Source organism: Panicum virgatum, chromosome 2N (assembly GCF_016808335.1).
Source record: "Panicum virgatum strain AP13 chromosome 2N, P.virgatum_v5, whole genome shotgun sequence".
In the NCBI taxonomy this organism is placed as follows: Eukaryota; Viridiplantae; Streptophyta; class Magnoliopsida; order Poales; family Poaceae; genus Panicum; species Panicum virgatum.
In genome coordinates, this window is record NC_053146.1 from 44,116,411 (window position 1) to 44,187,976 (window position 71,566).

Sequence of the window (71,566 nt, forward strand, 5' to 3'; positions counted from 1 at the left end):
ACAAGATGTATATCCCATTGACATTATTTATATGTAACAAGCAAATTAAGAAAAGAAAATTTAGAGCAAGGTAGTCATGGTTGATATGAAGGTGTAAGCATCTAGACCCTCAAGATATGTTTCGGTGATTAATGACAACCATTATTGTGACTAATGAGTTTGTGCAGCTTAATAGATCATTATCGCTCATTTGGTCATATGTCAAAAGAGGCCCCCCAAATTCCATTATTCAAAAAGGCGATCTCGGTATTCAACTCATATATATGTCAAGACTAAGGATCTTCCTAGTCCTAAGTGTCATAAGGTTGAGAAGGACACATAGGTTAGTATAGGTTTTATAGTTTTGTAGTGATCTCACTATTAAGAGGGGTTAAGGCCAAGTAACTTGAGCATGAACATGGTCAATCAAAAATGGATGCACACTATGGTCACTCAGGTTCCTAGAAGTTCAAATAAGTGGTTCTCAACTCATATATCAAGAACATTTGGATTTCATTCAAGACTCAAATCAGAAAAGACAAAATCAGAAAAAGTCTTCAACACCAGTTTAACCAACGCTTACATTCTTCTCTACGTCGGTTAAACGAAGTCAGCAGAGTCTGGACAAGTCAACACACCGGTTAAACCGACATGCTTGAATTTAACGTCGGTGCATTAGTCCAGAGTTGGTTTTTTCCAGGGTGTTTCAAGGTTCTATACACCGGTTAAACCGACGCTGTTTGAATTGAGACGTCGGTGCAATTGACCAGTGAGATGGTATTTTTCAGGGATTTTTGAAATTGTTCTCACCGGTTAAACTGACTGATGGTTTTGAGTTAACGTCGGTGCAGTTGTCCAGAGACTTAGTTTTTCAGTTGATCAGTGGACAACTACACTCACCGGTTAAACCGATGATACGTCGCTTAATCTGCCCAAGTTGTAACGGCTAGTTTTCAGAAGGGGCAGTTTACATTCATCGGTTAAACCGACGCTGGCTATTGGAGGATCGTCGGATTAACCGGCGCTACGCAGTTTTCTGGCAGCTTTTCTCCAACGGCTCTATTTGTGTGAGCTGCCTATATATACCCCTCCAATGGGTCATTTTGCTACTCTTGACACCAGGCAACATCCATACACTTATACAATAGTCAAGAGCCACCTTGAGCTTCATCTTCCATCAAATTGATCATTCAATCATTCAAGAAGCAAGGCTAAGGACTTGAGTAGAGAGAAGCTTGTGTGCATCCATTCTTGGTGATCGGTTCTTGCTCAAGTGAAGGCCCTAGCTTGTTACTCTTGGTGATTGGCATCACCTAGGCGATCTTAGTGATCGAGGTGTTTCTCGCGGAGCTTGCCAAGGATTGTGGGAGCCCGGAGAAGAAGATTGTACGTGGCTTGATCTCCACCACGCCGGGATGGTGAATGGAGACTCTTAGTGAGCACCCACGTCTCGGTGACATGGGAGGTGACAAAACTCTTTGTGAGTTTCACAACGTGGATTAGGAGTGTGTGCCAACACATCGATACCACGGGAAAAACTCCGGTCGTCTCTTGTCCACTCTCTTTATTCAAGCATTTTCTTTCATGCAATTTATTCATGTGCTTGACTTAGAGATCATAACTTAGCTCTACCTTGCTAGGCTTTACTTCTCGTTATATCTCTCATAGCTTGTGTAGGTAGCTTAGTTATCCGGTTGGTGAATTGGTGCCTTACTAGCTTGCATAGGTTAAGGTTGCTTTATTGTGTTTTAGAAATTGAAAAAGGCCCAATTCACCCCCCCCTCTTGGTCCATCGATCCTTTTAGAAGGCTCTAACATTTGCTAAGGCTTGTCAGACTTATGATGGGATTCCAAATGACAAGTAAATGTTTTGTGAATGAGACATGATATGCTTATGCATAGTCTCAAATTTGGAAGAACTTGTCATATGTGATGAATATTGTTATCAAGAGAAGCAAGCAAGGTACATGTGAATGAGAAACAAGTTTATGTATATACATATATGTAGTCTCAAATTGGAAAGCTTGCGCTTGGAATTGAATTGTAAATTCGAATTGATAAAGAAGATTTCATACATGACATAAATCAATGTGCGTTCAAAATAGACGGCTAGGATGAAGGTAGAGGACCGAGAGGCGAGTTTCAGGAGGCTACGCAAGCAATGGCTGGGGGGGGGGTAGCAAGGAAACCGATATGGGTCAAAGGTCGGAGATCCTAGAGTCATGGAGAGCTTTATGTTGAAGAGTGTCTGTACTTGAATAAAGGAATGGACTTGTGAATCAAAGATGGATTTCATCCTCATGCAATGGAAGATTCAAAGTCACTAGCTCAAAGAGGGTATGCTCAATGAATTGAAGATGTTGATGCCCTCAAGATATTGATCGAAGAAAGGTCGGCACGATCATAATGAGAAGCTCAAGTGATGATTGTATATTTCATTTGTGCACTTGAGTATAGGTATATCGTACTATCAAGGGGGATGCAACATCAGTGGGTTTAGACAAAACCAAAGTGCTCATAGCAATTCCTGGAGAGTTTAGCTCGAGAGAACTAATTCCTTGACTTTCTCAGTGAGAGACCGGTCTGATCGGTCCAGGGGACCGGTCTGAGGGGGTCAAACCCTAACGGCTAGTTTTCAAAGACAGGCCGGTCTGAGGGATCGGTTTGACTGGTTTGACGCTGATAGGAGCAACGACTAGTTTTTGAGAGAGGGATATTTATACCCCATGACTTCGGCCATACATGGGTGCTGATGCTATTCCATTCAGAACACCTTTGAGAGCTTATTGAGAGCACTAGTGGAGTCCTCCCTAACATCTTTTTGTTAGAGTTGATTGATTCTTGTTGAATCTTTGAGTTGGGTTGAGTGTAACCACTCCTTGAGAGCATTTGAGCAAGAGAGCATCGTCCCTAGCTTTGAGCACTTGTGGTTGCGTCAGCCAACTCGTTGAAGCATTTGTTACTCCTGGAGGTGAAGCCTCCTAGAAGGCTAGGCATCCCCGGCTAGCTACCAAGATTGTGGCAGCGACAAGTTTGTTACAGCAATGATCTTGTGCCATGAGGGCGCATGGTCATAAAGTGGAAGGAGGAGATGACTTTGCGATCGCCGTAAGCTTCCTCAATGGAGAGTAGGATTCACTCGTGGGTGCATGAGGTGAACCCGAACTTCGGTGAAACAAAGGACTATGTCTCCTTTGCATCATCATTGTTTCGATTTGCACGCAAGGTCTCTTCGAACAATTGAAATTGTAATTTGATTGATGATTTAAGAACTATAACTTTTTAAGTTTTGAAACTGCTTGTATTTGCCCACTAGGATAAACATTGCACGCAAGGTGGATGAAAAAAGACGTCATGCAATAGCACAATCTCACAGCCGGCCGAAATAAAGTTATTACCTATAATCTAAATCTTCCTAGTTCAATATAGTAGTATGCACTTTTTCCATATATATTCAATTATGAGCACAATCTCCTTAAAAATTCAGGATAACTCTAACCATAAATAAATTGGTTCCGGATAGAAATAGGAGTATACACATTGTGGCCATGGATTACATACACGGCGCGCTAAGATGTACGGGTCGTTGGTGTGGTGTAGCCGTGTTGGGTATCTGGAGCGTACGAGTTGTAGGCAGGGTTTAACTTTTCGGCGGTAAACCGGCGAAAAACCGGTGAATTTACCGTTTTCGGTAGGTACCGGAAAGTGGTATACCGGTGTTTTTCGGTATTTTTCGTTTCGAATTTTAAAATTTCAAAAAAAATTATAAATAACCATCAAAAAAATCGGCAAAAATTATGATAAAAAACTAGGGATTTTTATTAGCTTATAGCACTTGAAATCATTCAAATCTAAGTTGATTTGGTAGGTCAAAATGATGAATTTTCCATGAGGAGTGAAAATTTGGTAGGTCAAAATGATGAATTTGCTATGAGGAGTCAAAATCTAAGTTGATTTGGTAGGTCAAAATTTGCTTAAGTCTCACCATCTAAGAGGAGTGAAGAACGCAGGTACTTAAGCAACCGAAAAGTTTTTATATCTATATTTCGTTTTTTCTAGTTATTCCATTCATTTCATACAAAATCTTCGTATGCAGAGACTATGCATTTGCTACATGGATTATGGATGGACAATACTTTCGATTACTGTGGAAGCAATGTGTTGTATTAATTGGACTACGGACTTAATTGTAATAATTTTAATAGACTTTGTACTTTGGACTAAGTACGTGTGCACTTTGGACATGAATTATGTGTTTCGTTTTCGTATTTCTCATTGTGTGCTGGAGTTTCTTATATGTTGTACATTATAATCTATAAATATAGACATAATTAGGGCAAACTCCCCAAAATTTTCAATTTCTTTTCATAAATACATAATTTCCCAATCATTTTCCAACTGTTTCCATCATTTTTCGGTGAAAAGCACCGAAAAACCGGCGAGATGCACCGAAAAACCGGCCGGTATACCGAAATTTCGAAATTTTGAATTTGAGATCACTTCCCATCATTTTCCAACCGTTTCCATCATTTTTCGGTTAAAAGCACCGAAAAACCGGCGAGATGCACCGAAAAACCAGCCGGTATACCGAAATTTTGAAAATTTGAATTTGAGAGCACTTACCGGTCGGTTTTACCGGTAAATCACGAAAAACCGGCCGGTTTACCATTTCCGGTGAGCACCGAAAAATTCCTGTAAAACGAAAACGTGAACCCTGGTTGTAGGTGGCCCATCAGCAGCATGTGGCTGTGCTTCCGTTCAGCAGCTATCCCTATCCCGCACACTCACTACTTGCACACTGGACCAATGATTCCACCATGACAACAACCGGTGTTCCTAATTAAGATTGGCCTCTATATGTACATCTCCATCACGTCGTTTTTAAAAATGCTTTTCTTGAGGCAAATGTCCCTCTCAGAAGGGATGCGAATCGTGGCCGCCAGTCATGTATTCGCATTGCAATAAAATGAAATAAATTATTGCATGATAGCCCTCCAACACGCCCCATCCTTCAATGAAAACGAAAGGAATAAGCAATACTAGTTGTTCATAGATACTGAATAAATCGTTTTTTGAAGTTAGGCTCGGAAAAAGAATCTCAAAGAGATTGGTGATGAACTACCTACCCCATGCTAATACAATAATCTCAATATTTTTTTCTGCCAATTGCAATAATCTCAAGATTTTTTTTCTGCCAATTGCAATATTATTACAATTGCAATGTACTAAATGAAATACTTCTTATAAAAATGAAATAGTCTAAACTTAATTATGTTTTGTACAAGATAATTAGTTTCAAGTTATCCAAATGTCATATTAAAATTTAATGGAGGTACCAACCTTAGATTACGCTATATTTATGGATGAGGACATTGTAAACTAATAACTTCCGTCCTAAAATACAACAATTTTTTGACTTTTCAAAGTCAAACATTTTCATATTTGACCAATAATATCTTAAAAATAACTACTTTTAAATAGAAAAGGTTACATTTTGTGATAGTTGGTTTTATTATGAATAAACTGATATCACTTTTATATTGCCAGTCTTCATATTTTTACCATCTATGGTCAAAGATAAAAATATTTGTTGTTGTATTTTGGAATGGAGGTAGTACTAGTTATTATTTTAGCCTAAACGTCATGTACTAAAAACCGATGAGGTATCCAGCATTTTATCAGAGCGAGTGTTTCGACTCTCCAATTAGACAATTTAATTTCACACGAGGTCATGCCAACTTAATTCTTACGCCACACTGGACACCTGCTACCATGTGGAGATCGACTTAATTCTCTCGCCAAGCTTTTTTTTTTGAAAGAAGCTCAGCAACCATTTTGGTGGCGTGAAATTCAGATCTCAGATGCGGAGCAGTCATCAGTGTGAACGAACAGTGAGTATCTTCCATTCGCGTGTAGCGCCGGTGACGTTCACGTGTGGTGGACTGGTGGTAGATCAAGTGGAGGAGAGAAGCAGGAGGGCCCCGCACGCCTGACGGCGACGTCTCACCGGCAGGCGGGCCCTGCGCCGGTACGAGGCCACGTGACGGATCTGACGCGCTGCCCTCCCCGTTTTTGGCAAGTACTCTGTTCTCGATTTATTCTGGTTTTCCTTTTTTATGAGGAGTGGTAAATCCTGAAGCGAATATGTGCACGTTGGGAAGGGGAACGCTTTTTTATTTTTCACCGGACAGGGCAGGTCCCGAGGCACAGCGGCCAGGGGGGAGCGGGGCGGGCCCACCTGTCGCTGTCGCTGGTGCGAGGTGAGCTGTGAGGGGGAGGGGGGGGGGCGACCGGGTCCGGAGTGGAGCTTGTTTAGATCTATTTTTTAAAATTCCAAAAAATTTGTAAATTGCTTATATTGAGTATTAAATATAGTCGAAAAAAATTGCATTACACAAATAAATTGTAAAGTGCGAGACGAATCTAATGAATCTTTAGGGCGTGATTAGATACTAAATTGCTACAGTAAAGCTACAGTGAATATATGCTAATGACAGATTAATTAGACTCATTAGATTCATCTCGTAGTTTACAGACGAGATATGTAATTAGTTTTGTGATTAGTCTATATTTAATACTTCAAATGTGAAATGAATCTCTTTCAAAATTCCAAAACAGAGGAACAAAACACACCGTCACTGTGGCGGTAACTTTATTATCCTCTGAAAATCAATCATCACAAGATCAACAGTGTGTGTTTGCTACATAGCTAAATACAAGTGTCATGTCATGCATAGCCAACAAAACAGCTACATCATATAGGCCCTCTGTTTGGTTCACGAGACTTTAGGGGCTAAAGAGCCAAACAGGAAGGACATTTTTGGGACTAAAATAATATTAGGGGCTAAAGCATGAGAAGACCTCTTAAGGAGCTTTTTGGGACTTTTAGCCTATGTCTACACCCTTACCCCCTGGTTCAACCCTACCACTCCCGGTCCACGCCCCATGCCCCCTACCGCGATGCCACTCTCATCCCCAACCTACCGCTCCCCCATCTCTTCTCTCCACCCGTGCCCCGCCGCGCCCGCGCAAGTCCCTGTCGCCGCCCGCGCAAAGCCCCACTGTCGGCGCCTCTACTCGCTCCACCCGCTCGTGTCCGTTGATCTCGCCGCAGCCCACGCAAGCCGATGCCAGCCCGCTTCTCCGCCGCCGCCCGCGCATCCCATCCCCACCCGTGCATCCCCCGCCGAGACCCGCGCGTCTGCCATGGCCGGCAACGAGGACAACATGGTGGATTCCTTCTCCCAATAAGCGGCCACCCATCACCGGCGATCCGACTCCGATGTTGTCGATTTTGACTTCTCCCAGGCTTCGTCTGCACATGCCGGTACTTACACTGGCGTTCATAATCCAGGGAGGGTTCTCGGTGGCCTGGATTTGAACTCGCAGGCCTAGAACTACCTGGATTTGGAGAGGTACGCGCATATCCTGCGACCTGAAGATGGATTCGTGCACGGGCTTCCACCTATCCGCCTAGGTGGCAGATCCGGTGGTCTTCGCGGAAGAACACCAATAGGAGGAAGCGGAGGAGGTACCCGAAGCAAATCTCTGAACATTGGCGCGGGATCCAGCCAGCCGATGTGGGGTTTCGTCCCCCTGGCTCTTTCCGGCTGCAGGCCGTGGGCATTCTGGAGGAGCTGGCCGTGTGGACTCCCTCGCGGTGGGGAAGATACCCTCGCTCTCCGTCATCTTTGGGCTTGCTCTAACGCGATGACTTGCTGAACCACTAGGGTCGAGAGAGGCAAGAGTGAGGGGGTATGTGATGGGGGTGTGAACCCGGGACCCCTGACGGGACTGACTCACATAAGGGCAGCCCAACAAGTCTCCTGGGCTGGACACGGCGCGGCCCACCAACCAGCACGAGCAGTTGCCTTCCATCATAAGCCAACACAGCCGGGAGCCCGACCTCCCGCGACACGTGGAGGCTCCCCGACCTAGCGCCCCGAGTCAGAGCCGTACCGGACGACCCGGGCCGTGCGCTCCAAGATAGCCGCCCTGCAAGACAGCCGTGCTGGTCAAGCCAAGCCCCCGAACAGGCTCCACGACGTCCGCTCCCCTTATCGCGCGGCGCAAACATAGGCTACAGGGCTCTCTGACAAAGGGATAGCGCATCCCATGCGGGCCCAGAGACACAACGGGAGAGGGCGTCAACGGACGTCGCCTCCCGTGCCATAATGATGGCCGCCCCTACGCACCACTCCATTATGCCAGTGAGCGTGTGTAAGGATCACCGGGGTGTCCGACCCTAGAGGGGGAGGGGGTGAATAGGGTCGCTAATCGCTTTTTAACCTAGGGCTCAATCTATTTGCATAAGATAAACCTAACACGTCCTATACATGCTAGTTATGACTAAGATTTATCTATGCTACTCTCTACTTACCCCTAAAAGACTTGCAACCTATAGCCAATCCAAATCAAACTAACTAGGAAAGTAAAGGTACACAAGATAGAGTAAATGCAGAAACGTAATACGGTAAGTAAAGAGGTAAGGGAGAGGATATGCAAACTCCCGTGAAGACACCAAGACACACGATTTAACGTGGTTCGGTTAGGACACCAAGTCCCTCCCTACGTCCACGGCCACTTGTCCAACACGAACAAGTGTGATGTCGAGTCTCTTCGCTTGATCACCGTCTTGCGTTCGCCACCAAGGCTCCGGGAAAGCAAAGGCTAAGTGACTCCAAGTCACTAAGACAAGGACACCGCCACCGTCTCTCTCGAAGCGTCACCACGGCACCGTCTTCACTATTGGAGCTTCTCACCAAGAGGGGTCTCCTTCCCCGCACAAAGTGTCGTTGCCGCTCCACACCAAGTCGGAGGGTCACACGACGAGTACATAAGTTGCTTGCCGCAACAAGACTTTCTCTCAAGCTAGTTCTCTCAAGAACTAAGCCTAAACAAGCAATAAGCACTCTCACAAGTGTGCTTAAGCTTATATGATGTACAATGAAGCTCTAAGATGGTTGGAGATGATCTTTGACTCTTGTATTCTTGTATGGTCTCCAGCACTCTCAAATGACCCGGCCTTGGGGGTATATATAGGCAGCATAAGCAAATATAGCCATTGGAGAAAAGCTGCCAGAAAACTGCGTAACGCCGGTTAATCCGACGTACCCCAAAAGCCATCATCGGTTCAACCAGTGTATGTAAACTGCTAATTGAAAAACTAGCCGTTAGCAATCAACCGGTGTATCGCCGATTTAACCGATGTAATCAACCGGTGTATGTAATATTAGCGTCGGTTTAACCGGTGAGTGTAACTTCTTCACGTTCCTCCAAAAACCACCTCTCTGGACAACTGAACCGATGCAATTGACCGATGCATCGTCGGTTCAACCGGTGTAGGTATTTTCCTCGGTCTTCATCTGCCAATGCACCGACGTATATAACTTCCGTAGCGTCGGTTAATCCGGTGTAAAACCCTAGCCCGCAGACCTTCTCTGTGATTGCACCGGTGAGTTCATTTTGCCCTACGTCGGTTTAACCGATGATAGCAAAATGCCTCAATCCTTGTCCCTTGGACCGAAGAGCTTTCAGGGCCGTAGGGGTGGCCCTTCGGGCCTTGCTACGCCTCTCTTCTCTTTGTCATCACTTGAACCTAAAGGCCTGAGAATAGTCATCTTAACAATCACATTAGTCCAAGTGTTGTGTGTGTCATCAATCGCCAAAATATTATATTGAAATATGGCATGAGAGGTCATTTTCGCTACAGCGTGACCGGACGGCCCTGCCTGGCCTCGGTAAGGCGCCCCTCACCGGGCGCGCTGTCCTATAGCCAGGGGCTACGCGAGGAGGACGTGAGGTAGCCCTGCGGATAAGTAGCGTAGGCACAGGCGGATAAGACCGGAGATGATCCCCGAGCGACCACCCGAGTGACCAGGATATCCTGACTGGCCCCGGATGGGACAACACTTGGATAACCTGGTGCCCAAGAAAACCAACTGGACTCAAGCCGTCCCACTCCCGACTGACCGAGTGGGCCCCAACGACTGACAAAGATGAAGGACTCCCAGACGGAGCCAAGGCACAGTGCTAGATATATGTAAATGGGGGCCCCACCTTGGACTATAAAAGGGAAAGCCCCCCACGTAGCAAAAGATTGGACTCCTAGAGGTTCGACACTGCTGGATAATTTTTGTAAGCTCCCCTCAGAACTTTGAGCACCCGGGATCGAGAGCAACAGAGCAAGAACACCACCACCATACTGGACGTAGGGCACATTCGGCCCGAACCAATCTAAATCCTCGAGTCTTTGCGTGCTAGACCATATCCGATCAAGCGCACAACAAACGAGCAATCAAGTAGTTTCATAGTCGCCCATTTCTCACAACGACAGTTTGGCACCGTCCGTGGGGAGCGCTTTGTGCATTCACAGCTTCGGCGATCGGATGGTTTCGATCACCCCATTCGTCGCCCCTGCGGTGAGCCGGTGCGAGACGATCCACTTCGGCTCCCTGGAGTTCCTCGCGATCCCCGCAACAGATTGTGGGCACCTCCACCATTCCCGCCTTCCCAGACCTTCCAGTTCTAGAGTCTGGAGTTTGTTACCGACCAGCTCGGTGCACTGCGCCTCCACGAGGAGGAAGCCGCCCCGGCGGCCGCAGAGGAGTCCGTTCCTCCTCCCAAGCTTCACAAATTGAAGCGCCGGTGGTCGATTCACTGGTGCATCAGGAAGCGCAAGCCATCACAGCCAACCCATGCGATGCTCCGCGGCATCGCGCTCATGATGGCCACCAATCCCGCCGTCGAGGACGTCAACTTGGTCCTCTTCTCTCTGGCCAACGTCTCTCGACAGCTCGCGGGCGGACCTCCGCTTCCGACGCCTCACTCATTCTCGGAGCGGCTCCCGTTCGGCTTACGCAACTATGCAAGCATCTATGCTCGGGAGATGCACAAGGCCGCCCAAGGTCGCCAGCCTACGTCCCGGTTCGTGGGCATGACGGGAAGCCACCCCGACTCCGTCCATGACCTCTTGTGCTACGAGGATCCCCTGAGCGACTCGTCTAGCACGGGAGACAACAACCTGGACGGGGCGTCCGTGCCGCCTCGCGTGTGCGCCATGGCCGACGCTCCCAACGACCCGCCGCCGGAAGTGGTGCCGTCTCAGCAGACGTGCACCCCTTCGGACCACCGCACGCAAGCACTCTCCAACGCGTAGGCCCACGGCGAGGGTCTTCGTCTTCGGCGGCAGCACACTCCCCCACCTGTGGACCAGCCTCCGCGGGCCCTCTCAGGGTCAAAGGGGATAAATCCCGCAGGATCTGCACGGTAGGGCGCGCAGGAGGTCAACCGCGACATCATCAACGACGCCCACATGCAACTCCCACAAAAGTTTCGCGCAGGCCAAAACATCACCGCTGCGGCGATCCTCCTGCAGACGCTGCCAAAGTCGGAGGATCCGGCCCAAAGGGACCTTCACCGCCAGGTAAGAAACCTGGTGGAACTCGCCGCCGTCCAGCAGGCGGAGAGCTCCTCACTTCACCACCGATAGGCCGCTGCCTCGTGCCCCGCTGGCGGCGCGAGTCACCGGGGGCATCGTCTACAGGTTCGGCGTGCCCAATTCCATCATTACCGACAACGAAACCAACTTCACAGGCCACCAGTTCCAAGAGTTCGCGGAACGGTATGGGATCCGAATTGACTGGGCATCAGTCGGACACCCACGCACAAATGGGCAAGTTGAGAGAGCTAACGGCCTAATCCTCCAAGGGCTCAAACCACGAATTTTTGACATGCTCAAAAAATTCGCAGGTCGTTGGGTGGAAGAACTGCCGGCAGTGCTCTGGAGCTTGTGAACCACACCTAACCGATCGACGGGGCTAACACCTTTATTCCTGACATACGGCTCTGAGGCCGTGCTCCCTTCCGACCTGGACTACGGCACCCCGAGAGTCAAGGCGTTTGACCCAGAAACGGCGGCTGAAGCCCAAAGGGACACCATGGAACTATTAGAGGAAGCAAGGCTAGCAACGTTACACCGATCGGCCCGTTACCAACAAACTTTGCGCGGGTACCACAAGAGGCGTATACGGGAGAGGATGCTGCAGGTCGGAGATCTGGTCTTGCGACGAGTCATGTCGATGAAGGACAAGCACAAGCTCTCGCCGCCATGGGAAGGACCCTACAGCATCGCAGAGGTCATACATCCAGTTACATACAAGCTAAAAGACTTTGACGATAACATACTGACCAACTCTTGGGACATAGAGCAGCTACATCGTTTCTTCCCATAAGAGCACCAGCGGCTCAGTCCAGTGTCCCGACCCGGCCACCTCCGGCTCGAAACACTCGAGGGCCCGACAACTGTCGATTTTTTTCTCCCCGCACAGCACAGCAAACTCACCCGGAGCCCCGACCTGGCCACTCCCGGCTTGGAAACACTCGGGGGCCTGATACCCGCATTTTACCTTCTCACAGCACATAAGCCTTCTGGTTTTCAGCACCCCGACCCATTTCCACTTGGCTCGGCGCGCTCGGGGGCCAGACCATGGTCTTCAACCACCCCACTTTCGGTTGTTTTTCGCCTCTACGGCCCCTTGACCTGAGCACTGTCAGGCCAAGGCGCTCGGGGGACCTCACAGGGACGGACTGTGTAGCACACACACGTCGATTTCTTTTGTCACACAACACGCAAAAACGTCCACAAGCAAGTTGAAAAGCAAACGAAGAAACTTTTTCGAAAGAACCAAACTCGTGCAAAACGGAAAACGGGGCAAGAGCATAAGAAGCAAACAACACACTAAATAGAAGCAGGGTGCCGCGCACGCGACGAACACCCCAGATGTCCACCCAAGCCACACGAACAGCTTGGGACCCAGCATTTACAAACATTTCATATTTAAATAAAATAAAAAGATGGCCGCCGGCCGACCTCGTGCTCCGCCTCCGTCCCGCTAGGCCACTACAGGCCGTTCAGGTCCGGATCCACGCCACGCTGCAGGAGGTCATCGACGTCCATCTCCACCACGACGACCCTCCCGAACCCGGCGAAGTTCAGCATGGTCCTCCGACGGACTGCCATGCTGGAAGTCTTCGAGAAGCCGGGGTCGATCCCCCCGAGGTGCATCCTGGTGCGAAGCTGGACAGAGGCCAACGCAGCAGTGGCACCGCAACGGATCCCCAGCCACCGCCGAGCAAATGATCTTGGGGAGGGCGTGGAGCTGATCCACCCGCATGGGTGCACGTGGCTCCACCACGTAGAAGACGGCGAGCGCGCCCTCTTCCAGGGCCTCGCACTGGTCCTCTACCTCGCTGAGACGGTGCTGCAAGTCCGTCACCTCGCGGCGAACGGAGTCCAACTCCTCCAGCACTGCAGACAAAAATCGTGAAATGCAGGAAAAACAGGGGACGAAAGACACGATGAAGAACAGAACTCACCAAAGGCACGAGCTTGGGCATCCGTGGCAGCATCCCTCGCCGCACGTGCCTCCTCCTCGACAGCGCCGCGGGCCACTTCAACCACCGGCAGGCTCTCCCGCAGGCGATCGATCTCGACCGAGGCGACCAAGAAGTGGCCATGTGCCAAGTCACACTCCCGCTGCAGGATCGGTATGTCTGGATGGACCTTTGCAAGGCCGGACTCCGAGGACATGGCGGACGCCGCAGGTGAACTCGGTGCGGCAGCAACGGTGACCGACGGCGCCGCAACGACCTGCGCCGGAGGCGCGACGAAAGACGAAGCAGAGCCGTCAGGGGCAGCGGCAGACACCCCATCACCGTCCCGCGACTGGGGTTTGCCAGACGAAGAGGAGCCGGAGGCAACGGCGCCGCCCGACGGCCCGACTCCGCCTTGTCCCGCGATCCACTCGCCAAGACCCGACGACGCCACCCTACCACCACGCAGGTATCATCAAGAACATGGCAGGACCAAATGCGGAAGCAGATGAAGGAAGGCTGCGCCGAGAAATACCTCCCCTAGAAGAACTCGCGGCACACCTGTGACAGGCCGCGCGGCGGAGCACTAGACTCCTCATCACGGGGGCGTTTGCCATCGGCCATCGGGAAGGTCACGATGACGACGAAGATAGTTAGCGTTTCCCTTCTCTCTCCCCCCCTGCGCCTTGTCCTCTTTCAGTTTTTTCACGAACTGGAAGGCAACAGGGTCTATAGAGACGAGGTGGCAGGAAGAAGGGGCTTAAATAGGCTCACATCATTAATTCGCGGCAGTTCCCGAGCGAAGCGATGCCTCGAGACGCGAGCCGGCACACACGGACCTCTCTACAGCAACCGGCACGACGCATCGGCTTACGGGTGCGTACTCCACAATTTCAATTAAATCCCTCGTCGTCCGTACGTTTCCAATTGCAGGGAAGACATCGAACTGTTTCCATGCCTCAAACGAATCTTAACCGCACGATTCGATTTCAAGGTTCGAAGGCCAATCCGCTAAGGGCTCCGCGCTGCCTTGACTAAAAGAGCCAGGGAAGAAAAACCGAGACTAGCACCAAGCGGCCCGAGCCCGACCTGCCCCGGCAGTGATCGGGTCGTCTCAAATTTTCTTGTCCGATCCAGCCTCTAGCGTTCCACGGAATCCCCTCTAGGGTGGAGGCCAACTAGGCCACCCGAGCCGGCGGACGGTTCGAGCATCTGACTGGAATGCGGGCTATAGATCAGTGGAGTGCTCCCAATGGGGTTCCGACGACCCTGTCATCCGCAACGGGGTCGGACTTCACTCGGATTGTCCTTAAATGGGCGTACCCATTATCGAGCTCACCGAACCCTCCATTCGGGGCCATCTAGGTCAAGTGGCAGAGTTCACCTCCTCCGATCTCCATGGATCATAGTGGAGTTCGTTCATCATTGAGGCATGAAAATGAAAAAATAGTGCGGCAAGACAAACAAACACAAACGCCCCAGGGCAAACTATATTTCATTATTCGTCTTCTTAAGACAATCGGCCAAAAGCCGTTCCAGCAAACAAAAGCTAGCTGAACCCGACTCAGGGAAACAGCAGATACAATGGATCAAATCCATTTACTCCCACAAAGGGAGCAACAAAAGGGGTCTAAGGCAATGGCCGCTACCTGGCAAGCTGGAGGACATGGCCAAAGAACGTCGCAAGACTTCTTGTAGCACCTCGCAAGCCTTCTCCTAGCATCAGCCGCGCCGAAAGGCCCCCAGCGGAGATGGAGGCAGACGACGTCGACGAGGAGTCTAATGGAGCTAAGGTTAGCTCAAACTCCTCGCCGGCGCAGCTTCTGGGTATCTTCCTCAGGCACAGGAAGACGGGCCATGATCTCCTTGCCCCAGCCACGTCGCCTTCCAGTCGCCACTCAGAAAACCGCCCGCCTCCGAACAGAGGCGCGAAAACCCATCCTGGCCACAGACCACCCTGCTAAGAGAGAGAGGAGCCCATGACCGTCCCCCGCTGCCACAAAGCGCAGTGCCAAACTGTGCCGCCTTCCAGTTGGAGCTGGAAAATGAGGCAGTGGATCCGCAGCACCGCGCCAACAGCGCGTGATGCACCCACCCGAAGTCTCGGGGGAGCGGCACCAACAAGAAGGATGCAGAAGGGCGACCCCCGTGGCAGGATAGGCACACCACCACCAGTTCATCGGGCCAACGCCGAGGAGAGTCCAAGGAGGCCACCAGCGAAGCCGGGAGCCCCCCGCGCCGGTTGGCAAGGGAACCGGCAGACTAGTGGCCTGGCTTGCCAAACTCCAGCAGTAAGCCCTCGAACTCCTCGGCGCCGATCAGCGGTAGGCGGGATGAACTCGTTGACGAGTTCATGCCTGAGGAAGATCCTACGCCGCTCGCAAGCATTCTACTAGCACCAGAGACATAGAACATGCCCGCTCTCATCTGGAGGGTGAGTGTGGGGTGTGAGGAAGAAAACTACCAAAGAGATTTCCACGATCTGTTTCTTGTGTGGAACCATGTATCCGCAACGCCCCTATTTATAGGCAAACGGGAACACAAACGGCCCCGGCACCCAACGGGGTGGTCAAGCAGGGCACACCAAAATTCCTCACCAACCCAAATCCCCCTCTTGAATGCTGGAGCGGCCCCAGCTCGACGAGCGACCGCCGCGCCACTCGGGGCGCGGTCGTCGCTCGACCCACCATTGAGAGACGGACCCAAGCGGGGGGGGGGGAGCCAAGGCGCCCGCGGCGCGGTGAAAAGACGCAACGGCAAGTCTTGAGATTCTGCGGTACTGGCGCTCCAGCCAGCCATCAAGACCGGCACGACTCCGTCACGCCAGCTCTGGCCCACGCCGAAAGCTGAGAACGCACACAGGCGAATGGGACGCCCCGGCCAGAGGTCATCAAACTGAGTCCAGCGGCTCCATGATTATTAAAATCGCAGAGCCACTCGGGGGCCTCTGACGGGGGTGTGAACCCTGGACCCCTGACGGGCCTAACTCACATAAGGGCAGCCCAACAAGTCTCCTGGGGTGGACACGGCGCGGCCCACCAACCAGCGCGTGCAGTTGCCTTCTTTCATAAGCCAACACGGCCGGGAGCCCGACCTCCCGCGACACGTGGAGGCTCCCCGACCTAGCGCCCCGGGTCAGAGCCGTACCGGACGACTCGGGCCGTGCGCTCCAAGATTGCCGCCACGCACGACAGGCGTGCCGGTCAAGCTAGGCCCCCGAACAGGCTCCACGACGTCCGCTCCCCTTATTGCGCGGCGCAAACATAGGCTACAGGGCTCTCTGAGAAAGGGACAGCGCCTCACATGCGGGCCCCGTGACACAATGGGAGAGGGCGTCAACGGACATCGCCTCCCATGTCGTAATGATGGTCGCCCCTGCGCACCACTCCATTACTCCAGCGAGCGTGACCGGACGGCCCTGCCTGGCCTCGGTAAGGCGCCCCTCACCGGGCGCGCTGTCCTACAGCCAGGGGCTATGCGAGGAGGACGTGAGGTAGCCCTGCAGATAAGTAGCGTAGGCACAGGCGGATAAGACCGGAGAGGATCCCCGAGTGACCACCCGAGTGACCAGGATATCCTGACTGGCCCAGGATGGGACAACACTTGGATAACCCGTTGCCCAAAAAAACCAACTGGACTCAAGCCGTCCCACTCCCGACTGACCGAGTGGGCCCCAACGACTGACAAAGACGAAGGACACCCAGACGGAGCCAAGGCACAGTGCTAGATATATGTAAATGGGGGCCCCACCTTGGACTATAAAAGGGAAAGCCCCCCACGTAGCAAAAGATTGGACTCCTAGAGGTTCGACACTGCTGGATACTTTTTGTAAGCTCCCCTCAGAACTTTGAGCACCCGGGCTCGAGAACAACAGAGCAAGAACACCACCCCCATACTGGACGTAGGGCACATTCGGCCCGAACCAATCTAAATCCTCGAGTCTTTGCGTGCTAGACCATATCCGATCAAGCGCACAACAAACGACCAATCGAGTAGTTTCATAGTCGCCCATTTCTCACAACGACAGTTTGGCACCGTCCGTGGGGAGCGCTTTGTGCATTCACAGCTTCGGCGATCGGATGGTTTCGATCACCCCATTCGTCGCCCCTGTGGCGAGCCGGAGCGAGACGATCCGCTTCGGCTCCCTGGAGTTCCCCGCGATCCCCCTCAACGGATCGTGGGCGCCTCGCCTCCACCATTCCCGCCTTCCTAGACCTTCCAGTTCTGGAGTCTGGAGTTCGTCACCGACCAGCTCGGTGCACTATGCCTCCACGAGGAGGAAGCCGCCCCGGCAGCCGCAGAGGTGTCCGTTCCTCCTCCCAATCTTCACAAACTGAAGCGTCGGCGGTCGATTCGCTGGTGCATCAGGAAGCGCAAGCCATCACAGCCAACCTGTGCGGTGCACCGCTGCATCGCGCTCATGATGGCCACCAATCCCGCCATCTACGACGTCAACTTGGTCCTCTTCTCTCTGGCCAACGTCTCTCGACAGCTCGCGGGCGGACCTCCATTTCCGATGCCTCGCTCATTCTTGGATCGGCTCCCGTTCGGCCTCCACAACTCCACAAGCATCTATGCTCAAGAGATGCACAAGGCCGCCCAAGGGCGCCAGCCCATGTCCGGGTTCATGGGCATGACGGGAAGCCACCCCGACTCCGTCCACGACCTCTTGAGCAACGAGGATCCCCTGAGCGACTCCTCTAGCACGGGAGACAACAACCTGGAGGGGGCGTCCGCGCTGCCTCGCGTGTGCGCCATGGCCGACGCTCCCAACGACTTGCCGCCGGAAGTGGTGCCGTCTCAGCAGACGCGCACCCCTTCGGACCACCGCGCGCAAGCACTCGCCAACGCGCAGGCCCACGGCGAGGATCTTCGTCTTCAGTGGCAGCACATGCCCCACCCATGGACCAGCCCCCACGGGCCCTCTCCGGGTCAAAGGGGATAAATCCCGCAGGCTCTGCAAGGCAGCGCGCGTGGGGGTCAACCGCGCCATCATCAACAATGCCCGCATGCAACTCCCACAAGAGTTTCGCATGGGCCAGAACATCGCCGCGGCGGTGATCCTCCTACAGACGCTACCAGACCCGGAGGATCCGGCCCAAAGGGACCTTCACCGCCAAGTAAGAAACCTGGTGAAACTCACCGCCGTCCAGCAGGCGAAGAGCTCCTTACTTCACCGCCAACAGGCCGCTGCCTCTTGCCCCGCTAGCAGCGCGAGTCACCGGGGGCGGGAACCATCCGAAATTCGACTCCCTCCACTAGAGCAGTAGGCCAACGCGGGCGGTGTGCCGGCCCCGCCACCGGCATCCGCTCCTCTCCTGCCGCGGCCGCCGATCCACGGTCGCGTCGGCCCCAACTACGACGCGCGCAGCGCCATTCAAGGCCGGCAACAGGCGAGGCACCACGCTAACGTCGACCGCGCGGCCGCTCGAGCAGAGGATGCGCGGCCAAATGCACCCAATCCGGAGCGCTCACCGCTCCGGCGTGGGGGACGCCCCTGCGATCCTGACATCGATCACGACCGGAGTCCGAGCCCGGATCCCTCCGGACCGAGCGGCTTCTCCAAGGCAATACGCGGGGCGCCTTTCCCCCAGCATTTCAGGCCGCCGGCGAACGTCATGAAATATACTGGGGACACGAACCCCGGTGTATGGCTGGAAGATTACCCATCAGCAAAAAAATAATGACTGGCTTGTCTATAATCCCATTATTGTACCGGCTCTAATGGAAGTTATAGTCTTAGAGAGAAGAAGAACCTAAGGAAGAGGAAGAAGATCCTATGAAGGAGAGGACTCTTCCTCCCGCATCCTCCTGCGTGGGCGACATGGGCAGGTGAAACACCGCCGCCACCCCACTTCCTTCCTCCCTTCTCGTCGTCATGCCACCAATAGAGCCGATCGCCGGAAGCCTATTCTGCCTGCAAGGATGGTGGCAGAGGGGCGGCCCTTTTTGCCCTCACATCCAGGAGGGCACGACTACCTTATTTGTTGGAGTCGGCGACTCTTGTTGGAGCCGGCATGGGTGGTAGGATCCAGCGCCAGCAGGCACGCATCTGATGTCCCTGAGAATGGATCCACCAATGGGCGTGGTGGCGAGCTGCTCCCAGGTGTGGGGCGGCGTTCATCTCCTTGACAAGATCAGGAACACGGTGTAGAAGTGAAGGCGACCACGATGGAGGAGGCAAGTGGCTCGTGTGTGTAGAAGTGAAGGCGACCACGGTGGAGGCGGCCGCGGTGGAGGTGCCCTGAGGATGTGAGGTTGTCAGCTAGGGGAGGGGGCTAAGGGCGTGGTGCTCTGAGCCGAGCTGTAGCAGACACATTGTTAATGCAAAAATCAACACACTGGAATCCGAGGGCAAGTGTTCGCCAAGTCACGGAAAGTCAACCAAGCGTGTCAGTCAATTTGACCTGAAATTGACAAGGGAGAAAACAAAGTCAAATTTGAGAGCGTATCGGCTAGGATTTCGAATATCTCTCAAATGGGCGTATCGGCAAGCTTTGTCGATACTATAGACGACAAAAAGATATTAAATACAAGCGCGTAGTAAAGAGCGCATCGGCAGGATCAGCCGATCCACTAAACGACAAAACCAGCTTTTGGACAGCCGATCGTGTATGTATGGCAAGATCTAAGCTACGAATGTATAACTTAGATGATGCGAAGCTAAAAACAGATCCTAACCGACTCTTGAGATAACAAAAGTATCACTCCAAAAACCTAAAGCTGATCTAGTATGTTTTTAGATGTGATAATGGCCAAAAAGCATAGGAAAACCTACAAATCTAGCCGATATCGATAATTGGTGAATAAATCTAGACGAGACGACAGCGATGCGCCCGGAAGTCAAAGCCTAGATGAATTCGATAACTTTTGAATAGATTTGAACGAAGCCACAGCGATGCGCCTGGTAGCTAAAGCTCAAATATACTCGGTAAAACGAAAACTCACCAGCAAATCAAGTTGCTCGAATATGAGGCGTCCTTGATCAACTTGAAAGAACTTGTCGAAAAAGAAGATAAAAGGCGAAGTCGCCGAAAAAGTGCAAAGGAATTGTAAAATTTGTTGTATTGGATGTGTATCAAGTTTTTCCGGTCTCTTACAACTCATATTTATAGCCTAGCGCTATCAAGTCCTAGCCGATTACGGTAAACATTACTTGACCCTAAAGAAAAGACTATCTAAAAGATAAACTACTTAAAATATTACAACCGAATCATCAATATTTTCGTAGAGTCCGGATCTTCTTCTCCTTCCTTGACTTCATCGGCAACTCTCCATCGGCCGAGCACCAGAGCTGACGGATCAGCATCTTCGTAGAATATTCCTCTGGCCCATCAGACGGGCTCCATCGGCCGATTCCAACCCTATGCATCTTTTGGTTTCTTCCAAATCGGCTACCTTCCCTTCACAAAAATCACCTTCCTTGACAAGTGTCAAAAAATGGTGTCAACACACATATTGCGGTGGTTCGGCTGCTGGGCTTCACCTTGAAAGCCGTGAGTTGAGGCACCTTCTCGCCCTGTTTCTCCTCTTCGTTCCAGACCATGGCCAACGGTGGGCACGCAACCTGCGCACAACAACGGGCGGACGGCGCCCCCTCCCCCAAACTCAACACAGCTCTCTGGTCCTCCTAGGCAAGTTCCAAAACCCCATTCGCGCAGCTGCTCTAGTTCTCAAACCTTAACCCTAGTGCTTTTGCTTTAGCCACCTTAGGGGATGTAGCAGTGCAGCAACAGTTTGCATCCACCCTGTCTTGCTTCCCTCGCACAATATCCTCTCTGCCCTAGTGGCCTCCCTCTCATTCCTTGCCCAGATTGTGGGGATCAAGTTGTGGAGTGCAAATCATGGAAGCATAATGGCCGGTTGTTCTTCAAAAACATAAGATACGATGAGCATGTTAGTTGCAAATACTTAGTTCAATTAGGTTGGCATTTGATGAAGGGCTCACTGTTTTTTATTGGAGGTTCCTGGGCGATGTGGGTTCTTCAGGTGGCTTGAACAAATTAGGTCCATTGTTGTTGCAAAGGAGAAACAACTGATGCAAGCACTTGCTGCAAAGGAGCAAGACCTGAAGCAAGTTTGCCCTTCTACAAGTGGATTTCATATTAGAAGCAGCATGTGTGATGAGGGAAAGATTGACAAGTTGATCAATTTGGTTTAGCTCCTGGTGTTGATCTGCATTGTCATAGCTGTTGTAATGTTCTTTGGTGTAGTAGGGTTGCTTGTCAAGTGATCAAGACATCCATGTATCAGTGACTCTCTATCAATGATAATTATGTATCTCTATCAATGATAATTATGTATCAGTGATGCACTATTTTATCTTCCAATGGAATTGTGACATTCAGCAAAATAATGATGTCTCAAATTGGCGCTTCACAATGTGATGCAATATCTTGGCTTGCATTTAGATCGCAGATAGCTCACAAATACTGAGTACTGGGTTCACAAATAATGAGTTCACAAGAATAGCTCACAGATACTTAGTGGATAGGTACATTTAGATCACAAATACTAAGTTCACAGGTACACAAATATCTATGACTTGGAGTTCACAACTCAATTAATCTTCAATCTCATAGGTGTCAGCTTCCTTGCAGGACTCTTGTTGTCTGAAGTTTTTTGCTTGGTGGGTGAAGCTGCCATTGTTGGCTGGGTACTGGTGCCTTCTCCTCTTTGCAGCATTGCAAGTCGGCTGTAAACAAAAAAAAAATGAGATGAGCAAAACAGTGTGATGAGAAAAAAAAACCTCGTTTCCCAACAACATACCTTCTAGTAACCCTACCAGGGCTATTATGCAATATTGATTCCATGGTGGGAACTTCAGTAGTAGCTTTCCCCTTCTTCTTTTTTTGGCATAGTATGGTATTATTTTTTTCTTGGTTTCCTCTTCCTGCATAGTGAAGTAAAATCATCAAAATTATGTTATGAAATATTGCAGCAAGATCAAATGTTGTAATATGTTATGCACCATTTCTTTGTTCCATTAAGAGAGCATTTGTAGCTTGTCTCACCATGGCCCAATTCTCCATATCTGTTGCGCTTTCGTTTGCCTCTGATCATCTGTTTCTTTCCTTTGTCAACCTCGTTATTGCCATCTTTGTTATCAGATTTACTACCAGATTTGGCACTTGATTTTCCACCACCACCTTCAAGGAAGCTTTTGATCCTGAGTTTCCTTTGCCTTCCAACACCCCTTGGAACAAATGTTGCTGCTACTACAAAAGGCAATTCTACACGTGGCTAATGTGACTTGTCAGGCAATGGCTCAATGAGTCTCTTGTATGCATTTTGGAACCTCTCCACAGAGTAGTACTCATGAACATAGTCCTCTAGGTTAACATTTCTGTGTTGTTGTGCTGTTAGCAGCGCCAAAGCAGGCTGGCACGGCTTCCCTGTGTGCTGCCACTCCAAGCGTGTACATTCTTTCAAAGGTGCCTTAACATTCCTCGACCCGCTACTATTATTCCATATTTCACCTTGAACACTGTCTGCTTTCACCACTGTCAAGTGTCCTAATCCCTTAGTTTTTGCTTTTAGTTGCTGAATAATTGCTGGAAGGATTTTGCCGGTCAATCTTGGTCCAATACTTCTCCTCTTTTTCCAGAGTACCATGATCATTTCTCTCAGTTTGTCTGTAAGCTCACAAGCAGGTAGGTCCTTTGTCTCTTTGATCCAATTGTTAAAACATTCAGCAAGATTATTTCTGACATAATCACACTTGATATTTGGGTTGAAGGCACATATCATCCACTTCAATGAATGATGCTTCTGTAGCCATACTAACACATCACTAGATGCATCCAGCACTGTCTGCATGTGCTATTGAAACTCCTCGGTCCAATATGCTCTTATTGCGGGGTACATCTTAGAGTGTGTGTCACCACCATACCTCTTGATAAAGTTTTGCATAATATGCCTAAAGCATTCTCCGCATTCAGCTTGAGGGAACACTTCCTTCACTGCATTCTCTAACCCTTTGCATGCATCTGAACAAACAGCAAGTGTAGGCATATCTCCTATAGGTCTATGCAGCATCATCATAAACCAAATCCAATTATAGGTTGTTTCAACATCTATAAATCCATAGGCAACAAGGTACATCCAATTGTGACCATCTAGTGTTGTGGCTGCAGCTAAATGGCCATTCAACCTACCATTAAGTGTTGTGGAGTCTACACTAAGGTATGGTCTGCATCCTTCATTAAAACCTTCAATGCAAGGACTCAAAGCACAGAAAAACCTATGGAAGTACACCTGACCATCAAATAACCTGGACGTCAATCTCAATAATACTATCTGATGACCGCTTCATGACCTCTTCCTTCCAATTGAATAGCTGCTGAAAACTTTCTTCCCAGCTACCATAAAATTTTGTAAGAGCCTTCTGTCTTCCATTCCACACTGTATCGTAATGAATTGTGCACTTGTACATATCTTGCAATTGATTCTGCAACTCTTTAGTACCCATTGGCTTCTTCCTAAGGATATGAACAGCTTTTGAAGCAACCCAAGCACTTGTTGGGGTGGTAGTCTTCCTCCTACTACTGGATGTACACTTGTGCTTAGCAATCAAAATTGTGACCTACCAATAAAAAATAAATTGTTAGCAGCTAATAAGGTGTAATAATCTGAAAAAATACAAAACAAATAGTTAGCAACTAAATACCATAACAGTGTTTCCATTAGGCTACGTTCTACCAACAATGTGCCAAGGGCAATCCTCTGCTTTACGATTACCAATGAACCTAGTGGGGTCGGTTTTCTTAGTGTCAAGTTCAAACTCCTCATTTATGACAAATTGTCTCATAGCCAATCTGAACTCTTTCATGTTTGGGTATACAGACCCAAGATCCATGCATGGCTTGTCTGGATCATACACTATCACCTTCTCCCATGGTATGCAATCATCAAAGGTAGGGATGCACCAACAGTATCAAATCCAGGATGACATTTTCCTTAATCACCAGCCTTATCAGCTACTCTAGCAGATTTTCTAGCCTTCTCCTCATTTCCTTCCTCATCTCTCAAACCCAAAAGCTCAAAGACCTGAACATCCTCGATGATTTCTAACCTTCTTTCATACTGATCATATATTTCACTTATTTCCAATATATTCCAATCAACATTTTGTGCCGCCAACTGTTCTGTGTGTGGTAAAGCTTCATCTACGGTTCCAGATGGTTCTACAGGTACTAAGCTAAGCTCTAGCTCGAGTTGCTCAGGCTCCCCATCGAGCCTGGTAAAATTGGTTGGACATAAAAAAAGGGGTCAGATGGGCAACCAACTAAGCTTATGTGCACTCGAGTAAGAACGGCTATTTGATCGATCGTGGAAGCATGATGAATAAGAAAATGAAGGAAGGAACTTACCCAGCGACGAAATCAGCCCGCTCGCAGTTCATGGAGCTACCTCCGCACCTCTGACGCGCCTAAAACTACCTCCTGCAGCAGATGCAGAGGGGGCAACCTTGGCCGAATTTGGAGGGGGGCTGCTCTAGGGCCAATGCGACTAGGGGATGGCGGCGGCCATGGGAGTACCAGAGAAGAGGAATGAGAAAAGAACAGAGAAGGAAGAAGGCTCATGACCTAGGAAGAGGAGAGGATAAGGCAATTGAGAGAGCATGGGTAGTTTGGGAAGATTAGGTCATATAAAAGACAAGAAAATAGAAAATGAATTGGAAAAGGGTGGAAAGGTATTGCAGCGGAGTGTCCATGTTTCATAATGGAAAAAAGAGCGAAGCTCACTTGCGGGATGGCAAAAGAGCGAAGCCCATTTTTGAGGATGGCGGAATCCCAAATTTCTCATTGTTTATTCCAATCCAAAAGCACTCGTAGTTCCATCATAAACTCTGACAAGTACTCGTAGTTTCATCGCAGATTTATTCCAACACAAACCGTCACTATATCGCGTGCTAGCATGTTAGGCCAGTCTCATTGAGAGTTTCATGGGCACAGTTACCAAGACTGAGAACTAGGTAACTGTGCCAGATGGATTTTATGCTAATGAAACTCTCCTCATATTTCATGAAACTTCATCATTCTCTTTCCTTATCACATCAGTAAAATTGATGATATTTAATGCTATAAAATCCTCCATGAAACTTTCATGGAGACTGAACTTATTTGTGAAGTCTATGTCGTGCTTAAAAAAACCCAAAGCAAAAGCACTGATGCTAACAGTAAAAGATACTGTTGGCGGGCAGTGCGTGTGTACCCACGCAACGGCCGGCCAGCAAAGTCAAGTGGCGATGCAAATGGGTCGCGGCCACCCGGGATTGGGATGCGTACGGAAGGAATGGCGAGGAATCGGGTGGGCTGGCTTGTGCCCCGCGTGACCGACCGATGGGTGGTGGTGTGGTGCCTGGCCGCGTGTTCGCCGGTTGGATGAGCCCAGCAGCCGTGGCGATTCCGCTTTCGCCCTTCGTTTTCGCGCATTGCGTCCAAACCGCGTGGAATAATACAGCACCATTCTCTTTTTCTTTAACGAAGGTACTAGCATATATAGAAAGAAAGTTTGGTTACCTCTGAAGCCATGTATTGATCTCCTTTATTAGTAACCATGTAGACAGTGGCGGATCCAGCTCATAGCCATAGGGTGTTGAACCTTTCTTCTTCCTCTTCTCTCACCTCCTTCCTCCTCTCTTCTTCTCCCTCCATTTTCTCCTCCTATAGCTCCTCTTGTTCTAATGAAGGTGGCAGCTAGTAGGGGGGTGCAGCACCCAGCACCGTACCTCTCCTAAATCCGCCGCTGGATGTAGGTATCCGAATCAAAATATTGATATTTCTCGGTATACATTTTCTAGAGTGGTGACTGGGGTGAAAGCTATTTATTTTTCTAATATATTTGATAGTCCCAATTCATAATAAATTATTGACAAGTAATAGCTTTTTATGCTAATTTTCGTCAAGCATGGCAGGACATCTTTCCCATACAAACAGTCCCAATCAAAACTAGAAACAAGTGCGTCAGCATGTGCAATAGATCGTCGAACACTACATTATTGAAGGAGGTTTCTTTGGGCCCTAAACACCAAACGTTCATGTCCCAAAACTTGACATGATCATGGGGTGCATGATGATCGATCTACTGCTGGATCGGATTATTAGACACAAAAAGCTGCGAGTGATCAGTAGCCAGGCTGGCCCTCATGGAGGGGTTGCATGATTCAGTCAAACATTTAGCAAGCACATGCATCCTTATAGTACAACTAAAATGTATGAGAACTCAGCACGCTGAGTATATAACAAAATAATGATTAATTATGATAACAGCGATGATGATGATATTTGTGTTGCTATCAGGAGTGCACGGTTGGCGGTTGTCCGATGAACGGCATGGGGTTGTGCTTGACGTGGTAGCTACCCTATATATCCTGTGCACAAGCACAAGTGCACTGAACCAACGACACCCCATAAATTCCTCCATTTATTTCGTTCCAACACATAGTGTTCCCAAATAATTAAGATTTGACTTCATGTACTCCATTATCATATCATTTTTAAAATCTATGTCGCTTTCCAAAGGTATGGGCGGAATATGGGTGCCAATAATCATGCAAGCATGCCGCAAATAATTAATATGATATCCATGGGTTAGTAGATGAACCAAGAAATGACTAGAAAAATAATTTGGGTGAGCCTAAATAATTAATGACGCGAGAAACTTTTTTTGTTACAATGTCACAACGTGCAAACTATATTTAATTTATACATCTATAATAATCATACCTCTGTAGAAACTAAATCACTGAAAACATTGTAAATCTCTCACGCCTCTGCCACTATTATTAAGTTACCGAGAGGTTCTGATTTCACCCCAGTTTACTACTCTCCGTTGCATCGACTGTCCTATACGAACATTCCGATCTTAAATATAAGATATTTTCAGGCTATACTAATTTTGGTCAACAAAACAACTCAATGTAACTAATTTATATAGTATCATTAATGTCTTTCACAGACATGTACCTACCTAATATCTCTTTTAATTATATAGGACAAGCATGCCGGATGATTAGCTTACGTCATGTCCATTATCCTTTTTTTTACGCCCTCTCCGTTATCTTGAAACGTTAAAATCGTGGAATGCCACCTGAGCCTAGCTCCTCTTCCACGTATGACCTGCGCATTGGCGTTCGCTGGAGTGTTGAGCGGCTAGGGCAATTCGGTAGTACTTTTTCCTTCGTTTTTATATACATATATATCTTGCTAGATTTGTCCTAGATTAAATTTAACTAGTTTTTACCAAACATATAAAAAATATAGCAATAATTATATTACCCAACTTATGCACTATCAACGTATATTTCATCGTGAATTCAATGAAACAAATATATCGTAGATGTTATTATTTTTTTCTATAAATTTGATCAAAGTTGATAAATTTGATGGAACATTTAAATAAAAAGCATTATATATCCTAAATGCTATCATTTCTAGCATGCCCGGAGTTACCGTTCCTGAAACCTACTGACTTTCATTTTTATTTACACGGCCACACCTAGGCGCTAGCTCTTCGCAAAGACCCCGACCAATGAGCTACACGGGCCAACCGGCCAACCAAGGTGACAGATGACAAGAGTCGAGGCGGCCCCGACTGCTGTCGTGGGCCCAGTCGACAGAGACTCGGAGAGCGTGTTGCAGCGCGGCCGTAGCGTGGGACCCGGATATTATCTTGAAGCAATTCGTTATCATGCTCATCTAACCTTTTTCCCGGATGAGATGACCAGAAAACAAGGAAAACTAACTACGATTACCGGCTATGTGAATAGCCTCTCCATTTTTAAATATATGATATTTAGGCATAACCCTTGAACAGTAGCTCCGTTTCATGGGATACTTTCGGGGTACGCCACCTGATCCGCTGATCGAGCCCTCCTCTTCCACGTGCGTCCTGCGACATGGCGTTCGGTAGTACGTGTTGCCAACTTCGCTTAACGACCAAGCAAATGCCGGGATATCTACGGGAACGCTTAACTTCGCTTAACGGAGTGGGATCTCGACTCCAGCGCCACGTGACGGATCGCATCGCTGCCGGTGGGTCCGGCCGTGCTCGTGCGCCCCCATGGCCCCCTTATCCGCCCGCCCACCCGCCGGAGCCGTCGCCGTCGGCGACTATTCGCCTCGCCGGGCCGGCCTCACCCTCACGCCGGCGGGACCGTGCTCTCTCCCTCAGAGGATGGGGCCGATGGGTCGGGTGAGCTGGCGGCGATTCCCCCTCGTTTTCGCCCGTGCCTGTCGCCCTTGTCCCATAGTCGCAACTCGCAACTCGATCCCAAAACCGCGTGGAGGGAGCACAACAAGAAGCACAGTGTCGGTACGGGGCCGGTAGGCCCCACGGCGGAGCAACTGGCGGAGCGGCCTGGGTGGTTTGCAGGCCCAGCGCTTTGAAGTACCGAGGACGTCTCCAAGATGGTAGTCGATTTCGATTGATCTGGACGTGTGTTTGGTTGGTCGGGCAAGATTTTTTTTCTTTCTCCTTCCTTGGTAACGAACTACTAGGTCCAACGAAAAAGAAAATGAAATGTGGTAATAATGTTTTCTTTCTATCTAGCTGAACTGAGGCTCTAGCCGAACCGGTTGCAAATTATGTGGCAACTGCTGGGAAAAAAAAAAGAAAAGAAAGAGAGGTGGTGCCAATGCCAAGTGTTCGGCACATTTAGGGCACCCGTGGTCACCCATATCGCCGTATAATGAACGCAGCGAGCATAGCGGGCTGCCATGCTCGCGATCTTATTTTTCATAAAAAGAAATTCTAGCAGAACTAAAAGAAAACGAATGACCATGTTCCAAGCGCATGCACGTCGAGCACGGCGATCAAAACTGGGGCAGCACGCCCGCGTGACATTCAGTGCCGCGGACCGTGTGGTACGGTACCAACACTAATTTAATCTACCGAGCAAAGTCTACGTAAACAAGAAGCCCCGGCGGCCCCGATGCCGCCGCTCACGTTCCCAAACAAAACCCCCCAAAAATAAAATAGGTTGTCATGATGGCGTGCATGTGCGCAGGATTGCATTTACAATCAGAAAAGGCTGGGGGTCGTGCGGTGCACTGCAGTTGGCAAAAGCGTGCTCTAGGTAGGAGCGTGCATGATTCGGTCAAAGATCTAGCTAGCAGGCCTTCTTTAGTCTTTACCAACTAGTAGTACTAGGAGAGTAGTACAGCGCAACCAAAATCTACGGCATGGCGTCACGGCCTATAAAGCGAAGGGAGAGCATGCAGCTGCCGCTCCTCCTAGTTGCGGCATACTAAACTATCGCGGCAACTGGGGGAATAATTGCGGTGGTTCAGGGAAATGTGAGCAAGCTGCTGGACAGATACTAATATAGTGAAGTCATCATCTTCTCGTACTAATCAAAGTATCAGACTGCAACTTGGCAATATTTCTGGTTATTAGTTTATACCAACCGAGATAGTGTGCGGTTTTGGTTTGGGCCTTTGGAAAGGTTGACGCCAAAGTCGTGGTGGGTTTGAATTGATGCGCGTGCGTGCGTCCAAATAAACATCCACATGCTCGCGTACAGCCGTTCACGGACTTGGCATGCCATGTTACTCGTCTATCATTGGCCATGGCCGTGATGCTTCAGCTACTACTCGTGCAGGTAGGCTTCACGTGCCAACGAGCGGACACGTGCCGCCCGTTTCCCCCTTTTTCCTAGTCCGTGTCACCGTGCAGCCATGCAGCACGAATCAGAACAGACCGTTCATGTGTGTCACGCAGGCAGAAGCACCAGGCAAAAGCAGGCATAAAAGGCAATGGCAAGAAATTAAGAGCAGCGATATTTGCATTGCAACCCGTGCTACATAAAACAGGAGAATGGCAAGTATCTTCAATCCTATTAATGTAACAACATTGCAATCATCATGGAATGCGCAGCCATGTCAAGACGGAAACGGACCGGCCTTTTGGCAGCCCGGACAAATTCAGTGTTCACACAACAGCCAAACTAACTAATGTTCTTTCCATGTACTTATATTGTTGCTTTACATTTGAGCCCAGCCCACTTAAGATCCAGCTCAGCGTGGGCCTTACGAGTTACGAGCCCTTGATCCGCCTTGCCGCAATGTGCGTCAGGCATGTATAATGCAGTATCAGGTATCCAGACTAGAGTAATCCTGTTGGCTACAACCCCTGTTTCAAGTCTGATGTAACGGAACCACGCAGGAAAGTCGACAACATTAGTTCGCGGGCAATGGAAGTCAGACGCCCAATCAATTAACTTCTATAGGCACAGTTCATTGCGATGCAGCAGGAAGTGGCTCGCTGGCCTGGAGAAGCTCGTCAAGCAGACCGGTGAACACGACGGAATCGGTCTCCTTGGGCTTGAACTTGAGGAGCGCGGAAGGGACCAGGCCCTCCTCTTGCAGTGTGCGTGCCCGCTCCCCTGGTTTTGGGAAATGAGGTACCACGCGAGGCTTAGGAACAGCTGGACAGATGAGCTCGAATTCCAAACCTGGCTGCTTCAGAGCAGATGCGACGAACTGCATCAGGTAAAACAGTACATCAGTTAGGTGCTACAAACCAGAAACAGGCAGTGTGGTTCAAACAGTCAATGCACTATACTGCAAGAATGTTGCTTTAAACAGAGTTAGCACGGTTCCCGCATGAAAATGATGAACAGCTACAGGACTCCTACAGAAACAAGCTAACCTATGATGACTGCAAGTCTGCAACAGCAGACTATTGATGCTTGGAAACCAGAAAATGGCATGCATAAGATACAAGGTTATATATTAACAGACAATTTAAAGTAGAAAGGGTGACAACATAACATGATGTACAGGAAACAGTTACAAGATTTCTTTACAAAAATAAGCTAGCCTACATAATAACAAGTGGCATGCTCAATGCAAACTAGATAGAAAGAAATAAACCATGTTGATACTAGCAAGGGTATTGTAGCGAGGCTTATTAGTAGTGAAATTTGAACATCATGTGTTACTGAAACTACAGAACCACCTGATCTAGTCAAGTACTGTAACTGTACCCAAAAACAACACCACCACCAAAAAAAAATAACACACCGTGCATTACCATGAGGATTCCTCAGCAAGTCAAATGACTGTAGAGGCTACAAAGCTCAGACATACAGGTTCCACATGTGGATCTTGTTCTTGTGCAACCAAGTAGTGAATGTGTTGAGTAAGGTCTGGGACAATTGAGTGCGTGTGCAAAGCTTGGTCAAAGAATGGCCACATAGGATCCGACCAATAGGACAGCGAAAAAGGAACTAGAAATTGAAGGTGAGCCATGAGACAATTTTATCAATAGTCCACTAACACTGTTACTCCTATATTGACTGATATGGAGTCCTTAAGTTAAGACTTGCATTGAGGTCCATGGTGAGACCAAATCACAAGTTTTATAAGCATTTGATTTACAGATCTAAATGGTGAATGACTGGATGGTTCACCAATCCAACTCCGAACGAATCATAATGAATTTGATAAGTTGACCCATCAATATCTTATATGAGTTATATCTCGTAAACAAAGTAATGGTAGAAAAACAAAGAATGTGGTCATCATCCTTCCAAACTTATGGGATGATGCCATCTTGGATCAATCTAGCATAGGATAAAGCAATCCCTCAAACAAAACACCCAGTTGTTATCCGATTCATCCTTCCGCAGATAACCCATTTTAGAGGTCACAGTTTCCAGGATACAACTTTTACCACTAATGCCAAATAAATTGTTTTAAAGAAGTTAGAACCAATGGAATCAATCACGCCAATCGCCAAATGATGTACAGTTCAAAGAGTACACATGTTCAGTATATTTACATGTTTTAGTATGTTACCAACAACAGAACATTAGGGGATTCTAAATCAAGAAAACATGGATACTGAAAAACATGACAGATCATCAAAAGAAACAAGCATGGTACCTCATATAGTGAGCCGGTGGCCTCTCCTGGAAGGAATACACCCTGAAGAATCACTCTATCTGGAAACTGAACTCGGATGACTGCTTGCTTATACTTCTGTCGAGCAACCAATGCCTGCTTCTCCTTGTATGATTTTGGAATTAGCAGCCGAGATTGCTCTAACCTTTCCCTTCTCATCCTTGCTTCATTTCTTATCTCCTCTCCGGTAAGATTGTAAAAAGAATCTGGTACATCATTATCTGCAACAGAACTACCAGGAACAGAGAAGAATACCCGAATCTGCAAAGTGGGCAAAGGATAGCACCTCAATAAGTTGTGGTCCTAATAATGTATAACAAGGAAGACAAGAAAACGTATATTGAAAAATCAGTTGTGCATTATTTGAGGTTTACTAACACATACTTGATACAAGCATGGTATCAGGAAAATGATACTCTGTTATAACTGACACAACCTCTGAGCAAAAATAATGAAAAATGGATAAATATTAGCCATATTTATAGGTCACACTGACAGTCAAGTGTCTTGACATTTTTGCTGGCTCAAACATATCAATGATGTATCCGGCAGTGGCATTGTCCTAATAAATAGCTAATTCCAATGCATACTGGAAATGCTGGATATATAACTGTGAGGAACATATCAATTCAGATTCTCTTATTCAAAGTGTGCTATCTCAACATGTATGTTTATCACTTTATCCCAACATGGTGACATGTCATGAGATTCAATCATGAAAACTAAGATACTCAGTTAAGGGCATAATGCGCATGTTTCAATGTTGAAGTAGAACAATTTGTCTGAATGAAGATTAAGAAACAAAAAGATTCATTAAGTAGATGGCATGTCAGTTTTTTGTGAAATTTTAGCCAGGTTCTTTTTTTCTTATGTTGATCTGTAATTTATTCATGAAAATAAACAGGAAGGAAGCAACAGAAGAAACCCATTCACATGTTTCTGGCAGCATGCAATAACATTCACAAACCTCACAACTTGTGTACTAATGAAGAGTGCTCAATGAAGTAACATTATATCAAATCAATGAACATTTTTTTCAAATATGCAGGGGAGCTCCATATTACTTTCATTACAACAGAACGAGTAACAAGTAGAACACCAGACCAACACCTTACAAGATTAACATTAAAAGCGCCAGACTCATTTAGAAAACGACCTGACTAGATAACAAGAGCACCTAGTTGATCCCAAAGACCAACCCTTGGAGCTACCTTGCTAAAACATCATGAACATCTTGAGAAAAAGACATTAATGTTGAAGAAAGGGCTATGTAGTTTAGGTCCTCAAATCCTTAATCTCTAACCAACATAGCACATGGGTAAATAATTGCCAATGTTACTCTTCTGGAATTCAGTTCAATGTAAATACATATCAAAGATAGATAGGCAATAGCCAGTAGTCCATGGCAGAACAGAAAGTAAAATAAGAAACATCATTAAGATTCAATGGAATCATAAACTTGAATATCACCATGTCAGAACTAAAGGACCACACGTCATGTATCAGTAAGTCCCATATGTGCATTTCTAATCACGAACGAAGTGCAGTGTATTGGTTAATATATGTAAGGTGCAGTATATTGTCTTTTATATGTATATCATATTTTTCAAGTTTATAGCTAATGTTCCACTAATACTTCGAAGAAATGATGGCATGTTTTGGTAAATACATACTATGTTTTAGGTACATGCTTCTAGAATTTTGCATTATATGTTTATACTATCATGCATAATTGCTATCTCATTACGAAGTTAGCAACCCATGTGTACAACTGAAACAGGTAGTACATCTAAGTAAATGCAGAAACGTTACAAATTAAGCAAATCAAACTACCAAATTATGCAAATTAAGCATATTTCATATTATATGCTGTATATTACAAAGATTATATAAGGTGTGTTTTTAACATTCTTTTAATGTTTATGCATGCAATAGGTAGACAAAGATTAAGATTAATGTTACACGGAAGCTTCTTTTGAGACTTTCTACTTGTAGGGCGACATCAAAACGAAGGCAACGAATTACGAAAACAATATGCCCTACAGCCCTAGTGCATCATCAACTATATGCTTCCTTTTATTAGAAGAATCGACCATCATCCTACTCCATTTTAGAGTTATCCGCGATTTCCTTACAAGATTTACAGCTAGTATTTTTTACACTACGGAGTCAAAACTTGCATTGAGAGAACATATATGATATCGTAAAACAAATTTGGGCAGACTGATGGAAAGTGTCTTGTTTCATGGCCTTGCGGGGTTTTGCTTCTGGGCTTGCACATGCCAAGTGTTGCGATGCTGCCAGTCACCTACTAGCTGCCTTAGGGTGCTGCTGCAGCCTAAGTCGTTACTTGCTTCCTCCACTGTTAATTAATTATTGGTGCACTCCATCAACCAAAAACGGCGCATGCTACATACATGTTTGGTGATTTGTTGGTTGCTGCCCTAGTGCTACGTACATGACCTATTAGAAGTTAAGTGCTGACAGTTTTAGCTTGCTAAAGCTTTGGAAAATGGAAACGCCCATACTGCAGAGCAGCTCTCACAAAGTTGCTCACGTGCTACGGGGTGCCGTTACCCCTGGTGACAACCCCGTGGTTCCGCCACTGCAGTTGATTAACGTTGGAACAGACAAATTAAAAGCCATATCAAACTGAAATAGCCTAAATTATGCACTACAATAATTTCATTCACAAATTTCTGCTAACACACAACAACATTCACAAACCTAACTTACGTACTCTCTCCTATTCCAAATGTAGGTCATTCTCTATTCGGTCAATTTTCTTTAACTTGGGTCATCAATATATGAAAAGTTACATAGATTGACAACAGATGGTTGATGTTACTATATTCATAATGGATAATGCTTTCATAGCATGTAACTTTGTCTAATTAAAATAGTATACTTTTACATAAATTGTACGACAAAGTGTGATATTGGAGAATGTGCCGATGTACTAAACATGATATTATGAATAAAAGAACTAAAACATCATGAATACATTGAGAAAAACGTCAAACTTCGTACATGAATGTTAAAGTAAAGGGCCATGTTTTATACTCTTATGTACAGTTTAGTTCCTCACATTCCTGACCCCTAATAAGCGGTGTACCAATAAACATATTGGAATTTTACTCTTTTGGAATTCATTTTAATGTCTGATTGATGCATTTCGAAGATAAGCACAGGCAAAAATACAATCACGTCACTCCACTGGCTCATGGCAAGACCGCAAGTTACAATATACACAGATCCTACAACTTACTGAACAAAATAAACAAGACACATCATAAGTAATCAACAACATTGTAAACATGAATGTCAGAGAACTAAAATGAATGTACATCACGTATCAGTAAGTTCCACATGCCATTTCTAATCCCCAACAAAGTGCAGCATATTGGTTAATATATGTGTCTCATGCTTTTCAATTTATAGCTAGTATCCCACTAATACCTTGAAGAAATGGTGATAAATTTGGTAAATACATACTAAGTTTTGCATACATGCTTCATTTTTGCAATTTTCAATGTTTAAACTATTTATAAGTAATTTCTATATCTGCTAAGTGCTAACCATGTTACAAGGCATCTGTACACCCGAAACAAGCACAAACTTAGTAGTACATGTAAAAACAGTGCAGAAATGACATACCATAAGCAAATCAAACTACCAAATTGAGTCAGTTTATTGACGAGAGTGCAAAGCTTTCTACGTAGTAGCCAATTAACTTGAAACAGTAAACCAAGCAAATTGAAGGCTGTATGAAACTGAACACCAGCTCACCTGTCGATCAATGGTCTTGCTGGCCTCCTCCTCCTGTCCATCAACCCCATTGCTGCGGCTCTCCTTGGCGTCAGCCTCCACCTGAGGTGGTGGGGCCGAGGGGTGTGCCCTCTCGAGCAAGAGCACGGCCCTCCTGATCCCGCTGAGCCTCGCATCGCTGGGCACATCGTCCATCACCGCGAAGAGCTCCCCTCCCTCTTCCCCGACCCGGAACCCAACGGCCTCCAGGAGCTCCACCCCGCCCTCCCTGTCCGCCACGGCCTCCTTGATCCGCGGGTTGCCCAGCCTCACCCGCCTGAACTTGTCGCTCCCGGGCTCCCGGAGCAGGTTGCCCAGCAGGCGCTTGAGCACCTCCACGGCGGCCGCGGGCGGGGGCGGGTCGGCGGCGAGGTACGCGGCGGCGCGTGCGCGGGCGCCCCCCGCCGACGCGAGGCACCCGTCGAGGTGCTCGGATACCGCCAGCTCGGACCGGAACGCATCCCCGCAGCTCGGGCACGCGACGGTGGGTGCGGCCGCGGCGCCGTTCGCGTCGGGGCGGCGGGTGGAGGAGGAGATGAGGGGCGTGAAGGGGGTGAAATCGGCTGGCGCGGGCGGGGGAGGTGGCGATGGCTGCTTTGGGGCGGGCCTGGGGTTAGGGGTAGGGTTCGTGGGGCGGGAAGCGGGGTGGGAGGAGGAGGAGGAGGAGGACGGACCGGAGCCGAGGACGTGGGAGGTGCCCTTGAAGGTGGAGGGGGTCCCGGACGAGGCGACCTTCTTCATGAAATCCTTCATTTTGTCCTTCATCATCGCGGCCGGCGGAGGAGGAGGAGGACGAGGAGCACGCGTGGGTTGGGTTGGTGCGGGGGATTGGGGCGTCTCGTCAGGCGTGGAAGCGCTCACGCGGAGTGGACTTCGGCCGCGGTTGTGGCCACGGGGACGAAGCAAACGAGGAAGAAAATGCAGCAGCAATAAAAGCAGGGGAATCCAGCTTGCTTGCAGGGAAATCGTTGTGCTTAGCTGCCAAGGCATCTTCTCTTCGCTGGACAGGGTCACTGGAGGCGGGCCGGCAAGCCTGGCGGTTCCACTAGGCCGGTATATCGGCATTTTTTTCATTTCTATTTTAAAAATAAAAAAATCAAAAATATATGTTGTTTATGTAAAATTTCAAATATGGGGTCTGTCGCCCCTACCCGGGCAACTGGCCCCCTGTCGCCCGTGTAGTAGGTGACAGGACCTATCTGTAAATTTTTTTTTACAGATAGATCTCTGTGCAGAAACATTGCGCTGTGGGGGACCGGTCGCCCCCCCGGGTGACAGGAGAGGGGCCGGTCGCCCTCCCCGCGGGCAACAGGGAGGCCGGTCGCCCTCCTCCTCTACATAAGCCATGAGGCCCCCTTCTCCCCTCATTTGAGCCAAAAAATCCACCAAAAATCTAGAAAAAAAGAGAGAGGTGAGGAGAAGTGAAGCGGCGAAGCCCTGTCAGATTGCGGCCTCAACTGCTGCGAAGAAAGACCGGTGGCTCGAGTCGATAACTGGATCTAGCAACGACTCCATACCTACATTAATAAATGGAAAAAAAGTTCGATACAAGATAAGACAAATGTTTCGTACAAAAGCCAACGCATGATTACTACATAGGTACATAGAGAGTTAATACGTTCTGTTGAATACATCAAAGCTCTGTTCTCTTATTACTTAGGTACACATATCATCAATACAGGAATACATAGCTACAGAAAGATGGATAAACAATGTTGGATCATGACACCGAGTGCCTTCCACGAGCAATCCTCGCCGATGGTGGTCTGAACGTAGGAGGTGCTCCATCTGTGGGATTTCCGGAAGGACCCGCTTCAGCGTCATCGTGAAGTGCATTCTGATGGCACTTCTTATAGTTGTGACCTAAAGCTCCGCATTGGCTGCAACGCTTTTGAGTCTTGCTTGCCTCCGACTCATCCATGCCATTCTGAATACGACGTGTCTGGCGGCGGCCTTTACCTTTCTTAGCGTCTGGGTTAGGAACATAAGTCTTAGGCTCATTGTCCACAATGAAAGATTCTACTATGCCAATCCCATATATCTCATGTCCCCAGGTGCTTGTAGCTGCCTCCTTGCTAAAGTACGGTGAAATAAATATTCCTGGCTGCAACCCCGACTCTGCACAGGCCGCGATGACGTGTGAGCATGGCAAATGCAATAACCTAGGCTTCATGCAGGAGCAGGAGGTACTGCCATCGAGTCTAATCAAAGTCTCTTGGACCACCCTGTGTCGACGGATGCCACGGCCTGTTCTATCCTTGCACAGAACCTCAAATCTATGCTCCATTGTACCTGTTGAGATGACACAGTGCTGTTTGGCCTTTGCTATTTTTTCTTTCATGTATTCTGTTACTCTTCTACAGAACTGAATTTGAGGGTTGTTTATGCTAGCAGCCATACACCGCTCTCTGAAATACTTCATGCATCCATACATGATGAACTCAACAATTCCCACAGGAGGGAAGGCACGACAACACCGCATGACCATATTGAAACACTCTGCATGATTTGTTGTCTGAATACCGTACCGTATTCCGTTGGTATCATAAAGGAATGACCATTTCTCCTTCGGTGCACCTCGAATCCAGTGTGAAAATGGCTTCTCAATTGAAGCCCTTTCCTCTGCAGACTGACGGCTGCTGCTCCATGCAACCCTAGCCTTCACTTGCTTTGCAGTCAATTGATCAAGCATCTGTCATAGAGCATTAAACTTCCTCTGTTGATTCTGGATGCACAACCTCTTAAACATGTTCATAAGGTCCTTGTTCTTGAAGTGGTCATAGAAGTTTGCACCCATATACCTAACATACCACTTGTTTCGAACATCGAGCCAAATAGGAGGCGTTGTCCTGGTTCCGCCTTGTAATTTCAGTATTGCTTGTAGCAGACCGGCGTGCCTGTCGCTTATGAGGCAAACATCTGGACGTGCATCAACAACGTGAACTTTCACTCGTTCAAGGAACCAATACCAACTGTCTAAGTTCTCATTCTCAACAAAAGCAAATGCAATCGGAAGTATTTGTTTGTTGCAATCTATCCCGATTGCGGTGAGTATCTGACCTTTATATTTTCCAGTAAAAAATGTGCCATCAAAGCATATCACCGGAAGACAGTACTGAAATGCTCTTACACAAGCACCAAGGCAAAAGAAGGCTCGTTGCAAAATGCTTTGTCCCCTAGTCATAGTTGGTATGAGACATGTGTCATAAAAGCTCCTAGGATTCCTAGCTGCAACTTGGGACAACATGCGAGGCAGGTTATCGTATGATGCCTCATATGTGCCAAACCTCATCTCGAATACCTTTTATTTAGCCCGCCATGCCTTTAAATAACTGATGGTGTATTGGTAAGTTTGCTCAATATGTCGAACAATCATTTTTGCCTCATAATTTATGTTATCCATAATCAACCCATACATTTGTTTTGCCACAAAGTTGGATGAAATGTTGCGATGCGATTGCTTAACTTCTGAAATCAAACATGTATGTTCTGTCACAATAGAACATTTCCAGTTCGACTTCCATTTCCCCTTAAATGCATGTACTCGCCATGGGCAGCCATCGTTGACACACTTGACCTCATATTCTTTACGGCCTGACTTCACGACTCTAAATTCTCTATTCAAAGATACGGCACATAGTTTCACAGCATCTTTAACAGCTTCAATGTTAGGATAGGTAGCACCCTGCACTATCTCATTGTTTCTGTACTCCCACTCCTGATGTCGTACATCTTCTACAACAGGCACGCCAAAACCATGCTCCTTCCACTGTTTTGGCAGTAAGTACTGCTCGTCATCAGATGAGCAATCATATTCTTCCATCTCCATTGCGGCCTGGTCTTCTGCCTCCATCTCATCAACGATGCTATGTATCCGCTCTCCCTCACCAGCGAGGCCCTGTGGTCTGATGTTATGATTCACTAAGTCTTCTGACGTATGTTCGTCAACATAAATTGCCTCTCGTTGTGTACTCGGAGTTGCTTCATCTTCACCATGTTGGGTTTGATGTTGTGCTTTCTCTCGAGTCTAAACCAAAAGGGTCAGAGGACACCCACGCTCTAAAGCTACTTCCATATACTTCCGCCAGTCATGTGTGTTGTTTATCATCATTAATTCTCATAATTCACCTTCGACCTCCCAGTTCACAGGAGCCTGGACGGTCATCACATGTGACTCTGGATCAACACGGAAACCACGCTGCAGCCACTTATATATAGAACCAAAACTCCTCTCTAGAGGTTTATCTATGCCGCAAAATGTGGACTTAAAGTCAGAAAGATCTACTCCATTTCATCCATACAAAATATTGTAGTCACCAAAAAACACTTGAAACTGCATCTTGCTCGACATATCTGTACATCACCGAATACTTATCGAGTCATATTCTTTATTTCACTACATTGTCCACTAATATGTACAAACTCACCGAAAGATGAAAAGGCTACAATCCGATAAGGCATCGCCGCTTCACTTCTCCTCACCCCTCTTTTTTTGGATTTTTTGGGCTCAAATGAGGGGAGAAGGGAGCCTCACGGCTTATATAGAGGAGGGGGAGGCGGTCGCCCGGTGGGGGGAAGACCGGCCTCCCTGTCGCCCGGGAGGGGGGACCGATCCCCCCACAGCGCAACTTTTCTGCACAAAGACCTATTTGTAAAAAAATTACAGATAGGTCTTGTCGCCTACTACACGGGCGACAGATGGCCTGTCGCCCCCTACCCGGGCGACATACCCCCATATTTGAAATTTTACAAAAACAACATATATTTTTGAATTTTTTAATTTTTAATATAGAAATGAAAAAAACGCGGTATATCATGGCCGCCACTTCACGGGCCGGCCTGTGCATCGACATGGGCCTCACACAGCGTCCAGCGAACAACAACGAAAAAAAGGATCAACCAACCAGCAGCCTGCGCATTCGATGCAAAGAACAAAAATAACACCGACCATATTGAGACCACTAGATCTAGACAGCGTAACAGAAGCAGCATTACATTTACATAAATCTTGTGCCTGTGAGCATCTCTAACATCCGTTTGCTGCACTGCTGCAGCTAACTTGCTGGCATATCAATCGCGGACCAGAAAGTAAGCAAGATCACAGACAATCCAACAAAGAGCGCAGCCACTCACTGCCCTGCAAAAATCCGGCCCGGTAGAGAAACACACATACACCTATTTCACAAACACTTGCAGATTCAAGTTTGAAGCCTTTAAGACGACCTCAACAAATACAGAATGACCAAACTGAATGGATGTCCCTGCATCATGTTTAGGACACAATATAAAAGGTCGTATCATACACAGGGTTTTGAATTTCGTTTGTCAAAAAATTTCGGGCATGGCCAAAATCACCGAATTTCGCGAAATTTCGGCCGAAATTTATTTTTAGACTATTTTTAAAATACTTTTAAATATATTTAAATTATTATTTCCAAAATTTTCAAATTTCGGAGGGGGCGAAATCATCGAATTTCGCGAAATTTCGCCGAAATTTTGAAGACTGATCATACATTCATACTACAAGCAGCCATCACATGGCACCAGGGGGGTAATCAAGGAGACTCAAAACAAGGAGAAAAAGCATCAAGATATATTCTCAACATGGAAATGATCAAAATGATAGTACTGTGATACTCTAGTTGTTAAAAGAAAAAAGACTACCAGCAGCATTATTCTCATGGGTTAATTATGAAGAGATGGTCAGCTTCCAGATCAAGGTAAGTGCAAACAAATTCTACTTCTACTGCAACATATCATATATCCATTGAACGGAGGCTTAAAAGTTAAAATATCAACTAAAGTCCACAAAAAATAGTCCAATTTAATGTTCTGTTGACAATGAATGACGAACTATATGCTTAGAAAATAAGTGTTATGCACACTGCCAAATTTTAGCTCAGTATCCATCTCATAAATAACAGCTAGGCTTAAGCAATCCCTAGAAACCACTCTTAACTCAATAGCATGTATGCCTTATTACGATCCAAAACAAACAAATAATATAGCTTTACTAGCACAGTCAAGCAAGTATCAACAAATTACCTAATGCTGAAGTCAGGGGAGAATACATCTACACTCAAGCAAATGCTAGAACAACTCAGCAATAATTTGACTAGCATGCCTCCATAATGCTGAAGTCAAACTAACAAGTCAGTTTATTACCACTAAGAAAAAAAAATCCTTCTCCAGAATATCAAATATTCAATTCCATCACAATTGACAACACAAGAACCTACCACAAATCGTAACATGCTACAATCAGCCCTGACATCTCAACGAGATATTAACCAACGACACTCAGGCAAGAGAAAACTTCACCAAGATGCAAACCATAAAACAATTCAAACGATAGCACCGTTGTTAAACATATTTTGAAAAAAAAATGATGAACAAAATATATCTCTTTATTTAGTTATCAGAGCAATGGTCAACTTCCAGTTCAAGGAAATTGTAAACAGAATTCCACTTTTAATTAACGTGTTCTTCTAATAGTAATGGCACTTGCCAAATAAACCAAATCCATATATTCATTGAACTGAGCCTTCAAATACCAACTATAAGAACACCTCGATTACCCCAACCTCTGCTGACTATGAAGAATAAACTAAGCTTACAAATAATAGCAACTTACTAACAAAAATTTAGTGTCACCATCCATCAGATACATAAAAGACAGGCCCCAAGTGACACCCCATAAAACACCTAACCGAATAATTTGTACACCTTGATGACCCAAAACAAGCAAATAAAAAAAATTTCACTAGTATATAGTTCAGAACAGTAAAAATTATTCTGCACTCGAGCAGCATGCAAGAACTAGTCAACAATAATTCAACTAGCACACCACCATAACACTGAAGTTGAACTAACCATTTCAATTCATTGACAATTAAAATAAAATTCTTCTTTGCGATAGCATGTATGAATTCAACCATAATTGATCACACAAGAACATGCCACAAATCAGGGATTGGTCCAGCCAACAGCCACAAACCGCAGCATTGCAAATTTCACCATCAGCAAGCAACAAAATGAGAGCAAAATAGCACTGATTCAATCACCCTCAGCAGTAGTCAACTTACTACATCTCCATCATCCCATCGTACGCCGTACACACAATCCATCCAGAGTTCCAGACTAGTATTAGCTTACTGTAACTGACGATAGAGCAATGATTGCAAAAGTTACTAGTGAACTTCATTTCACGAGCACGGCAAAACCATAATCTCCCCACCATTGTCATCACAGGATTCAACAACTTCCATGGTTTGAGTTTAAGACTCGGATGACTCCCCAACAGCTGCAAGCCTCAATGCCTCACCTTGGGGGGGCGTCCGCGCCCACGCTTGACAGGCCCGGCAGTGCCAGGAGCTGCAGCAGCAGGTGCGCTGATGGAAGCTTCCTCAACCTTAGCCTTCTTAGGCGGCCGCCCACGCGGACGCGGGCTGAGCATGCCACTGGTGGCCTCAGCAGCAGGGTCGTCCTTGGGCTTGGGAGGCCGTCCGCGCCCCCGTTTGACAGGCGCGCGCGCGTTAGCAGCAGTCTGCTCACCACTCGTTCCCGTGGCAGCGGGGTCTTTGGGCTTCGGTGGCCGTCCCCGCCCTCGCTTGGCAGGCACGGCTGTGGCATCAGTGGCAACGGCGGAAGGCTCAGCGACGGGGTCCTTGGGCTTGGGGGGGCGTCCGCGTCCCCGCTTGGGAGGCTCGGCAACGGCATCAGCGGCAACGAGGGAAGTTTCAGCGGGCGCAGCACCGGAGTCCTCTGCGGCGGCGTCCTTGGGCTTGGGGTTGACAGGACCGGCAGCAGCATCAGCGGCGACGCGGACGCAAAGACGGCCGAGACGGTGAACGAGCCCGAAGGCAGCAGAGGAACAAATTGGCGGGGAAACGAAATGGGGGAGGAGAATTCTACCTCGGGGTAGGACGGGAGCGGCGGCGGGGATGGAGGAGGGGGAGGGGCGAGCTCGGACGGGGCGGCGCCTTCGTCCGCCATGGATGCAGCGGGGCGGGGCGGCCGCGCCGAGCTCTCGTGGTGCGGCGGCGCGTCGCCGTGAATTGGGGGTTTGCTGGTCTGTGGAGAGGGGAATTGGGGTTTTGGGCCGGTGAAGCGACGGGGGCGACGGGGACGGGTCAGGAGGAGATTACGAAGGATCTGTCTACGAACTATAACCGACATGTGGGCCTTCGAAGCCTCGCTCCAGGCGTTGCCCCACCTAGCAGTGGGCAGAAATGAAGGCGTAAGTTTCGTGGGGAAAATGGAAGGGCCGCTACTGTCGCGAGGTTTCTTTTTTTGTCCGGTCGTGGAGGGAGACGCTGATGGACGGCAGGATTCCGTTGGTAGCAGGATCGGAGGGCGAAGAGAGGGTGGGTGTGTTCGCGGATCCGTGATGTGGCGCCGCGTACTTTTTGTGCTTTTTGTCGCGGCATGCGCTCGGGGCTACTCGGGCTCTTCAGCCCGCTCTCCGGATGAAAAAAGGCCCTCGTGCGGTCGAGCCCATGAGTTCTGTTCACACGGGCTAGGCCTGAGCAAACCCAACATAGCCCAGACGCAGTTGGTGTTTTCTTTCACTTGAAACGACTACTTGATTACTGAAAGTCGGAAAACCTGTTGGGCGACAGGTTGATAACAGTCAAGAACACACTCATTCAATAAATAAAGCAACTGCGCTGTTATACGTTGTATTAGTCTCTTGTACATTTTCCCGGTATCAAATATATTACTCCCTCCGTTCCAAATTATAAGTCATTCTAAAAATCTTGGAGAGTCAAAAATTTTCAAGTTTGACCAAATTTCTACAACAAAATAATAACATTTACGATACCAATTAAATATCATTAGATTCTTTGTTAGTTATATTTTCGTAGTATACCTATTTGATGCCATAAATCTTTGTGTTTATCTCTAAAATTTTGATCAAACTTTGAGATGGTTCGACTCTTCAAGATTCTTGGAATGACTTATAATTTGGAACGGATGGAGTAATCAAAAGAATACAGCGCGACTCGGTGTTAAATAACCCGCCGAGGCTCACCGCAATTTACAATGCATCAAGCCTTCCCCAGATATGTCTGGACACTGCAATGGTCATGCTTGTGTCACAGTCCAACCAGGTCAGGGGCCTGATCCTCTCATATATCTGCTCTATAGCTAGACATGTTACCTGTTGGTTCAAAAATGGAGCAACAAGCAACTAAAGAATGCCTATTCGTCTCAGTCCAACCTTTCGCTCAGAAGTTGCCAAAGGATACTGATCTGGTGATGCTTTCGCTGACAGGGTAGCAGCTACAACACCAAAGAGGAGGAAGCTGCCTCAGGAGGTCCACTGGTCAGGGACAGCGAGGAAGTACCTCGACATGGCCTTCCTGAACCTCTTCTTGTACTGGATTGGAGAAATCACAGTGGGGGACTCGTTCTTTGGCCCGCCCAGGATGCCTGAGGCTTTCACCCATGTCTCCAGCTGCTTGTCCCAGGTGTACTGCCGCAGGAAGTCGATGATGCCCACAACAAGCTCTTTCTTCTCCTCATCGATGCCGACCAGAAGGGAGTAGTCCATGACATCCAAAGACTGTGAGATGGAACACGTTAGCAGATGCAATGATAATGTAAGATTACCAATCATGCTATTATCTAGTTTGTGCTACTGTTTCTAAAATAATGTCTGCAATTCATTATGAGCAAACAATATTAGCCTGCATGAAATTGGGTAATGATGGTAAGAGGAAGTAATTCACATCATGAGATCGAATTTACATTTTTACATTGCAATATTGCTAATTCGTTATAATTTAATGGATAATTCCGGTGCCACAAAAAATAAGCAAAGCCTATCAATGTGATATGATTCTTTTCTTCGAAAGCCCAGAAACAAACACATTTCTCCTTAGTTTACAGACTGGAGAGACAAATAAAAGAATTTGAAAAGGTCACATACATCATATTGGATACCACTGAGATTTAAAAACTTGAAGGGCCTGTTGGGAGAGGGTGTTTTGGATCAAAAGCCCTAGAATTAGTATTAAATTGAAATGAATCTTAAAAATCCCTAGAGGGATGCCCCTCATTCAAAAAGGCCCTAAAAGGGTTAGCATCTTCTAGAATATTTGTTGAACAGAGGAATCTCAAGGAATGAAGTCATCCTTTGCTGCATGCCAAAAGGAGCCTCAGCACTATCGCGTTAGATAAATTAAGTGTCATCTAAAATAGTAAATAGGGAAGTCATCAAGTCTATAGGTCTAAGAAGTTGAAATAGATACGTACCGCAAGAAATGATGTATCATTCCAGACAGCTCTTTCCAATCTTCTTTTTGCCTTACTCCCCAAAAACATAGGCTTTGTATGTAGTGCTTCTATGAGATTAGAATCTAAAAGGACTTTATTGTGGCCCGAAGTATCAGAATTGTAGCGTGAACGCACAGAACCCTTCAGATCATACACCCTAGATATTGTTCTCTGGAAGAAAATGTTCTCCATCACCATCAGATCCATCTTCATCTCACGTCCACCTTTCAAACTCTTGATACTAACCTGGATAACATGAACAGCATAAGTTAGTAAAACCTCAGAACAGAGAAGAATGCACTGGACAGAGGATTCAGTAGTACCTGATAGAGTCCCATTATTTTTGCAAGGCAAGTCGGGCTTATGGAACTCAATGACTCTGTCAAGTGCCTGAAGTAGTGAGGAGCAAATTCTACAAAAGAGTCCAGCTCTGTTTTGGTGACTTGTTTAATAATGAATCTCTCGTCCATTGTCTTTGCAAAGTAAACATTGCTTTTTCCACCTTGTGCACTCCATCGCTTACAGCGACTAAGTGAGCGTATGTAATCAATATCACTGGGACAACATTTCTTTCTGAGTGCATCAAACTGCCTTGCAAAATAGCAAGTGACTGAAAACTTAGTACTATCTGCAGAAGATGTATCATCATCGAAATAGAACCTGAAGTGGGATCCTTTCAAATCTGAAAGGTCCTCATACGAGGAAGATCTGTCAAGTCTATTACTGCTGACCTTAGTAAAATCTGAAAAGCTGGGGCTTGCATTCATTTTATGTGAGACATGCTCAACATACTCTTGCGATGTCATGGCATATGACACAACACTGGTTGGCTCGTCATCATAGACAGTGATGATAACAGAACCTTCGCAGCTGATATTCGGCAGAAGCAATCGTGCCCCATTCTTTACCATATCAGAAGCCGATGTTATATATTTAGGAGCACGTGTAAGAACAGCATTCAAGTTTCCTCTAGTCCTGGGAGATATTTGAGAAAATGCTCTCCTCATGTTTGTCATCGGATCCTTCACAAGGCTCGTCAAGTCTCTAAAGGAATCAGCTGGTTTCAATGATGAATGCAATGAAGCAGGCACTAATCCAGTTTGTTCCCGCTGATGCAATCTCAATACCGCATCAAATGAGTGGATTCGGACTGGGGCGGTGGCCTTCTTGCAACTTGGATTGCTCAGCAAGCTAAAAGATCTATTTTCATCAGCTTTGGTCAAATCATGTGGATAACGTAATTCACCAGATCCAGACCATGCCATATCTATTTTGTCTGCTAAAATAGATGCAAGTGACGGTAACCTCTCTACTGGATCTGTCTTAATAGGATCTTCGGACAGATGATGTCCTTCATATATACTGCTGAAGACCAAATCAAGACCTCCTGCATCAGACGCAACACCATCCACCAGCCCAATCGGCAAATCTTTCTCAGCCATGACAGCTTGATGATCTTTTGAGTGGCCTTCTGTAGACAAAAGAGATTTCCTTGGACTTCCTGAAGAGCGCCGAGGACATGATTCTTGATAGGTACCTGCAAGTCTTGTAACTGTCTGATGAAATTCAGGTCTCACTTCACTGGTCCCTTGGGGTTTCTCTTGATTGGAGGAATCAGTTTTGTAAACATGACCACCTTCCTTAAGTGAATCTATGCCACACAACCTGCAGTCCCAAGCGTGAGCATCTAGGAGCAGACTGCGTCTGATACGGTTGAACTCCAAAATATCAACCTTTGATTTAAATGAATGAGCACTCCCCCTTATAACTGGTAGAAGCAAAGCCTACGATAAAAAATCACAAAACGTCAACACAAAAGAGAATAACATGAAGCATGAGACAAATAAAAAAGCCGGAGGAGGCGCTACCTCATACTCATTTCTTTCCATGTTAAGCAAATCCTTCATCTCCGTTATCTGCCTTTGCGTGCTTGTTTTCACGGAATCATGGTCAGTGATGATACTCTTCTCAATATTATGAAGTAAATCATATACCTCCCTGTGCAAGGATTCCATATTGCCAAATACCTAGAAGAAAAATGTTGCAACCATTTCATCACCCCTGCTGCAATCAAAGTTGGGATGTGGAGCATGCAAATGAACAAATGCTATCTTTAATATCAACTATTTATCTGCATACCTCAACTGCCTCTCTTTTGACCCACTCTTGTGTAGCATGGAAACTGAAATCTAGCACTGGGGGTGGAAGGCTAACAGATAGAGTAACCATGGGACTATACTGAAAGGCGGCCACCATATTTCCATACCTGCAATATTATGTACACAAAATGAATCTTCACTGCAGGACTGGATGGGGCAGGAAAAAAATTTAAAAAAAAGGTAAAGGAGCTATATATACCCATAGAAACGAAGGCAATCCCTTTGGAGAGAATGGCCACAACTCGCAATTCGATTAGCAGTCATATGATTTGAGAAGCTCAGCTCCAGGAACTTGCCAAATGATAGGCCCCAAGCAGCATCAGACATAATTACTCTATGTGTTGCCGGCGGCATTCCATCCTTAGGCTTACACCTCATACATCTGTGCCACATCCATATCCTTCCATCATGTTCACCTGGTAACTTTTGACACAGAAGGCATCTAACACTGATTGTTAGGCTGCCATGCTGATGCATATAGCACCTAACATGTGATTCTGAAGGCTCCTTGCATGATGGGCAGCAATATGCCTGAAAAATAAACACACGAAGAATGAAGTTTAGAAAAATAACAAATGAGTTCTTTCGAAGAAGGAAAAAAAGACAGGAATATTTCTGCATAATAGGTTACACAAGAGTATCAGAAGTACCTGATCAAATAAGTCCTCGCGGAGGTACCTCCCTAGTGGCTTGTCAAAACTACCATAAAATTTGATGCGGAGGAGGTGAGAACGTTCACATGCTAAGCTTTTTGGGATGCAGGTACGTGAGAGTGAAACTAAGATGCTCTGATTGTTGTCGGTACCAGATAAGTAACCAGCAGAAAGCTTGTCTTTGGCATCTGTATTCCCTGACTGTAAGTTGTCTATTGAGGGGTGACTTCTACAGTTTTCCAAAGGGCATGGTTCCGTGCTTGCCCTATCATTATAGGCACCACAAGCAATTGAAGATTGCAAAAACCTGTATGGGTCATCATAATTTGTGACAGCACATGATGTTCTCAAGCCATCACTGAGGGAACATGGCGATATTAAATGTTTAATGCACGAAGCATTTGGATGGCATGAGCTTGACAAATCTTGAGAGTTGACATGGTCAACTGGAAATTCAGATGCTCTACATTCAAGCACGGTTCCCTCGCTTGCCCCATCAAATGGTAACAGAGTTGATGGTGCTAACAGAGTTGATGATGCAGAGATATTCTCAAATATGTGGCTGGTACTAGCATTGTGTGGGTATTTCTCTTCAGCGTCTCTAAGGTTATCAGGAATACTATGATCAGCAGGCCCAGCAGAGACGTAATCTCTATGGGTTTGCAAATCTGGTGCATCTATCAAAGACATCGAAAGAGTTCTTGGAACTGTTGCACCCTCATCAGCAAGGAATGATGTCTCCAGGGAGAGGTGATAAGCAGCAAAGACTGCGAGTTGCATTGCACGCTTAATCTTCTTTAATTCTTCCCGGCAATTCCCTCTCAGCAGAACCTGCATGAAATGTGGCACACTTAATTAATAAACAGTATGAAGAAATTTTTAAAATTTGGCTTTGAAAGTTTGTTTATTTCAGAGGATTGTAGTATAAGAATATCAATTAAAAAATGCCAAAGACATCATTTGAAATTCAAAATGAATATCTTCAAAGAAACATTACCGTGCAACCCAAGCGTTTCAGACAGCCTTCAAAGAACATCAGAGTCTTAATTGATCCCTTCTCTGTGTGTTCTGCTGATGTGGATTCTGGAACTTTCTCCACCTTGAACAAGTCACACTGTCCTAGCCTTGCTGAGACAATGTTGTCAATTGATGAGGCAACCTGACCACCTGTGCATCTCGCTATCCTATCCAAAAGTGGCCTCTTCACATTTAGAACTAATGAAATATCTTTTGCTAAAAGCTCCTGAGCAAAAGATGAGGCGCTTTTCTCAACTAGAAGCACATTAGGCTGCCTAGACTCAATCTTTCCAACAATAGTTCTTAAATGTTCCTTTTCCTGCAGTTTAAGGTCATTCATTAATAAGATTCCAAGAAAAATGTTTAAATATCCAGAGTGAGTAGACACAAACCTGTTCAAGTATAGTCCCTATGGATGCTAATTTATTCGATACCTTCTGGTACTCAAGGGCCCCTCCTAAAATGAGCAATTTGGCATTCCTGTGCTCTGCGACCATCCGTTTGCGCCTTACATTCTTGGAGCAAACAATGCCTCTAACAAAATTGCTGCATCCAATAATTTGTTCATTAGTACCATATAATTAATAATCACAAGACAAAATTTTGTCAGCAGGCTGGCAGTGGAGGCGGTACCTATCAGGTGGGTTCCCAGATGCTATGCATTTAATCTTCACATAGTCACCAGGATCCATGCTGCCACCTTTCTTGGTATCAGGTTTCACATAGTTAGCAGCCTGCCATGCCAACGAGGACACTATCTCAAGCCAACTTTTGGAATCGTTGTCACTGGCCAAAGTAATGCCTTCCCCCTTCAGTAACTGTGCTACTAGAGCTCGAAAGTGCTTCAGCAAGTCATTCTGAACACCGTCTTTATGAGCTCCACCAAAGACACCATTGGCACCAGCTATTTTATTAGCGATGAAGCAACTAGGTTCTGATAAAATATCATCATCATCATCATCATCATCATCGGTTCCAAATATCCTCGATTCGACATCATCTCTCTCATCTTCAGGAGGTGGTGGGCACCAAATATCATCACCAAAATCAACAATAGGGGGTGATGTGTTGACCTCTTCTCCCTCATCAGTGATGCTGACAGTGACTTGGTCCCGCGCATCATCTGAATCAGTCATTGTTGGCACCTCATGATCAGAAGTGTCATCCAGCCTCATCATGCAAGTAGGGCTCTCTGCAGGGCTTGGGGTCATCGATATGTACATTGAGTTACTAACACTAACACTAGAATCTGTATCTGAAAAGTCACTATAGAAGTCAGTCCCTGGGGCTAAAAACTGAGCCCTGGGTTCGTCAGCAGCCTCCTCCACTCGCCTGCATCAACAACCACAGATCGATCCATGACAAATTACCAGATGTACACATCATGCCCCATTCGTGAGCCCCACACCCCTACTGCCTTAACGTACTAGTTTCATCAGGTCCACATAAAAAGGAACGAACGAGATTCAATACAAACATGGCAATCGACCAGACAACTTCCCTACAAGTTTTCAAGGATGGATGCTTGACTTCCTTGTTTAGATGCCTTCAAAATTCCAAAACTTTACAAAATTCTCCATCACATCGAATCTTTGAACGCATGCATGAAGTATTAAATGTAGCTAAACAAAATAACTAATTACACAGTTTGTCTGTAATTTGCGAGACGAATCTTTTGAGTCTAGTTAACCCATGTTGGGACAATAATTACCAAATACAAACGAAAATGCCACAGTATTTTACATCCAAAAGTTTATGCATCTAAACAAGGTCATTTACTACAGTCCAAAAAACTGAGGTAGACTTGCATTTACCTGATATCACGACAAGGAGGACGACAGCGCGGGCCGGCGTCGCCTTCGGCCCCAGATCTCGCCTCGAGCGGGCGTCGCGGCAGCGTTGGCGGGCCGACGGGCGAGGCGGCGCCCTGGGCCCTCGGCGTGCCCACGCCATGGCCCGCCTCCTCGCGCCGCCGCGTCTCGATCCGCGCGAGCTCGCCCTTCTGCACGCGGCACCGCTCGTGGTCGGCGGCGGCGGCGAGGGATCTGGCCTTCTCCACCGTGAACTCCAGCACCCCCATCCCCGCCAGTTGACGCTAAGACCAGCACCCACCGAAGGGGGGAAGGGAGGAGAAGCCCCGAGAAGCAGCAGGAGACGGGGCCGCGCCCGAGAAGCTTCCTTCCTTCCGTTCGATTGCGTTGCGTCCGCCCAAAGTCAGCGCCCCGCCCACGCGCAACCAACCAACCGGCACCGGTGCGACCAGGCCAGCGCACCCGTCGCCCCGCGAGACGGGACCCCCGCCTCCGGCGGCGAACGAGCGAGCAATGCGGGCGAGCGGGACCGGGAGGGCGACGCTGGGAGAGGGGGTCCGACTTCAGCAAGCGTGGGGACGGCGAGCAGACGGCGAGGTCGGGAGATGCCAGTTGAGCGCCACGTCGCTAATGGGAGGGGAAGAAGAGAACGCAAAGTGCATGCTGGGAGGTCGGAGCTTCGGGGGAGGAGGCGCTGAGAATGGGATGGCGCCGGCGGCGGCGGCGGGTGGTTCTTATACGGGAATGGAGAGAGATTCAGGATTTCATTCAGGAGGAAGATTTGGGAGGGACGCCGGTTACCGGGACAGTGACGCCGCTGCCGGGGAGGTTGAGATTTTTTTTCCTTTTTTTGCAAGGGGAGAGGGTTGGTGGGTGGGATTTTAACGGCGAGTAGAGGCGGCCCGCGAGGTGGAAAATCCTCGCTCCGCTCGTTAACCTCTTCGTTTCTGCTGGCTGGGGAGGCTGGGAGAGGGGAGACGGGGTTGGATTGGACGATGGATGTGTTGTGCGTCTCTCGTGTCGCTGTCACCTCGTACAAGTAGCGGTGAACGGCGGTGGCTTTTTCTTCTTGCTTAGCTTGTGTTCTTTCTCCCTTGGCCTCGTTTCAGCATTCATTTATTAAAGTTCTTATTACTCCTAAATATAAGTGGTACTGAGAAGCAATTGAAAGGGAAACGTGGAGGTCTTTTTCTAGCGAAGAGATGTGTCAACGTCCACAAAAGATATATATGTTGTACACTATCCTTTTTTTTACTGTTATAAGTCGTGTATACATAGTATTTCTTATGATTTGGTCTTAAAAGAGTCTTTCATGCAAATTTATTACGACCTATATATAGCTTCAAATGAAACATAAAGCATTATCCATGAATTACTTCTATAACCTTCTCGTATCATTGTATAGCTAGTGATATAGTAGATAATTGTCTATGAAAAACAAGAAATTAGAAATAGGCAACAAATAAAATGTGCAAATAATGAAACTACCATTTATATGCTGCTTTTTTTTATTTTGATCATAACCACCACTAACTACTATTATAAAAGGATATATATGTATAGCATAAGAAAAGTTATTATATTCTATAAGAAGCAGTAACTTAATTGCTCTGTTTTCATGAGCCTTAATGCCACAAAGAAAAATCATGGTCATCAATTATTCCAATAGATTCTAGGTGTTAGGCGGTTGATATGGAGTCAACGTGATTAAAACCCGTGAACATTATCTGTTAGGCCGCACATGAATTTCCCGTGTCCTAATCAGATAGAGATATAGATTTTTCATCCAAGTATATTTTTCATGGTGACATATTTCAGTTAACATTACACCTTTTTTGTGAAGCATGGTTCGTGAGGAGTGTGAGGTGTGAATTGCCTTTTAGCTTAGCCAAATAAAGATGCGTGAAGTAGTACTCTTTATTGATATCCTTTCTTTTAAGATGAAATATTATCAAGCATACAAACACCACGATTTCTCCGGTATACAGAGGCTACTAAGTACCAACCATGCGTGCTAGGTGATAAAAGTCAAACAAAGATGTATTGAGTATAGGAATTATGTCACATTCGTTCAACCTTCACTTTTATTGTCACGCCATAAGGAGCCATAGAACAACCGCGGTTGAATATTTCACATTTGTTTGATTAAGCAACTTTCTATTAGCATAGGAACTGTAAATTTGTTACGAACTTAGCGTAATTCAGTTAGTAAGATTTTTATGGTGAATCTTGCCCATTCTTTCAATGATAGGCAACGGTCATAAACAGTGGTGACTTCATTAATCTCGTGACTTAATTTTTGAAGATAATCATGGAAATAAGGTTGCGTGGTATAATATTTATACGAGTAACTGTACGTAAATGTTTATAAGCTGATCTGTACTGTATTTTATGAAAATAAAAGAAAAGAACTGTAGAGTCGTTCCTGAAATTTCAGAGTGGAAACAAGCACTCATTTTTAGAGTTTTAGAGGGCAAAGCCCCCAGTCTTACTCAACGAAAGACAGAACGTTTACAGTAGTGCAGAGTCAGTACAGCCACTCTACCAACAGTTTTTAGATTGGCCACACGCCACGACTCGACAGCAAGAACTCCCAGGCTAACTCAAAAATGAAAGAGCAAACAGACGAACTAAACTCAGAGCAACCCGCACTTGGTAAACAGCATAGAACAGCTTTTTTTTCAGGCCTCGCGCACGCCCCCAAGAGAATATAAAGCATGAACAAACAGGAAGCCTTCCTTGTGGATGAACCTTCTCAACTCGCCTGTTGCCTCCGCGGTGTCCTAGCTCCAGTTGTGCTAATTCTCTCAAAGACTTTGTAGCTAGCTGCTTTAGCCTATCTACGCAGCCAGACACAGCTTGGGTCGGTCTTTCTCTGGACACAGACAGTTGTCCAATTGTATGGCATGATAGCTATCTTCATCAACGCCAACCCCAAAGAACTAGTAAGGCCTGGTTTAGTTGCATCTGTAAAGTTTTATGAAATGAAATCTTTGCACATTTAAAATATTAAATATAGATTAATTACAAAACTAATTACAGAACTCGTATGTAAACTACGAGGCAAATTTATTAAGATTAATTAATCTATCATTAACATATGTGCAATGTAGCAATTACTGTAGCAATTTATTACCTAATCATAGCCTAATTAGACTCATTGATTTAATACTCTATGCATGTAAGATTCTCTTTCGATGTGATAGTTTTGGAATTTTGAATTTTACAACTAAACAAGATCTAAAACAAAAAACAGTCTAAAAATAAAACTTTAGTTTCCACAACCCAAAGAGTAGCCGAGGTCAGGATATTATGAATACTAAAACCTTTCTATTACTCAACCACATAGTACCACCAATGGACTCAAAATTATTGCCAACAATGAAATAAACCAAAACAATCTGAAATATAAGACCACCAGGCCTGTCTGGCCACCACACCACACACTCAGGCTTTGTTTAGATCTCAAAATTTTACACCAAAAAACGTCACATCGAATGTTTGGACATATGCATAGAGTATTAAATAAAATCTATTTATAAATTTTTTTCACGAATGGGTTGTAAATCGCGAGATGAATCTAACGAGCCTATTTAATTCATGATTTGCAACAGTGATGCTACAGTAACCGTTTGCCAATTATGAATTAATTAGGCTATTTAGATTCGTTTCGCGATTTACAACCGATTCGTGCAAAATGCTTAATAAATAGGTTTTATTTAATACTTCAAATTAGTAAGATTCTCTTTTAAAATTGTTTGCCAAAATGATCTGAACACACCCTCAAAGAACAAATGTAAAACTGATTCTTTTTCGGAACAAAACAAGCGAGTGTCATCTGAAACCAGCACTCATTCTCCCCGAGGAATTAGGAATTTTGGCTAAGCTCCGGGCAGATGCAGCCGCGCATCTTTTTGGAAGGGCCCCACCGCCCCAGCGGGCATGCCGCGCCGCGCAGAGCCTTGCGGGAAATCTGGAGCCCGTGCGGACGTGTGGAGCTGCGACGCGAGGGCGAGGCGCCGAGGCTCTCCTCCCTTCCCATCCAAGGAGGGGAAACCCGTGGTGGCGAGCGAGCGAAGGATCGCTTCCGTTTCCAAGGAAGGTCTCGGCCTCGAGCTCCGAAGCCGCCCCCGCGTCCGCTACTCCGCTAGTCGACCGTCCCGCTCCGCGGCACGACGCGCGCGCGCGATCTCCGACCGATGGACGAGCCCAACGCCACCCGCGCCCTCGCGGATCGGGTCATCTCTCCGCTGGCCGGATCACATGTATGATGCCATCGGCCTCGCGCTCCGCGCGTCGCACGTGAACCCGTAGCCAGCGGCCCACCGGTCCGCGCCTTCGTACGGACGCTTGCGTACCAGCAGCAGCAGCAGCCGCCGCCGTACATCTTCTGCCGCTTCACGCCTCGGCACCTCCGCCGGTGGAGCGGAGCCGGAGCCGCCCCCGCCGCTCGCCGATGGTTAGTTATTCCCTGTCCCTACGGGTCTGCAGCCAGGACAGGACCGATCGATCCCAATTCCCATCGGCGCGCGCGGCGACACCGTCCGCTCGCTGCAATCGCCGGAGGCCGCCGGAATGCGCGCGCCGTGTGTGTATGACGTAGGTGTGGTCACGGGATGCTCGTATCAGTACTTTTGTCGTGCTTGGCGTCCTCGAGCGAGGATGCCCAGGCGGCCAGGCCCCAGAGATTCACTCACCAGCCGGCTGCAGGCGTCCAGCGTCCGCGCCGCCTCTCGTCGCTCGTCTGCAGGTCGTCAGTTGGGCGGGGATAGGGAAAAGGATCCGATGGATGATCGGTAGGGTAGGTACAGTGCGCGAAGCCAATTGGGGGTAGAAGTAGGGGGTGGTAATAGCCTATGGCCTTAGTGGACTCTTCACAGCCCAACAAATTCTTAAATTTTTTAGTTTAAAATTGTATAAGATTAGAGTCCGACCCTTAGATTTTCTAGTTCAAAATATTAGACCATTTACCGTCCTAGTTAGCAGCCGACCACCGGATCGGAGGGATCTCGACGTGTAGTGGAAATGATGAGCCATGTCCTCACGCAGCGTCCAGCTGACCGTTACCCGCATGCTCACGGATTGGACAAAATACTGGTAGCTCGTTAACTCGCTCAGCTCGTGTCTAACTTAACTCGGCTCGGCTCTGCTCCGCTCTGCTCTGCTCCGCTCGAGCTAGCCGGCTCGAGCTGGCTGCTGGCTCGTGAGCAGCTCTTGAGTCAAGCAAGCTGAAGGTAGTAGCTTGCCAGAGTAGCCCAGTTTCTATTTGGCCCAGCCCAATATACAGCCCACCTAAACCTAAATACTTCGTGTGGTGCAGTCCACTATTCCTCACACGCAGATGCAGCAACACAGGCGGCGGCGCTCACGCCTTTCGATCTCGCGTTCCGCGGCGGCACGGCCATCCAAGATTTTGTTGTCGTGATCCTACACTTGCAACTCTGCTGAGTGCTGATTCCTGCCTGTCATCGCCTCTCTCGAAGTGCCGCATCTCAATCCGTCACTGGCCCAGCGGCCAGCGCCATGCTCCTCTCCGCCTCACCTTCAGCTTGCTGCTTGCTTGCCTTGCTCCCTCCCATCAGTGAGTTAGGCTCCAGCTCTGCCCAGAGGAAAGAAGAGCACAACAGCAGGATGATAGAGGATGACGGAGCCATGGGCAACAACATGTTTTTTATCTGCTTGGTGAATCGGTGATTCCGCTTGTTAGCATGGTCTGCTAGCTTGCTTGTTTTCCCCGCTCTTGATGGAACCGGGTTACAGATGTTGAGATTTCCTTTCTGTGTTTTGTTTAGATGCAAAAACTTTATATTCCAAAACTTTACATTCTAAATGGCTGTAAACTTTACATTCCAAAACTTTACATTTCAAATGGCTGTAAACTTTACATTAAATGTTTGGACACATGTAAACATTTACTAACGATGGATTAATTAGGCTTAATAAATTCGTCTCGCAATTTTCAGGCGGAATCTGTAATTTATTTTTTATTACTCTACGTTTAATACTTTAAATGTGTGTCCGTATACTCCAAAAATTTTACACCCCTGGAACCAAACCTTTACATCCAAAACTTTACAAAGGCCTGTTTAGTTCTAAAATTCCAAAAAGTGATCCAATTTCAATTTTTTTTTGGAATTTTGAGTGCATCTAAACAAGGGCTAGATCGATTTTCTTCCTAATTTCCAATGATTTTATCTCAGAAATATGATTGAGGCCTCCTAATGCGCTAGTGTTTAGTGGAGTTCTAAAACGAGTCGATAATGTAAAGATGGGTAGAGGTTAGACCTAAACTAACTTGGGATGAGTCAGTTAAGAGAGATCTTAAGGTTCGGAATATATCTAAAGAGATAACTTTAGATAGGAGCGCTTGAAAACCAGTGGCGGAGCCAGGATTCAATGATAGGGGGCAAGTGATAAGATAAAATGAACATGCTCGTAATGCAACAATAGACTCTTTTTCTTAAGACAATATGCTCATAGGTGGGTGAGATACCAGTCATGACTTAGATTCCTTGCCTAAAAATAATTTTAGTGCAAACTCTTGTCGTGTGGAGCTAGTCTTAAGTGTTGATATTATTAAGTGATGATCATAGAAAAAGAGATTAGGAGTGAGGGCGCTACATGGGAGCTATATTCCTAACAAAGTAAGGGGATGCTGCGAGATAGGATCAGGGTGGGGCCACGTGTTGAGCGCCAGGTGGCAAGGTCTTGGGGCGTCGACATGGAAGTAGGGGGTGGAGAAAGTAATCTAGGGTTAAATGTTTGGATATTTAGAAACCAGAGTTAAGTTGACATAAGGATATGTTTATTATACTATCCATGATATATAAAAAGTTAGATACAAACAAATTATATCAGCTAAAAGCCTAAAAATGATCATGATTACTCAAAGATCATACTTTGTGAAATTTATAATTAAAATATATTGACACAAGTAATAAATAAAAATCAATTTTCTATGTCTACACTAGATTAGTGTATTTTTTATTTTTTATATTTATTCAATCATCATTATATATGTGTTACAGTAGGCTGTAGGATCAAGAACACCGTCTAGAGGGAGGGTGAATAGTCGGTTTAAAAACTAAAACCACAAACACTATAGAAATTCAATTAGTAAAACAAGAGAGCCCTATGTATTACTACTACTACCTCTAGTTTGGGTTTGCAACCTAGGGTGACAAGATAAATTACAATCTCTAGGAAAGTAAATAGCTCAAAGTAAATGAACTAAACAAGATGAGCAACAGAGATAACCGAGCTTGACACAAGATTTTATCACGTGGTGTCGATGACTTGCCGGTCACCCCTAATCCACGTTGAGGTGGATTCCAAGAATCAACCGCTTCTCTATCAAGAACCTCTTGATCTTGAGCCGACTTGAATAAAGGAATCGCTCCACACCTCGATTCCACTAGAGTTGCTCTTCACCACTCCGGTGAGGTGTGCACAAGACCTCTCACAACCGAAATCGGGGCTCCTCAACAATATCCTTGGAGGTGCTCCACGAAATCCTCTTCTCCAAGCCGTCTAGGGAGCGGCAACTCCTAAGAGTAACAAGTCGATGACGCTTGCTTGAAGATTCCTAAGTGCCACAAAGCTCAAACACTTGATGCAATGCACTAGGATGCTCTCACACTCTCAAGAATGCAATCTCTAAGCAAGTGTGTGTGAGAGAGGGATGGCTCAGCTCTAATGTGTCAAGAAAGTGATCCAAATGGCCAAGAGCACCTCCCAATGGCCGGGCATTGGGTATATACAGACATCCCCTAAAAAACTAGCCGTTACACTCTTTTCTGTGAAATCGCGGACCGTCCGCGATTCAAAAACCGGACTGTCCGCCGTTATAAACCAGTGAGTCATAGTACAATGATTATGAGTCAGAACTAGCCGTTACAGTCCTAGCGGATCGTCTGCGCCCTAGGGGCGGACCGTCCGCGGTTCAAAGCTCTGAACCACCAGAGGCGAAAAACGCCTCTGGTACAATTTGAAAAAGACCGACGGACCGTCCGCGCCCCAGGGGCGGACCGTCCACCGTTCAACCTTGAAGTCCAACCAGAGATACAATGTCTCTGGTACAAATCTCTAAATGACCGACGGACCGTCCGTGCCCAAGGAGCGGACCGTCCGCCGTTGACCTTTCTTTTCCACCGGAGACGAAACATGTCTCTGATACAATTTTAGTTAGAGGGGAGGATAGTCCGCCCGCCTGGGCCGGACCGTCCGCCCTATAAAAATCAAGCCCGCCAGAGACCAAAACCTCTCTGGTATATTTTTCAAACAGTATGGCGGACTGTCCGCCCCTCTGGGCCGGACTGTCCGCCCTTAGGCAGTCAACACAAGTTTTGAATGCTTTTTCAAATCTTTTCGAAACGTCGTTAGCCTTAGCCCTCATGCATGCATCTAGACATTTTGAGCAAAATAACACTAAAGACCCGTCAAGCACGAGTACACGACCCCTCTTGATAGTACGGCTATCTATCCAACAAACCCGGTCACTTTTCATCCACTAATCGCCTTGGGACCGGTAAAATGCAAAAGCCCTACTATATACCTTTGCCTTGAGCCCAAGCTTTGTGTATCATCTCCAAACCATCATACGATCACAATCACATCCCTTTTCATCCGTGGATCAACCTATGCTCATTATCTCAAATGAAATCGTTAATCCACAAACCGTTGTCATTAATTACCAAAACACGAATTAGGGGCCTAGATGCTTTCAATCTCCCCCTTTTTGGTAATTGATGACAATACTAAATTTTGGAGTGATAAAAGAGTTCAAGTCAACTTTATACACAAGGCATAAGGTAGACTTGAAATTGAACTTTGAAAGAACTTACTCATTTTTCTTGAAAATTTCAGAATATGATATGAATAAATTCACCAAGGTTCGATGAGTAGAGAAAACTCCCCCTTGATATATGCATATAATTTAGAGATGAAATCCAAGAGCACATATACACGAATTTTGAAAATTTTGATGGAGTTTCCCCTACAAGTGAAAATCGAGGCAATACGGCACAAGATATATATATGATATGAAATTTTAACATGATTAGCACAACCTCAACAAGTCACAAGATGAACATAAATAATAAAAGCATCACAAGCCAACATAGTTCATCACACATTACAAACCATTGTTCAAGTCCAAACCACAAATCCATGCAAGATAATAAATAAACGTGCAATGCGAGACAAATAGAGTTCAATACAAATAAAACCTGAGTAGCAAGCGGAAGCAAAAGCGAATGATCTTCAAAAAAGTCCATGAGCTCCCCCTAGATCCAAGCACTCCAAGGTCCATCTCCCCCTTTGGCATCAATTGCCAAGAAGGTCAATCCATCGGCGGTGGAAGAGGTGGCGGTGGGTAGTACGACTGGTGCGGGTAGTACTCTGGAGGCGGCACCGAAGCCGGAAAGACTGAGTAGAAGTGATCTGAGAACCCAGTGAAGGCTGTGCTGAATGTGTAAAACCTCTGCTCAAGGTGCTGCTGCCTCTGCTCAAACTGCTGGAACTGCTTAGACAACGACATATCCTCAAAACAAGAATCCAGAGCTGCTATATCTGAGTGGAGACTCTCCTGAACCCTTTGCATCTGAACCATCATAGGCTGGAACATGGCCTCCTGAAAGTGCTGTGTCATCTGGTGCTGCATGTTCTGGAAGGCCAAGTTCAACTGATTCTACATCTGAGTCGCCAAGCCCTCAATCTGAGAACTCATCCCCTGCTGCATGGATGCAAAGTATGGGTCAAAGCACCCAGCTGGAGGAGCCCACTGTGGCTGCACTGGAGGCTGTGGAGGTGGTATGGCATGTTGTGCTGCGGCTGCTCCCATGTGAGCATCATCATCATTGTCACCATTATCATCATCATGCCCTTGTTCTGCCTCATCCATGTTATCACCGGGGAAGGGAGTCAAAGGCCTCACTAGAAAACCCGTGTCATTCTTGAAGGGCCTAAAAGGTATATGCCTGCACTCACAAATGTCTCTGAAACTGGTCTTGGATTTGATGATAGACATAATATAGGGAGCAAAGTAAAGGTTCATCTCAAGATTAAGTTTAAGATCTGCTAGCTGATCCATGATAAGAGATATGACATTGATTCTATTGCCATTCATCACGTGAGAGATCACATTCCAATAGAGACCTCTAATCTTATCCTTGTTGCCACTCTTTGGCATAAATGTGACTCTAGCAATCTTGTTGATCACTGCAGGATGATGCCTAAGATCCTGAGTACCTCCAAAGGCCCTAGCAATCCCCATATTTGCAGACTCATAATAAATAGGATAATCAGTTTCAGGCAGAGGGTTTTCCATTACTATATCCACAGTTTGTGCATTCTTCATGAGATCATAATCTAATTGATTAGCTGCAGCAAACTGAGCAAATGTAGCATAATAAGTTCTTTTTCCTGTCTTCCACCATATCTTTTCCTCTACCATGTTGATCTCTATGGTGGCATAGAACTGGCGAATAACAGTCTCATTCCAATCACATCTATGCTGTAGAAAGTTTGCTAGTCCCATGTTCTCAAACCTATCCACAAGTGCTGACATGACAGGCTGTGACCTCATATATGCTAAGACTATGATTTGATGCTTGAAAATAGTTTTCTTGACCATATGACCAAAGTAAGCATCTTGTTGAACTATAGTACTGAAGTAGAGGATATTGGTGTCATTTGGTTCATTGAGTTGATTTACTGACCTTGCATGTGAATAGAACTCAGTAGTCCACTGCCTGCTAGGAAGGTCTAACCCCATCAGATCTGTGACATCATCCTCATCACCCTCAATATCTTCATCAGAGGAATCATCTCCAACACCCCAACTGATGATGCAGCAGCCAAGTCACTTGGGTTTTGAGCATAATCAACATCATCTGAGTCATCACTACCTCTTTGCCGCTTGGAGGACACAGCCTTCTTGATCTTAGATGTAGTTGCCTTTTGTATCTTCCGAGGTGGCCTGAGATCAAGCATTAACCATAAGACACAATTATTCAAGTGTAAGAGAGTTGTCATAGCAAATCATCACAAGATAGCAAGAATCAACCAATCTGTGTACTGGCGGACCGTCCGCAAGAAGGACGCAGACTGTCTGCGTCGCTGATTCTGCATAACGGCGGACCGTTCGCCAGTCAGGCGCGGACTGTCCACGATGCATCTGCTCATGCGTAGGAAGCACAAAATCACCCCAAAACTTGATTAATCCATAATTTGAGTTCTAGATCAAATCTACCAACCAAATTTTAACCATAGTATCTCCTCACCACTAGGAACAAGATCCCCCCAAGTATTTTCATGAATCCATGGTCCAAAAACAGATCAGAGACCCTAACCCTAACTCTTTCCAATGTTGAAATCCAAGAACAAGAGCTATGGAATTGACAAAGTACCGAGAGGACATGATGAAGATTGTCGCGGAGTGTCCGGGGATGTGCTCGGACCGTCCGGGAATCACGCCAAAAGTCCCCCCTTGAGAGTTTATCCCACGTGTTTGAGAGAGAAAGAGATGGCTATGGAGGGTTGTGTGGTCGGTTTGGTGGGGGAGAGAAAGCGACACCCAAATATATGTCAAGTCAGGGCTGACCCGACCTTTCTGTGCAAATGCGGACTGTCCGCGACTTCCAGGTGGACCATTCGCTTCTATAATTTCTGCCTCAACACTCAACTGGAACTGCCTCTGGAACAATCCTTCTCAACACGGGCGGACTGTCCGCGGACCCTTGGCGGATCGTCCGCGCTTTGCTCAGTGGGCATACCACCGGTGTATCCGAAGCTAACCGGTTGCACTGATGACCCGCGGACCGTCCGCTGTATATTTTTTGGCTGAAAACATCCTTCTGCAGAGCTTCTGGTGACAAATCTCATGAACGGCGGACCGTCCGCGATACAAAAATTCTGACTGTTCTGAATTTTGTCAAGTTTCACAATTCCAACTTCAATTTGGGATCATTACTCATATAAAAATCCAAAAATCTCAAAAACTAGTATGAATACCTTCCAAAGACTCATATGAGCGAATAACAACAAGAAATAAAAAATAAATCAATCAAAATCAAGAGAACTCATAAATGGCTCAAAAATGCCCCAAAAATTTAGAAAACTAAAACAAAAGATGCATAGAAGAACCACATGTCACATGTACTTGTTTTCAAGCCACATTTGAGAAGTCAATAATATTTAGCTCATTTCTCAATTTGCAAAACCGAGATTCATCCAAAGGCTTGGTGAATATATCCGCTAATTGATCATCCGTGCCAATTTCATCAATCTTGATATCACCCTTGTTCACATGATCTCTAAGAAAATAATGACAGATATCAATATACTTGGTTCTTGAGTGTTGCACCGGATTAGTTGCAATTTTCACGGCGCTCTCATTATCACACAATAATAGAATCTCATCAAACTTCACACCAAAATCAAGAAGAATTTGCTTCATCCATAACAATTATGCACAACAACTTCCGGCCGAAATATATTCCGCTTTGGCAGTTGAAAGAGCCACGGAATTTTGCTTCCTTGAAGACCAAGAAACAAGAGACCTTCCAAGAAATTGACAACCACTGGAAGTACTTTTCCTATCAACCTTGCACCCCGCATAATCTGAATCCGAAAATCCAACCAAATCAAAATGAGCATCCTTAGGATACGACACACCAATATTAAAAGTATATTTAAAGTATCTCAAGATCCGTTTGATGGCGGTCAAATGACATTTTCTAGGTGCGGCTTGAAATTGTGCACACATGCAAACACTAAACATGATGTCGGGCCTAGATGCGGTCAAATAAAGCAAACTACCAATCATAAAATGGTAAAGTTTTTGATCAACCGGGTTACTTTCCTCATCTTGGTCGAGATGCCCATTGGTAGCCATAGGAGTCTTGATTGATTTTGCATCTTCCATACCAAATTTCTTCACGATATCATTCACATATTTAGATTGACACACAAAGGTGCCTTCCTTGAGTTGATTGATTTTAAGTCCGAGAAAGAAACTCAATTCGCCAATCATGGACATCTCAAATTCCCTAGACATCATTTCACCAAATTCCTCAAAGAAACTTGGGTTAGTTGAACCAAAGATAATATCATCAACATAAATTTGGCAAACAAACATGTCTTTACCAATATTTTCAGTGAACAAAGTAGTGTCAACCTTACCAATTTTGAAGCCCTTAGAGATAAGAAAATCCCTCAATCTTTCATACCAAGCCCGTGGAGCTTGCTTAAGACTATAGAGAGCTTGTATACATGATTTGGCTTCTTAGGATCTTCAAAATTGGGAGGTTGCTCAACAAATACAAGTTCACTAATTTTGCCATTCAAGAAAGCACTTTTCACATCCATTTGATAAAGTTTTATGTTGTGAGAGCATGCATAAGCTATTAAAATTCTAATAGCTTCTAATCTAGCAATGGGAGCAAAAGTTTCACCAAAATCCAAATCTTCGACTTGAGTGAAGCCTTGAGCCACCAATCTTGTCTTATTTCTCACAATCATTCCATCTTCATTTTGCTTGTTTCTAAAAACCCATTTAGTACCAATGACATTGTAATTCTTGGGCCTTTCCACTAAATCCCAAACTTGATTCCAGGTGAAATTATTCAATTCTTCATGCATAGCATTCACCCAATCCGCATCTCTCAAAGCTTCATCTACACGGTTAGGTTCAAGAAAAGATACAAAAGAATAGTGTTCACAAAATGAAGCGATGCGAGATCGAGTTTGGACACCCTTACTAATATCACCCATAATTTGATCCACGGGGTGATCCTTTGCAAGAACATGATGAATTCGTTAAGGAACAATGGGCTCTTGAGTTGATGTGGAAGGTGAAGTAGTAGAACCCACTTGATCTTGTACTTGAGAATCATTGTTATTTGAATCTTGTACAATTGGTTGTGCTTGATCATTTGAGATGGAAGTTGAAGGATTTACTCTAATAGAGATAGAATGACTATTTTCATCTTCATCTTCTTCTCTTGGTCTAACATCACCAATTGACATACTTTTCATTGCATTTCTCAAGCCATCACTTCTCACATCATTAAGATTTTCTTGTTCATTATGAGACCCATTGGTTTCATCAAACTCTACATCATAAGCTTCTTCAACAAAGCCATGAGTTTTGTTGTAGATCCGATAAGCCTTGCTGCAAGATGAATACCAAAGAAGAAAACCCTCATCACATTTACTTTGGAATTTTGATAACCGAGTTCCCTTCTTGAGAACATAGCATTTGCAACCAAACACTCTAAAATATGAGATATTTGGCTTCCTTCTAATGAACAATTCATATGTGATCTTGTTATGAAATCTATGGCAATATAATCTATTAGAAGCATGACAAACCGTGTTGATTTCTTCGGCCCAAAAACTATCCGAAACATTATACTCGGAGAGCATTGATCTTGCCATATCAATCAAAGTTCTATTCTTCCTCTCAACAAGACCATTTTGCTCCGGAGTATACTTGGTTGAGAATTCATACTTGATTCCTTTTTCATCACACCATTCCTCAACCCTTGTGTTTCTAAATTCACTTCCATTGTCACTTCTTACTTTCTTCACCTTGAGCTCAAACTCATTCTCGGCCCTTGTTATGAATTTCTTGAATATGTCATATGTATCGACCTTGTCATGAAGAAAGAAAACCCATGTGTATCTTAAATAATCATCCACAACCACAAGACAATAGCAATTTCCTCTAATGCTTCTATATGTAGTAGGACCAAATAAATCCATATGTGTCGGTGTTTACCACCAAGCCTGCTCAGGGATACCCTTGGCAGTAGGGTTTGTAGGTAGGGATCGACTGCTCTAGAACTCGATGGTACAAGGAACACAAGGATTTAGACAGGTTCGGGCCGCGAGTTTGCATAATACCCTACGTCCTGTGTGGTTTGTATTGCCTTAAGTGTTGATGATTGTTTGGAGGGGGTCCCTGCCCGCCCTTATATATCCGGGGGGACAGGGTTACAAGGAAAGTCCTAGCCGAGTACAGTTGGAGTCCTACTACAACACAATCGGGTAGTTTCCTTTGTACTGCAGCTAGTTCTACGCCTATTCGGGTAGTTACAAAAGAGGTAAGGTACATCCATGAGCTATCCCTTACTCTAGAACATTCTATGTCTATAAGCAGTCTCGCTTTCCCGGGTCTGACAAGCCCCCGAGCTCTTTGTAGCCGAGTCCAGCAGGCGTCGAGTACTTGGTTGGGCGTCTTCGAGTACTTCAAGTAGTCAGAACATGCTTCTGGTTGCTTCTGTTTCTTCCTTCAGATACGTCGAGTAGTCCTTCAAGTACTTCCATTTGCTTCGAGGCTGTGAGGTGCTCAAGCCCTGAAATCTTGATCATATATGGTGCACGAAGTACTCGCGCTCCATATGGAGTAGCCCCCGAGCCTTAGGTTGAATCGCAGAATCAGACTGAGGGTCACTTCAGTCTATTTTCCAAAAAAAATTGAAAAATAAATCTCTGATGCCTATATCCAACAGCCCCCAAGACTTAAATCAAAATCCCTTTTGCTGCGAGTAGCCCCCAAGCGTAGATTTGGAATTAAGGATTTAAGTCGTGGCATCAGATTTTATCCTTCAGATTATTTGCAGGATTCATCAGATCCGGAATCCGAAAAGACCTCTTTTTCGGGTAAAATCCCAGAAAAATGATACAATTGGATCCACCACACTGATTGCACCCGAAATAATTTCAGGAATAAAACCCGGGATGTACGGCTCTTTATTCAGTGCTCACATGAGATGTTACTGTTTGGAGAATCTGCATTATTGCAACTTTGACTGCGTCCATGAATGCTGCCATGAATGCGTCCGTGAAACGTGCACTGTTGATTCACGGGTTCTCCTTCAGCAAGCCTCCTTGTGGCTATAAAAGGTAGAGGAGAGGTCCTTAGCAGAAGCACCGAAGTGTAGCAGCCATGGTTTTTCCTTGGTGTTCTTGTTCTCGCCCTCCTAAATTTTACGTAGTTCCTTCCAACAAAAGATGCTAGAAGAGAACTTGCGAGTGACAAGAGAAGTCTCTGCTGCCTCCTCCTGCATCCCTAGAGCTCTCATCGAATCCATGCTGGACATCATATCCTTGCATCTTCCAATGAGGCAGATTTGGGGTCGTTGGGTTGGGTCTTGTTGTGTCACATCCTTGGGGTTGCCTATTTCTAGGTATCCAAGAACTGACATCTCTGGCAGGGAAGCTTGATCTTGCCACAAAGTGTTCAGGGAGAAGGAGAAATTTCTCTGCAAGATGCTACAAGAGGACTTGCGAGGTGATTACTGTAATCTGCCTCCATACTCTTGTAGCTTATCTCCCTGAATACAAATATCTTTATTCCCGAAATGGAAATATCAAGTTTGTACTTTGTCATGGCCTCGGGCCGATCTAGCTGCAGCATGCTTCTCAGGAAGCTAAGAAGTGTGCGCGCAGACCCGAGTCGTTTGTATAGTTATGTAAAAGGTACTTGAGTTGTAATATCGAGTAGTTGTACTATGTCGAGTACTTATCATTGTTTTGGAATGTAATCCTAGTTAAGGAAAAGGGTGTCGATTTGTCGACTAGGGATGTGAGTGTTTTCTTTTCCGGAATGTAATCTTAGAAAAAAAGGAATGTCTCTTTTAAATCCCATTATTTCCGCGATTTGCAACGGACTGTTGGCGTATTGGGTGTTTTTATCATGTTGCCACCGCCATTATAAAATGAAGCGGTAACTTAGGTTTTACCCCACCAGCCGCCACTTGTTTTTACTGCTTTAGATCTATCTTTCTGCTCGCGAGCTCCCAGATCCAAAGTTCTTGTTTCATTTTACTCCCCACTTTCGCCCTAGGGTTTCCGCCAGTGTATGCCCGTGAAGCGATCCGTAGATTTCCGGATGGCCCCCAAGAAAGCGACCAAGGGGAAGGGTGTGGCTTCAAAGCCAACCCGTGATGAGAGTTGGAACACAAGTAAGTGTTCTCAATCTGATTTAGATTCTATGGTGTCGCAGGGTCTTTTAGTTCCCAAATCTGTTATCAAATGGCGTCCTGCCTTGGATTCAGATCTTCCGTATGAAAATACGGGGGAAATCATTGCTTTCACCTCATACTTGGAACGAGGATTGAGGTTTCCTTGCTCTTCTTTCTTTTCTGGACTCCTGCGCTACTACAGGATCCAATTGCATCATCTGACCCCAAATTCCTTTGTTCATATTTCCATCTTCGTGCATTTATGCGAAGCTTTTCTGGGCATCGAGCCCCATTTTGTGCTCTTTCGCTTTCTTTTTCATTTGAAACCGCAGCCCAACAGATTTGTCTTAGATGTAGTAGGGGGCGCGGGTCTCCAACTTAGGCAAAAGAAGGATAGAGTGTATATCCCTTATGACTTTAGTAATAAAGTAATCGAATGAAAACCCAAGTGGTTCTATGTCGAGAACCAGTCGAGAAGTTTTCCATCCATTACTCCAGGCCCTCCAATCCAATGGCCCGAGTGGAATAAAATACCAGCCGATGAGAGTCAAATCTCTGAATTACACACGCGGATTGCCATTTTAAGGCAAAATATGTTGACTGGGGAAACAATCATTTTTGACTAGATGAAGCGAAGAATCCATTGCAGGCTCGGGAATCGCTTGGATTCCAGTATCAGGGAACAACTGATCCGTCAAGATACTCGAAGGAAGAGATCTCGGATGATGTAGTTTTAAGTCGAATACAACGACTTCTGAAGAATGTAAATAATATCCCAATTGTTCCTGGTACATTTTCTGCTGCGAATCCACCGAAGCAGGTACTTGATAAGAGTAGTCGATGCGTATAGATCGAGTACTTTACCTTAGTGTAAACCTGATAGAATTTGCTTTCTGTAGGAGGACGTGGATCGCTTTAAGAGTAATCTTTCGCTACCAAGCATTTATTCGCCCTTTTGTTCTTCTAATTTCTTCGATCTGTTAAACAAATCTTAGTATGCTCATATGAAGTTTCATATAAACAATACTGATATCCAGACTTGGTTGTGCAGATGAGGCAGCGTCTGGAGAAAGGAGTGATGGGGAGCACAACCCTACTCCAAGTGCTGATGCCCAGACCGAGCGCCCAAGAGTACTCGGTCAGTGGCGAGGAAGAGTAGCGGCTCCTCCCATACCACTAGGGACAGGTAAGTAGCTAGTTATTTTGCAATCGAGTACTTTCTAGTTGTCGATTTGCAAGTTTTGATTTGTGTTTTTGCTTTCCCAGTCCGGCGGCTAAGATGCCACGGACCTCACCATCTGGGGATGATACTACGGTGGGATAAACTGTCCCCTCCACCATAGTGGACCCATCAAGTGGGATCGGGGCTACTCATTCAGCGAGTAGTTCCGATATAAATAAGACCGTCGATGCGGGTAAGCTGGCCGTGATCGCAAAGCCTGCCCGCAAATTTGGCATCAAGGGGTTTGCCCTAATAAGAGCTCCTGCGTAAGTTCTTTAGAATTTGTATATGTAGGATCTGTTTTGAATCTAGTAGTTTGTAACTACTTTGTCTTTGTAGAGATGCAGTCCTGGGAGAGGACGTGGGGGTTGAGAGCCACTCGGATTCTTAGCCGGGGCTGGAGAAGCCCCCGAGTACTCCTGAGATGAGTACTCATGATGCAGAGGTGATGGCCAATAGTATGCTTCTGGATTCTCCATTGCTCGATCCTGAGAGGGTCAATGAGGAGATCCCGGAGGATGGTGGAAGCAGCAAGCTTCCAGGAGAAGGAGAAGGCGAGAAGCTTCCTGAGGGAGGCGTTGATAAACAACCTGCGGAGACCCTTGCAGGTAAGCTTGTAGTGCCTTGTAGAAAGGTATCCTTCTGTTTGCTCTTTGTGTGATTAAGTAGCATGTTCTTCCTTTAGATTCCCAAGTCACGGGGAATACTATAGGAAGGATTGAAGAAGTGCCCAAAAAGTCTTTTGTTGTGGCGAGTACTTCCCCAGTCATAACGGGAAGTGACTTGCCAAGAGAGAAGGTGGAGCATGCTTTTAAGCTGTTGGAGGTAAGTAGTCGAATGCTTCGAGTACTTTTATGGTAGATCGAGTAGTATGCTGATCTTTTTGTTTTGTAGGAGGCACTGGGACGAAAGGGTGTCCAGACGCCAGATGAGACAGCTAAATGCTCTCAAGGAGAGGGTTAAGACGCTCTCATCTGAGAAGACTGCTCTTGAAGGGAAGCTGAAAAAGCTTTCCCAATCTAAGAAAGGTTAGTCATCTGCATTTGATATGCACTCGACTAGTAGATCTGCTTAGTGTTTATAAGATTTTGTTTCTATCGAGTACGCAGCTTGTGCCAAATCTTTAGAGATTCAGGAAAGCTTGGTACTGGATTTAAATATTCTTATGTGCCAAAACGCAGATGAAATAGAGAAGCTTAAGAAGATCAAGGAGGACTCTGATCGTGAGGCAGCGACGGTACTGCAATAGCTCAAGACTTTGTCAGAGTCTCGAGACTCGATGCAGCGTGAGCTCGTGGAGCTGAAAGAAGTCAGAGATGCCACCCAGGAGGTAGCCAAGGCCATGGATATCCCAGTTAGAGATGGAGATGAACCGCTCACAC

The 71,566-nt window shown here is 46.3% G+C and overlaps 3 protein-coding genes and 1 long non-coding RNA gene across 5 annotated transcripts; all 4 read right to left on the reverse strand.

Moving 5' to 3' along the window:
- Positions 1 to 21,737: 21,737 nt before the first annotated feature.
- LOC120660615 lies at positions 21,738 to 25,037 on the reverse strand. Its single transcript, XR_005669679.1, has 4 exons — positions 24,726 to 25,037; positions 22,368 to 23,938; positions 22,123 to 22,246; positions 21,738 to 22,048 (listed from the first exon to the last, which is right to left on the reverse strand). It is a non-coding gene; the product is annotated as an uncharacterized LOC120660615 (long non-coding RNA).
- A 5,125-nt stretch (positions 25,038 to 30,162) lies between these two features.
- LOC120660616 (plant UBX domain-containing protein 2-like) lies at positions 30,163 to 37,067 on the reverse strand. 2 transcript variants are annotated; one of them, XM_039939211.1, is made up of 3 exons: positions 36,054 to 37,046; positions 32,247 to 32,525; positions 30,163 to 30,839 (listed from the first exon to the last, which is right to left on the reverse strand). In XM_039939211.1, exons 1-3 carry the CDS (start codon positions 36,837 to 36,839, stop codon positions 30,594 to 30,596), a joined length of 1,311 nt encoding a protein of 436 aa, XP_039795145.1. In that variant the 5' UTR covers positions 36,840 to 37,046; the 3' UTR covers positions 30,163 to 30,593. The 2 variants fall into 2 exon arrangements, with proteins under 2 accessions (XP_039795145.1, XP_039795146.1); XM_039939212.1 differs by lacking the exon at positions 30,163 to 30,839 and adding an exon at positions 30,878 to 31,507 and having other exon boundaries at positions 36,054 to 37,067.
- Positions 37,068 to 43,096: 6,029 nt separating this feature from the next.
- On the reverse strand, positions 43,097 to 44,203 carry LOC120660617 (HMG-Y-related protein B-like). The gene is made up of 2 exons (XM_039939213.1): positions 43,986 to 44,203; positions 43,097 to 43,854 (listed from the first exon to the last, which is right to left on the reverse strand). Exons 1-2 carry the CDS (start codon positions 44,064 to 44,066, stop codon positions 43,384 to 43,386), a joined length of 552 nt encoding a protein of 183 aa, XP_039795147.1. The 5' UTR covers positions 44,067 to 44,203; the 3' UTR covers positions 43,097 to 43,383.
- A 515-nt stretch (positions 44,204 to 44,718) lies between these two features.
- LOC120660618 (putative 1-phosphatidylinositol-3-phosphate 5-kinase FAB1C) lies at positions 44,719 to 52,846 on the reverse strand. Its single transcript, XM_039939214.1, has 11 exons — positions 51,996 to 52,846; positions 50,815 to 51,513; positions 50,574 to 50,727; positions 50,162 to 50,500; positions 49,162 to 49,995; positions 48,711 to 49,042; positions 48,492 to 48,618; positions 48,221 to 48,379; positions 46,676 to 48,136; positions 46,332 to 46,598; positions 44,719 to 45,639 (listed from the first exon to the last, which is right to left on the reverse strand). The coding sequence occupies exons 1-11, from the start codon at positions 52,259 to 52,261 to the stop codon at positions 45,385 to 45,387; spliced, it is 4,893 nt and encodes a 1,630-aa protein (XP_039795148.1). The 5' UTR covers positions 52,262 to 52,846; the 3' UTR covers positions 44,719 to 45,384.
- Positions 52,847 to 71,566: the final 18,720 nt, after the last annotated feature.

What these genes read in the sequence shown, in the direction of transcription:
- LOC120660616 (XM_039939212.1), bottom strand. Translation starts at nt 37,061, where the DNA reads ATGCCTTGGCAGCTAAGCACAACGATTTCCCTGCAAGCAAGCTGGATT. An exon ending in GCAAGACCATTGATCGACAG is followed by an intron (nt 32,526 to 36,053) that starts GTGAGCTGGTGT and finishes CCCACTTTGCAG; the next exon opens with ATTCGGGTATTCTTCTCTGT. An exon ending in CCACCGGCTCACTATATGAG is followed by an intron (nt 31,508 to 32,246) that starts GTACCATGCTTG and finishes CAATTGTCCCAG; the next exon opens with ACCTTACTCAACACATTCAC.
- LOC120660617 (XM_039939213.1), bottom strand. Translation starts at nt 44,066, where the DNA reads ATGGCGGACGAAGGCGCCGCCCCGTCCGAGCTCGCCCCTCCCCCTCCT. An exon ending in CGCTCCCGTCCTACCCCGAG is followed by an intron (nt 43,855 to 43,985) that starts GTAGAATTCTCC and finishes GTCAACCCCAAG; the next exon opens with CCCAAGGACGCCGCCGCAGA.
- LOC120660618 (XM_039939214.1), bottom strand. Translation starts at nt 52,261, where the DNA reads ATGGGGGTGCTGGAGTTCACGGTGGAGAAGGCCAGATCCCTCGCCGCC. An exon ending in GCGAGGACTTATTTGATCAG is followed by an intron (nt 49,043 to 49,161) that starts GTACTTCTGATA and finishes TTTATTTTTCAG; the next exon opens with GCATATTGCTGCCCATCATG. An exon ending in GATTGCCTTCGTTTCTATGG is followed by an intron (nt 48,619 to 48,710) that starts GTATATATAGCT and finishes ATAATATTGCAG; the next exon opens with GTATGGAAATATGGTGGCCG.